The sequence below is a fragment of the Malania oleifera genome, chromosome 1 (assembly GCF_029873635.1).
Source record: "Malania oleifera isolate guangnan ecotype guangnan chromosome 1, ASM2987363v1, whole genome shotgun sequence".
NCBI classification, from domain to species: Eukaryota; Viridiplantae; Streptophyta; class Magnoliopsida; order Santalales; family Ximeniaceae; genus Malania; species Malania oleifera.
Window position 1 is genome coordinate 108,680,516 of NC_080417.1, and position 72,089 is coordinate 108,752,604.

Consider the following 72,089-nt stretch of genomic DNA (forward strand, 5'->3'; position numbering starts at 1 on the left):
TTTTTGTGAATTTCTATATATACTAGTTCATTTGGAAGGATTAAGGGTGGATTAGCAAACTTCATTAGCCAAAATCTTCTGAATCTCCAAATACTCATATAAGCTAAAAATCCCCCTCTTGCTCATCCTATTTGCTAAAATCTTTTGGTAAGAGTATTATTGAGATTGTTCATATTAGCTTACACTCTTATTATTATTGTTTGATATTGATTTTATTGAGAGTAAGCTTGAGAGTTCCCTTGTGATTTAATTCATAAGTCATTATTGGGAACACTCTCTAGAGCTTGTGAATCTTGCATTATTGTTGCAAGTATTTAAAGGCTTGTCTTTGTGCTATTGTGAAATATTTTTTTAAAACAAGCTTGATATTCCAATATCTCTCATACTTATTTGATAAATTATCCTTGAGATATTTGCATGTGCTGTTGAGATTTTTGAGGATATTACTTGTGATTGATATACGTGCATATCTTGACTCAAAGATTCATTCATAACACACTCTCACATATTTCTTGATAATATTGACATTATCTTGAGAGTAGTCATATTTAGACTTGACTGAGCTTATACATTCATATCATACTGAAGTGCAATTTGTAGTTGTATTGAGCATACTATTGTACACATTTGCTTGTATCAGAAGCATCTCCTTGTACACAAATAGTATATGTATATTCGTTGTATTCCCGACAGGTTGTCGGAAGAGGGAGACTAGCCCTATGAATTGTCCTGGACAAGTTCAGACCCAGTTAAGAGAACTAGGTGCATCATCTTAGTAAGGTATTGTAAACAGTGCTGCTCCACCCGTTAAGTGAGCAATAGTGGTAATCCTCAGGCTTGCGAGCTGAGGCGGGGACGTAGGCAGTATTGGCCGAACCCCGATAACATTTCTTGTCTGCTTTAAATTTCTACATTTTAAATTTCAGCACTTGAATGTTTGCATTTAATTGTTAAAACATTCGATTGGATTTATGGTTAAATAGAAAGATCCTAGGTTTGTGCAATACTATTTGAGAAATCTGAATTGACCTAGGAAAAAGTTTAAATTTCCAATTCACCCCCCTCTTAGGAATACTCCAATTCCAACACATCAGAATATCTTCACCCACCACAATCCACACTTAAGTTTCTCAAGAATTGTCTAGCTCTTCCCTCTGGGTCCTCTTCAGAACATCCATTACTTGTGCAGAACAAAGCTCTCCTCACTTCTCAAGAACCACCTCCACATTTGTGACTCTATTGGGGAGAGTTTGAATGTGCAAAGTTATGGCTAAAAGAAAGGTAAGCACTTAACTAGAAGCTTCTAGTACTCATCCCACTTAAGGCATTGAGAATGGGAGGGATTCCAATGATCATCTTGTTGAATGTGAAGAATTCCTGCAGTTTGCCACCTACATGACTCAAATGAAGAAGATGTCTCAAACCTCTCTCAAGAAAAGGTGTTTAATGTTCTTAAGGAGAATACTAATACTTAATCAAACAATTGCTACTGTCAATCAAATTATTCCTATAGTGGCTTCTTAGACACCCCTTGTTAAGGGAACAATCCTTATTATAGCTTCTGCAACTACTATAACCCTTCTACAAGTTCAACATATAGAGAATTCGCTTCACATGTGTAACACCCCGAACTAGGGGTGAGCAAACGGTCGGTTCGGCCAAATTAACCAAAAATTTCGGTTAATTAACCGAATTAACCGAAAATTTCGGTTAAAGAATAGTGTTAACCGAACCGACCGAACCATTGGGCCTCACCGAACCGAACCCGACCGAATTTATTTTCGGGTAATTCGGTTAACCTAATTTACAACCTGAGAATATGAGGGAAGGGGGAATTGGGAAGGTAAATCCAGAACAAGGGAAGGGGGAAGTCAGGAAGGAGTCGGGGGAGATGACTGAGCTCGGGTGAGCTTGACGCCAATGACGATGAGGAGTCGGGGTGGTTCTCGGTGACGATGGCTGGCCAGTGGCGACGGCGATGGCATCACGTGAAGATGGTGGTGCCGTGGTGCGGAGCAGTGAGCTTAGGTGAGTGAGAGAGAGGCAGTGACTCAGTGAGGGCTTCCGACTTCTCACTTCAGAGAGCAGTTACTGCGTTGCACTGTTGGTGATGATGGCCGGCGACGGCGACAGCGACGGCGATGGACACAGATGAAGGCATCGTGTGAAGATGGTGCCTGGTGGTGCAGAGGAGCTCGGGTGAGTGAGAGAAAGGCGACGGCGATGGTTTCTGACTATAGAGAGTAGTGACTGTGTTGGTGATGATGGCCGGCGACGGCGATGGCAACGGCGATGACGACGGCAACGGCGATGACGACGGCGAAAGGCAGTGAGGGACTTACATGTTCTGACTTCTGTGAGACTGAGAGCAGTGAGAGTGTGAGACTGTGAGAGTGTGGACTAGAGTGAGAGGGATGATAACAGTTTTAATTTATAATTAATTTAAATTTATTATTCGTAAATCCCGATATTCTCCATTACAACCGAAACGGTAACCGAAATATGGAAATTTTCGAACCATGACATTTCGGTCGGTATCGGTTATCGTTTCCTGAATTATGCTCACCCCTACCCCGAACCCTTAAACCCGGGTTCGGTGCATTATACCTGAAGAAATCCTAATAATCCATAATCAACATATACGCAGTGGAAAACATAAACATAATCTCCATTTATAATACTATAATACCAAGATTCTATAATATCAGAGTTTACCAATTTTAACTATAATCCATAAAATTCATCCACCACCTGCATTCCCATAGATATGTACATCTCCAAAATATATCAGTATTTCCACAAACCTTCCTTTCTCAATAGACTTAAAACATAAAGACATAAAACATAAACTTTATACAACTCCATAGTATATCAAAAATATACCCTTTCTCTTAATACTCCTTAAAAATACTAAAACCCTCGAGCTCTCTAAACCCAACCTCGAGGATGTCCTAAAAAAGAAACGTTTATATTTGGGTGAGACACATCTCAGTAAGGGAAGAAATACACATATTAAAACAACGTGTGACTAACATAAGAGATATAAATATCATTTTAAATACATTTGAAAATCATTATCATAATACTAAAAACATTCTCTAAACCTAATCAATCATATGCAAAGATTTAACCCATGAGATTACCCAAGGATTAGGGTGATTACCCGCCCATACAAGTAGCACCCCTCAACTCTCATACTTAGGTAACCTGAAGGTCACAACTAAAGCATATCAGGTCACTCATCTTACTTAGTAAGCCCTCAAATATTAGATTGATCTCGTACTCACGTAGTTCAACAATAATTTACCGAAAAAGGCCCCAAGGATAGGAAAATCTACCAGCCCATACAAGTAGGTTCCCTTCGCCCTAGTACGTTATGCGGCTACTGCCACATTTGAAGCTACTAGTGCACTTATTTTTCTCAGCAAGCCCTCAGGAGAAGAGTACACCCCACCCAATCATAACATGTTCTACATACATAGATATTTCTATTATCATAATACATTATCCTTTATGTCATTAATCAATCATATACATCTGTTCATATTCATAACTTAAACATTACATTGCATTTCATTTTAAGTGACTCTTTCCCATTTACATCGTTCACATTTCACATTTCATTCCATTGTCATTTCATTGCATAGCATTTTCATTTCATTCCTTCGTACTACAGCTGGTCTTTAGCCATCATCAGTTAGTCCACATAGAAATGCCCTAGAATCTGCTAACATGACTGTCTTTCAGCTGTCTTACATTTACATGGTTGCATTTAACATACACAGGTAACATAGTCCATGTCATATTTTTTTCATAATACTTTACTTACTTAACATGCATCTCATACATTTAATATATATTTGTACAGAATCTCATGTCACACAATTTAGTAGTAAAATTCATACATATTCCTGTAAAATAGGTCAACCCACATTTAACATTTATATGTTGAAAATACATTTCATTTCTTACATAATTTCTCAGAAATTATTTTTCACTTTCATCCATTTACTTTCACATATACATAGCTATATAAGCATTCATAGGCTCAAAAAATATGGTTTTACATGGTTGGCTTTTTAAACTCACATAAAACATATGTACATAAATAACACATAATTCATTTTAATTCATGAAAACCTGATTTAATACATAAATTTCCCCCTTACTTGACTTTCGAACTATGCTGATAGGATCCCCGAATTTATACCAGCAACGTTCACTTGGGCACTGGATAAAAAATCCTAATTTAATTAAATAAATTTCAATTAACTCAAATCTTAAAAAAAAAAAAAAAACCTATTTACTACTTCCTAGGCTCCAAATAACATTATTTATTAAGGAAATCCCAAAATAACTCACTTACCCTGATTCTGGGATGTTTCCCAAACCTCTCGAACCAACGATCAGCTCCTACAATTTTATAGATAATGATCCTACGAACCTTATGGCGGTTCCAGATCGTCAAACCGGATCAAATCAGGCCTGAAATCGAAGAGATAAGGTGGGAAAATCGTTTTAGATAGAGACAATGAAGAAGGTTTGCGAGTTTCATGCTAAAAATGAAGAAAAACTCTTTTTATAGGTAGGGTTTCGTGGATGAGACACGTGGGTTCGTTGACGAGGCACAGTAGAGACTTCGTCAACAAGAAGATACCTTCGTCGACGAAATTCAAAATTCCAAATATATTCTCTCGGGATTCCTTCGTCGACGAGAAACTAGAGTTCATCGACAAGTTTAGAAGGACACTTATCGATGAAGACAGGACATTCGTCGATGAGGCCTCCTTTTCCTTCTTAAATCCTCCCTTTTTTCCTTTATTACCCATTAATCATTTTCATTTATTATATTTCCTCTTTATTTTAATTTTCGGGTCATTACAACATGTCCCACCAAAACCTCACTCCTCATTCAACACTCATTTTGTCTAGTTTTGTCCCCCTAACACAAAATTCTCTTGTTATCCGAAATCGAAGAGAGAAGATGGGAAAACCGTTTTAGAGAGAGAGAGTGAAGAAGGTTCATGAGTTTCACGCTGAAAATGAAGAAAAACTTTTTTAATAGGCAGGGCTTCGTCGACGAGACACGTGAGTTCATCGACTTGGTATTGTAGAGACTTCGTCGACGAGAAGATACCTTCGTCAACGAAATTCAGAGTTCCAAGTATACTCTTTCGGGATTCCTTCGTCAACGAGAAACTGGAGTTCGTCGACGAGCTTAGAAGAACACTCATCGACGAAGACAGGACATTCATCGATAAGGCTTGCTTTTCCTTCTTAAATCCTCCCTTTTTTCCTTTATTACCATTAATCCTTGTCATTTATTATATTTCCTATTTATTTTAATTTTCGGGTCATTATATTCTCCCCTCCTTAAGAAATTTCATCCTAGAAATTTTACTACCTAATCATCCTTTCATATTACTTAAATTCATTTGCTAACTACCATCATAAGAACTCAACATGCATATCATCATATAAATCATTCAATCATCATTCATTAAGTTAAATAATCACTTTCTTAAATATAAACTCATACCTGCTTCTCTGATGGCATCCTCCTCAGCTCGGAGTGTGTACAGTTGATGTGGAGCACCTCTCCCTAATGGTACTTGTTGTTTTCCTCAATCCTGGTTCTGAATAGATACCATAGGCAATGGTTCTCGGCAATCCTTCCTAATATGCCCTAGCTTACTACACCTGAAGCAATTCAGAGTGCCAAACCAACATTCGCCCCTATGTATCTTATTACACTTTGGACATACAGAGCCCATTGCTTCCTTTCCTTTCTTCGCTGATCCCTGACTGGCCTCATACTGGAAATTAGATGGTGCAGGTCTCTTCTTCTGCTCCACAAACTCAGTGCTGCTCTGAATACTCTTTTCCAGCATCGAAGCCTTATTAACTAATTTTGAAAAACTCTAAACCTAAAATGTAGTGACCTGAAGAATAATAGCATTTTAATAATAAGAGGGAGAGAAAATAGAACTAGAAACAGAAGGAGGCCGTAGACTTCATTGACGACATTGCATTTTGAGAAATAATATTAAATAATTATAATATCAGGGAAATTGCCAGCTTCGTCGACGAACACAGGGTTTCGTCGACGAAGGCCTTAATGATTTCATCGACGAACACAAGGCCTCACCGATGAAAAAATACCGAGAGGCGGTTCGGACTGCTCTGAACTTCGTTGACGAACATAGGGCCTCGTCGACGAATTTTGTGAAGGGCTCGTCAACGAACACAGGGTCTCGTCAACGAACCTGGCCCTATAAATAGTGGAAACCCAGGATTTTTTTCATTCTCTCGCCCTCTCTCTCTCTCTCCTACGACTCTCTCTCCCTTTTCTCTTCATTTTCGGCCCCACCAGTCCCCAGATCGACGATCCGAAGCTACCACGACGCTCCTGGCGGAGTTCTCTACGCTTCTATCGGAGCAGATTGTCAGGAAATCAGAGTTAGAAATCATCCCAAATTTAGGGTAAGGCCTTTTAGTCTCCTTTTGGCCTTGTGGTAGTTATAGGAAATGATACAGGCAAAACAATACTGATGTTTAGTTCGGGCAAATATTGGTTTTAGGGTGTTTTGTAGGAGGCCCTGCGGGTATCAGGCTAGAGTACAGTAGGGGCTTTTCAGAGATAAGGTAAGGGAAATATGCTATGCTAGGAAATTTCTAAATATTATACAGTTTATTTATTTACAAAAATTATGTATTTTAGTATGGTGTGGCTTATGATTATGTATATGGTACGGGGATATGTTTATGAATTTAGTTTCATGATTTTACAAATTTCAGTATTATGATTATACGCATTTCAGTACCATGATTATATGAATTTCAATACCATGATTTTACGATATTTTAGTACCATGATCTTATGATTTTCAGTACCGTGATAACACGAATTTCAGTATTACGAATACGCAGTTCCATGTTATGATTATTCAGACTTCAGTACGTTATGCAGCATTATGATTAATTCAGTACTCAAAATCATGGTAAATTAGTTAGTTATGTATAGAAATATATTATATGATATCAGACCCTGTTGGACTTGCAGCTACAGAGCACGGTACCGTTGCTACAAATACTATGTTACTGTATGAGTGCAACCACCTATTCAGATATACGTGGTACGGTCGACCACCTAGGCCCTAGAAGAGGTTAGGCTCCCCATCCAGATATGTGTTGAGGAGAGCAGGTCGACTGAAGGAGTTCAGTGATTTATTCCTGGTTGGCCAGCCAAGGTAAATCCAGCCTACGGGCCGCACAACCTCGTCATGAGGGGCATATATCGTATGGCTCTAGCTGAATTGGGTGAATTAAAGGAGCAGTTGCAGGATTTGTTGAACAAGGGGTTTCTACGACCCATTGTATCACCATGGGGAGCTCCAGTATTGTTCGTGAAGAAGAAAGATGGGTCCATGAGGATGTGTATTGACTACAAGGAGATAAATAAAGTTACTATCAAGAATAAATATCCTCTACCCCGTATAGACGATTTGTTTGATCAGCTCTAGGGGACATGGGTATATTCCAAGATTGATCTCAGATCTAGGTATCATCAGGTCAGAGTTAAAGCAGAGGATGTTGCGAAGACAGCCTTCAGGACCATGTATGGACACTACGAGTTCCTTGTTATGCCATTTGGGCTGACGAATGCCCTAGCTATATTCATGGACTTGATGAACAGAGTTTTTCACCAGTATCTAGATCAATTTGTAGTAGTCTTCATTAATGATATACTGGTGTACTCGAGGAGTTTTGAGGAGCACGAGGTGCATTTGAGGCAGGTGTTGCAGACTCTTAGGGAGGAGAAGCTTTATGCTAAATTTAGTAAGTGTGAGTTCTGGCTCGAGAAGGTGGCATTTTTAGGCCATGTGATCTCAGGGGACGGTATTGCAGTGGTAAATTGGGCTAGGCCGAGGAATGTGCAGGAAGTTAGGAGTTTCTTAGGATTGGCAGGTTATTATCGTCGCGTTGTTGAGAGGTTTTCAGCCTTGTCAGGTCCTCTTACACGGTTGACCAGGAAAAATGCCAGATTTGTGAGGGATGAAGAGTGCGAGCAGAGCTTCCAAGAATTAAAGCAGCGGCTCGTCACTGCACCAGTTCTTACGATTCCATCTGGTGGCGATGGTTATATTATCTACAGTGACGCGTCCTTGAAAGGGCTCGGTTGTGTGCTGATGCAGTATGGTAGGGTGGTAGCATATGCGTCCCGACAGTTGAAAGAATATGAGAAGAACTACCCTACTCACGATCTAGAATTGGCTGCAGTGGTACATGCATTGAAGATCTGGAGGCATTATTTATATGGTGAGAGGTGCGAGATATTTTCTGATCATAAAAGTCTGAAATACATTTTTACACAGAAAGAATTGAATATGCGGCAGAGGAGGTGGTTGGAGCTCATCCAAGATTATGACTGCACCATTAGTTACCACCCAGGTAAAGCAAATGTGGTGGCTGATGCTCTGAGCCATAAATTAGGAGACTCAACACAGTTAGCAGCAATAGTTCAGCATCAGATTCAGATGGACTTAGAGAGACTGAGTTTGGAGCTAGTGGAGGATGATCCTCAGGCACTTATGGCCAGTTTGGTTGTACAGCCCACGTTGTATGAGAAGATTAAAGCTACTCAGAGAGATGATCCAGAGTTAGTGGAGGTTATAGCTAGAGTTCAGGACGGTCAGGGGGAGGAGTTCAGTATTTCTGACGATGGGGCTCTGAGATTTCGCACTAGATTGTGTGTGCCTGCAGATGATGGCCTCAGGAGGACGATTTTAGAGGAGGCACACAGATCCCTATACACTGTTCATCCTGGAAGTACGAAAATGTATAGGGATTTGCGAGATTCTTTCTGGTGGAGTGGCATGAAGAGGGAGATAGCAGAGTTTGTGCAGCAGTGTTTGACGTGCTAGCAGGTTAAGGCTGAGCACCAGAGGCCGATTGGTCAGTTGCAGTCACTTTACATTCCCGAGTGGAAGTGGGACCACATATCTATGGATTTTGTTACTGGGCTGCCGCTAGCGTTGCATGGTCAGAATGCCATATGGGTGATAGTTGATAGATTGACGAAGACAGTGCACTTTTTGCCTATTAAAGTCAACTACCCTATGAATAGGTTGGCCGAGATTTATATACAGGAGATTGTTCGATCCCATGGAGTGTTGGTATCCATAGTCTCAGACCGTGATCCACGTTTTACATTGCGGTTCTAGAGGAGTTTACAGGAGGTACTAGGGACTCAGCTAGCATTCAGTACAGCTTTCCACCCTCAAACCGATGGTCAAACTGAGAGAACCATCCAGGTATTAGAAGATATGCTTCGTGCTTGTGTGCTAGACTTTGGTGGTAGCTGGATTCAGTTTTTTTCGCTAGTTGAATTTGCTTATAATAACAGTTATCAGGCTAGCATCGGCATGGCACCTTATGAGGCATTGTATGGTAGGAGATGTAGATCTCCTCTTTTCTAGGATGAAGTGGGCGAAAGGCGAGTTTTGGGTCCAGAGATAATTCAGCAGGCATGTGATAAAGTCCAACTTGCATGTGATAGGATCAATGCAACGCAGAGTCGGCAGAAAAGTTATGTAGATACTCATCGCCGGGAACTGGAATTTGGAGTAGGTGATCATGTTTTTTTGAAGATAGCTCCTCTGAAAGGAGTTATGAGGTTTGGGAAGAAGGGCAAGTTGAGCCCTAGGCTAACTTTACCGCTAGCTTTGGCTCGTATTCATGACGTGTTTCATGTTACCATGTTACGGAAATACGTCCCAGACCCATCCCACGTCATTAGCTATGTAGAGATAGAGCTCAAGGATTCATTGGCATATGAAGAAGCTCTAGTACAAATTTTAGACAGAAAGGTTCAGACTTTATACACTAAAGAAATATCGTTAATTAAAGTTTTTTGGAGGAACCATGACATAGAGGAAGCCTCTTGGGAGCTCGAGGAGCAGATTAGACAGATATACCCACAGCTGTTCCATGAGGTATAGAGGCACTCAGGTAGAGTATAATAGTTAGATAAGTTTCTTTTGCAGGTACATGTATTGATTATGGTTAGTAGATAGTATTTTGTTCTAGGAGAAATTTTCTTTTATAATATATGTAATCTCCCAGAACCACTCATGTAACCACGGTATTCCTCTGCCATAAGTGAGGGGAGGTAATAAAATAAGTAGACCCTTTTTCTTTACAGAATGATGGAGAGTATAGATAAAGATTCAAATAGTAAATTTCGAGGACGAAATTTTATAAGGAGGGGAGAATGTAGTGACCCAAAGAATAATAGCATTTTAATAATAAGAGGGAGAGAAAATAGAACTAGAAACAGAAGAAGGCCGTAGACTTCATCGACGACATTGCATTTTGGGAAACAATATTAAATAATTATAATTTCAGGGAAATTGCCAGCTTCGTCTACGAATACAGGGTTTCGTCCATGAAGGCCTTAATGATTTCGTCGACGAACACAGGTCCTCGTCGATGAGAAAATACCGAGAGGCGGTTTGGGCTGCTCTGAACTTCGTCGACAAACATAGGGCCTCGTCGACGAATTTTGTGAAGGGCTCGTAGACGAACACAGGGTCTCGTCGACGAACCTGGCCCTATAAATAGTGGAAACCCGAGATTTTTGTCATTCTCTCGCCGCTCTCTCTCTCTCTCCTATGACTCTCTCTCCTTTCTCTTTTCATTTTCGGCCCCACCAGTCATCGGATCGACGATCCGAAGCTACCACGACGCTCCTGGCGGAGTTCTCTACGCATCTATCGGAGTGGATCGTCGGGAAATCAGAGTTAGAAATCATCCCAAATTTAGGGTAAGGTCTTTTAGTCTCCTTTTGGCCTTGTGGTAGTTATAAAAAATGATACAGGCAAAAAAATACTGATGTTTAGTTCTGGCAAATATTGGTTTCAGGATGTTTTGTAAGAGGCCCTGCGGGTATCAGGCTAGAGTACAGTAGGGGCTTTTCAGAGATAAGGTAAGGGAAATATGCTATGCTAGGAAATTTCTAAATATTATACAGTTTATTTATTTACAAAAATTATATATTTTAGTATGGTGTGACTTATGATTATGTATATGGTACGGGGATATGTTTATGAATTTAGTTTCATGATTTTATGAATTTCAGTATTATGGTTATACGCATTTCAGTACCATGATTATACGAATTTCAATACCATGATTTTACGATATTTTAGTACCATGATCTTATGATTTTCAGTACCATGATAACACGAATTTCAGTATTACGAATATGCAGTTCCATGTTATGATTATTCAGACTTCAGTACATTATGCAGCATCATGATTAATTCAGTACTCAGAATCATGGTAAATCAGTTAGTTATGTATATAAATATATTATATGATATCAGACCCTATTGGACTTGCAGTTACAGAGCATGGTACCATTGCTACAGATACTATGTTACTTTATTTGGCAACCACCTATTTAGATATACGTGGTACGGTTGACCACCTAGGCCCTAGAAGAGGTTAGGCTCCCCATCCAGATATGGGTTGAGGAGGGCAGGTCGATTAACGGAGTTCAGTGATTCATTCCTGGTTGGCCAGCCAGGGTAAATCCAGCCTATGAGCCGCACAACCTCGTCATGAGGGGCATGTCATGACACAGATAGCCACAGGGAACAATTTCAGTTACTATTACTCACATATTGATTTACAGAAACAGGGATCCTACTATATACACTAGAAGTATTTTGAATTATAACCATAATACTTATATGTTAAACAGTAGGGAAAAAGGGGTGGTGTGTTTTATTATTTGTACTGTACTCAGTTATTCATGTTTATATGAAACAGATTTCATGATATGTAGTAGCTCATTTGCCACACACTAGTAATAGCATATTTTCTCTTACTGAGCATTGGCTCATCCCAGTGTTGATATATTTTTCAGGTGATCCAGGTAGGCGAGGAGACCAGGCTCGCAAGTAGAGGGGCGTCTGTAGTGCCCTGTCAGCAAAGTGAGTACAGAGTCGGATTTTTGTATTAACCCTAGCTAGTTGAGGGTTTTTTTGGGGAAGAGATGTATTTATATTTTGGGAAAACAGTGATATGTATATAACTCTAGTATTATAATGTATGGATATGTTTATTATGATTTACGCTTCTTGCTGCTTAGGTTAATGACGTAGATGGTATCCGAGTCTGTATATATATATATAACTCAGATAATTAGGTAGGTCATTACATGAAATCTAACCACCAGCTCATAGATCCTGCGACTCAAGGCATTTCTCAAATTTCCTAACCTTCCTTACTTCATTTAGGACCAAAAATGGAGCGAAATGCGATAGTTCCACAAATTTAGCCGCATAGTCCACAACTGTAATATCCCCCTGGGTCAGATTGGTGAACTCCTCAATCTTTTCCTCTCTGAAAGACAAAGGAAAATACCCATCAAGGAATAGCTCTTTAAATCACTCCCAGGTAAGAGCTATCTTTACCACCCTCTGATCCTCTAGCAGCTTCGCAGAAAGCCACCAACGCTTCGCCTCTCCTGTCATCTTAAAAGCGGCATAACGGACCTTCTGTTCATTCGTGCAGTCGAGAAAAACCATGATTTCCTCTATCTCCTGTACCCAATTCTCTGTTGCCACTAGATTAGGTCCTCTTGTAAAGACTGGAGGGGTCATCCTCATAAATTCCTTGATGCTGCAGCCCTATCCTGCAGGTGGACAGTTATGTTTCTTGGGTTTCTTCTTCATTTTTGATTTAACTTGATGGGCGATACCTCACAGCACCTTAGAGGTATCTATTTCTTCCTCACTAGAGGTCACTGAATCCTCCCTTCCTTAAGCTTTTATATTCTCATCTCCAGAGTCCATCCTGAAAATAGGACAGAGAAGAGATAAGATTTCCATATCATAATTCTAAATATCATAATCATTAACTTAAATCCAATAAAAAACCAAAATCTCCATATAAGGACCAGTCTCACAATTCATAAACAAAAACATCTAAGGTTTATTATGGCTTTTCTGAGGCCGTTGACTGCTTCAGAAAATCACAGGAAATCGTCGACGTATTTTCACCTCTAAATTACAAAACAAAATCCTATACTTCCCTATACCAAACCTATTTCTCAATTCTTAACCTATTCATCTCCTATTTTCATCTTAACTTATTCCTATACTTTGGTATAAATCATTTCCTAATTTCTCAAAATTCCCAAAATCATTACTCTGATACCATAATGTAACACCCCAAACCCTTAAACTCGGGTCTGGTGCGTTATACCTGAAGAAATCCTGATAATCCATAATCAACATATACACAGCGGAAAACATAAACATAATCTCCATTTATAATACTATAATACCAAGATTTCGTAATACCAGAGTTTACTAATTCTAACTATAATCCATAAAATTCATCCACCACCTGCATTCCCATAGATACATACATCTCCAAAACATTTCAGTATTTTCACAACCCTTCCTTTCTCAATAGACTTAAAACATAAAGACATAAAACATAAACCTTATACAACTCCATAGTATATAAAAAATATACCATTTCTCTTAATATTCCTAAAAAATGCATAAACCCTCGAGCTCTTTAAACCCAACCTCGAGGATGTCCTGAAAAAGAAACATTCATATTCGGGTGAGACACATCTCAGTAAGGGAAGAAATACACATATTAAAATAACGTGTGACTAACATGAGGCATATAGATATCATTTTAAATATATTTGCAAATCATTATCATAATACTAAAAACATTCTCTGAACCTAATCATTCACATGCAAAAATTTAACCCACGAGATTACCCAAAGATAAGGATGATTACCCGCTCATACAAGTAGCACTCCTCTGCTATGATACTTAGGTAACCCAAAGGTTACAACCAAAGCATATCAGGGCACTCACCTTGCTTAGTAAGCCCTCAAGTATTAGATTGATCTCGTACTCACGCAGTTCAAGAATAATTTACCAAAAAAGACCCTAAGGATAGGGAAATCTACCTGCCTATACAAGTAGGTTCCCTATGCCCTAGTACGTTATGCGGCTACTGTCACATCTGAAGCTACTAGTGCACTCGCCTTTCTCAACAAGCCTTTAGGCGAAGAGTATGCCCTGCCCAATCATAACATGTTCTACATACATAGATATTTCTATTATCATAATACATTATCATTTCAGTCATTAATTAATCATACACATCTGTTCATATTCATAACTTAAACATTACATTGCATTTCACTTTAAGTGACTCTTTCCCATTTACATCGTTCACATTTCACATTTCATTCCATTATCATTTCATTGCATAACGTTTTTATTTCATTCCTTCGTACTACAATTAGTTTTTAGCCATCATCAGTTAGTCCACATAGAAATGCACTAGAATCTGCTAACACAACTCCTTTTAACTGTCGTTAGTTAGTCCACATAGAAATGTGCTAGAATTTGCTAACACAACTCCTTTTAACTGTCATCAGTTAGTTCACATAGAAATACGTTAGAATCTGCTAACATGACTGTCTTTCAGTTATCTTATATTTACATGGTTGCATTTAACACACACAAATAACATAGTCCATATCATTTTTTTTTCACAATACTTTACTTACTTAACCTGCATCTCATACATTTAACATATATTTGTACAGAATCTCATGCCACACAATTTAGCAGTAAAATTCATACATATTCCTGTAAAATAGGTCAACCCATATTTAACATTTATATGTTGAAAATACATTTCATTTCTTACATAATTTCTCATAAATTACTTTTCACTTTCATCCGTTTACTTTCACATATACATAACTATATAAACATTCATAGGCTCAAAAAACATGGTTATACATGGTTGGCATTTTAAACTCACATAAAAACATATATACATAAATAACACATAATTCATTTTAATTCATGAAAACCTGATTTAATACATAAATTTCCCCCTTACCTGACTTTCGAACTACGCTGATAGGATCCCCGAACTGATACCCACAGCGTTCACTTAGGTCCTGGATAAAAAATCATAATTTAATTAAATAAATTCCAATTAACTCAAATCTTAAAAAAAAAAAAAAACCTATTTACTACTTCCTAGGCTCCAAATAACATTATTTATGAAGGAAATCCCAAAATAACTCACTTATCTTGATTCTGGAATGTTTCCCAAACCTCTCAAACCAACGATTAGCTCCTACAGTCTTGTAGAAAATGATCCTACGAACTTCGTGGCGGTTCCGAATCATCAAGCATGGTCAAATCCGGCCAGAAATCGAAGAGAGAAGGTGGTAAAATCGTTTTAGAGAGAGAGAGAGAGAGTGAAGAAGGTTTGCGAGTTTCACGCTGAAAATGAAGAAAAACTCTTTTTATAGGTAGGGTTTCGTGGACGAGGCACGTGGGTTCGTTGACGAGGCACTGTAGAGACTTCGTCGACAAGAAGATACCTTCGTTGACGAAATTCAGAGTTCCAAATATACTCTCTCGGGATTCTTTTGTCGACGAGAAACTAAAGTTCGTCAACGAGCTTAGAAGGACACTTGTCGACGAAGACAGGACATTTGTCGACGAGGTCTACTTTTCCTTCTTAAATCTTCCCCTTTTTTCCTTTATTACCTATTAATCCTTTTCATTTATTATATTTCCCATTTATTTTAATTTTCGGGTCATTACAACATGTCCCACCAAAACCTCACTCCTCTTTCAACACCCATCTTGTCTAGTTTTGTCCCCCTTACACAGAATTCTCTTGTTAGTTGTCATTAATAGTACTATGACTTTTAGTGACAATATTCAATCGAGAAAATGTGCTAGCTATAGTGATGGTCGTGGGATTTTAGTGACGGAATGAAACCATCACTAATACTCTATTATTAATGACGATTCGTCGCCGTTTTAGTTACCAAAATTTAAATCATCACTAATAAGTATTAGTGACGGTTTGAAACCGTCATTAAATGCATTCTTTTTTGTAGTGTCTTTTGCAAAAAGACATTGGGGGGTTGGGGGGAGTACCCTGTTCGTCTCACATTCAATATATAATCGTATTACCTTTTTATGATGACTTTGATTAGACTCAACATCATAGGGACAGTTAAAATCTTTTCTCAAAGGTCATCGACTATGAAATCATGCAAGTAGTTATTAGCTAATTGTATAAAAGAAGATGAAGAGGCTGAGTCCACCGTTAGCCAGCTTCATGAAGATTCCTTAGTGGTTGATTACATTATGGAGGAGAAGGGTTCTTGGTCAAATATGAAGAATATTTGGTGGTGCACATATTGCATGTGCAATGCACATAACATTTTAGTAGAAAATATGAAGACGTGGTGTAATATGAAATTTTATTATTGTATTTGGATGGGTTACAAATCCACTGTTCATGACTTTTTGTATAACTTATGTCGAAACATTTTACAATTATTTGGAACTTTAAAAACATCAAATAAAGGAAAGAAATATATTAAAATAATTAAACGTTCAATTATTAAAAAAAGTGAGAAAGAAAATTAAAAGTTAAAAAAAGATTTACATGTCATTATTTTTAAAACTTTCTTAATTTTAATTATATTATAAATTTTTTATCATATTTAATATGAGAAAACATAATTAAAAACATTTATTTTTTATTTTTTTCTTAATCAAAATTCAAATGGGTACTCGGAAAACTTTGAATTAATTTAATTTCTCATCCCCTCCCACAAAAAATGCTAGCTTAAAACTTTCTTGAGGTTGGACTAAACTACTTACTCTTAGGGTCATTTAGATAAAGGATTTAATTTTGGAAAAAGAAAGTTAGGAAATAAAATAAGAAGGAATTTTTTTTTATTTTATATTTTCTTTCTACATGAAATGCTATTAAAAAAAAACTATTTTAGTATAATTAAACATTTAAAAAAATGAAATTCTAATTATGTTATAACATTAAATTTTTTTTATTGATTCATTATATATTTTATCTTCTTCATTTTTTTTGACAACCAAAAATTAAGGAGTAAATTACTTTTTTATATTTCTTTTCTTTTAGAGCCCACCTATGATGTTTGGCTATTGTTTAATATGCACTGTCCTTAGCTATGTAATTTTGGAAATAAAACAATATATTTTATAGCTATTATATTAGCCACATATTGTTGTAGTTAATATTTATAATAATAGATTATTAAAGCTATTATCCTTCATTTGGAAACATATGTATAATTTAAATCATGTGCTTAAATTGGTCTAAATTTGGAAAAAAATATAGTATAACGTTATATTGACTTTCTTATAAATTAATACAAATTTAAATTCAAACCTTAAATAGATACTATCAAACATTACCTTAGTGAGCTTTTTTATTTTTGGGTTAATGACGATATTGAAGTAGAGAAAAATTTAATGTCATGATCCGGGAGTAGGAAATTTTCTTGAGTGCCTTTGGAGCATAAAATAATATTTCTTTTTGTTGTTTTCAATTTTTGCATTTTTAAAATTTTTAGATAATAAATAAAATCAAGAAACTAAAAATATATGTAAGAAGACATCTCCTATGTATTATAATGCTTAGTTAGAATTAGGGGACTAACTTGCATCTAAAAAAGATTAGTGAATTTAATAGATTTTGAAAACAAATGTAATTACTTTATTATTTTTTTCAATTAATTGTTTAACGATTAACTTTTATAAAATGACAAAATAGTTAAAATTTGAATATTCATTTAATGCTACAGTCTAAACTTAGAAACTTGATAATTTAATGAAAGACTTTTTTTGGCCTCCAAAATCAATGCTAATTAAATTCTTAGAATTTCAAATAAAAAAATTTTAAAATTGTAACGATCAATCAAAACTCTTTTTTTTTTTTTATTACATGAGAACTCCAACCACCAATGAGCCCTTTGGACCCCTTGGTATGACACCAAACTTACGGATCAGCATCCTCCGCCCCTAGGGTACACAACTTCTGTGCATCAAAACTCTTTTTCTGTATAATGATAAGTAATGCATTTATTATAATGACCTGTGCAATTTAAGATATATATATTTATTACAATATTTCAAGAAAGTTGAATATATTTATTAAATGGGATTAATTAGATAAATTCAATTGAGTAATTGACTTTTGAGAATGATTTGCAAAATTTAATATTTGTATTTATTGGATTTTTTTAAAAAAGAAATTCATTAAATGGAATTAATTAGTCAAATTAAATTTTAAAATTGCCTATTGATGTAATTAGATTAAGGGTTAGCAATATTTAGTAGGACATCCAAGCAAGAGTAATATGAATTATTTGTAATGAAAAACAACAAGTAAATTCAACCAAAATTGAATGATATTATGTTTAAAAAATCTCTTCTAAATAAGTTAATGTTTGAATTTAGCGAGTCTATTTGGTTAAAAATAAAAAATAATTCTTTTAAAATTCTATCTAATTAAAAAATAAAATAAAATCATAAATTTTAATAAAAAGGTACATCCTAAGGTAAAATAGGCAAAACCTTTATCTATAAAAGAGAAGGAAAAAGTCAAAATTTATCTACATTGCACTTAAATTGAGGATTCATTTTATAAAAAAAAAATAATTCCAACACATTCCTAAATGGCACCTAATTATTTGAAATATTTTTATCTTAAATTAATCACCAAAAGGTATTAGACATGATAAACTATTTTATATATATATATATATATATATGTAAAGGAAGAAATAATAATTTCGCCCACCAAATGATAGATTTGAACATGATTTTACTAATCAAGTCTCTTAAATCATTAATCGTAGTATATGTAAAAATTAATATTATTTTATTTAAGTGTAATCATCTATATACGATAAATTATAAAAGACATTAGATTCGATTCAATTAACCATAATTATTTGAATAGACGAAGTCAAAACTGAATCTAATAAAGGGGAAAAAAAATTTAGAGTGAAATAAAATAAAAAAAAAACAACTATGAATTTTATAAATTCAATTAAAGATGCAGACATTTTGAGAAGCCCAAATCGGAGGCATGGGCCAGGCCCGCCCATGTGTCTTGCGACTCTGACGCTGGACATCGGAATTCACCGGTTACTTTTTTGCTTTTTTTTGTTTGTTTGTTTGTTTGTTGGCGAGGGATGAAAAAGTCCGAAAATTCCACCCGGCTATGCTTGGCGCACCACCGTACACTTATCCTCCGCTCACAGGCCAATCAAATCTCCCGCTTTGTCGTACCTTTTACTGGGATGTCGAATCAGAATTCGCCTTGACCTTCTTACCTCACAGCTCATTGTTTTCCTTCGCTCCGTCTCGAGCGCCCGCCCTTTCTCCCCCTCTGTCTCTCTCTCTCGCTCGCTCTCTCTCTCTCTCTCGCTCTCTCTCTGCTTTTCACGCAAAAGGCAAAACAAAACATACGTCCCTCTCTCTCTCTCTCTCTCATGGTTGCAGAGGCTACTACTTCAACTTTTGTCATCTTCAATCTCTAAAACTGGTGCCCATTTTGTTTTGAAAGCTCGCGGAGGACACGCCTATGTAGTGTGTGCGCCTCTCCTCTGTGTGCGCGCGAGAGGGTGGAGAAGAGGTTGGGGGTGGGGGAGGAGATCGAATGAAGAACTGTTAGTTGATGTTGTATTTTCACTCTTTCACTGCTCATCTCTGTACTTATGCTCTAGGGTTTTGAGGGCTCTGAGTTGGGCATTTGTATTTTCTTTTCCTGTACTTGCTAGAGGTTACGCTGGATGGGGTCTTCGTATTTTGTAAGCTCATTTTATGATCTGGTTCTTGCCTATTTTGGCCATTTACAGCCTTATCCGCTCGATTTCTTAGCTGGGCTTGAATGATTTGGGCTATTTGAATGTGGGTTTCTTAGTTTTGAAAGCAGTGTCCGTCACTCTCGCTTCGGCAAAATTCGGATTGCTTGATCCTTTTACTGGGGTTTTTGTTTGGCTATTACGTGGAAGTGTTGTCGGGTAAGCTTTAGTTTTTAGGGATGCTCTGTTTATGATTATGCATGATGGATTTGTGGCGATTGGACTAAGCCATATAGAAAGCGGGTTATTTGCTGGAAAGAGAAAAAAAATTCAAAATAAGCTATGGGAATTTAGGGCTCTGAAAGGATGGGATTGGGTCCTGATGCTATTCAAGTGGGAAATTGGAGTGTGGGCAAATCAGAAGGGAGGGATAAGAATGATGATGATGCCGAGGTGACAGGGTGTTGGGTTAAGTTTAGGTTCATTGTAAGCTGCATGTCTTCAAGGACCAAGATAGATAGCTCTATAAGTGGCACTAGTACTCAATATGGTACTTCTCAAATCTCTTTCTGAAAGTTGTTCCATATTGGAATGTTTATTAAGATGGTTGTTTTGTATTGTCTGGTTCTTCTGTAAGAGTCTTGGACCCTGTTGTTTGATTCTTTTGTTGCATCATGTTAGTCATTATTTGTCTATTTCATGTTTGGTGCTGCATGGTTGTTGAGGAGTACGGCAATGTTCATTCAATTTTTTGGTCTGACATTTATGGTACATAATGCGAATCGCTGCTGTTCTTATTCTATTGATGCATGTTTATCTTTATATTGGGTATATGCTGTTATCATTTGCCATTTGTTCTTATTTGATCATATAATTTGATGCATGTTTTTCTTGATTCATTAGAAAACTTGACTAATGTTAGGGGCTGTTTGCTACCACTGTCAAAATTTACAGAAGCAAAACCAAAAACCAAAACTGAAAGCCAAAAAAAAAAAAAAAATCTAAAAATTGAAAAGTAGCAGAATGTTTGGTTAAGTTTTTGAAAACTTAAATTAAAAACATAATTGAACGTTTTTTCATCTTGTCCTTGAATCAGATAGCAATTAAAAATATAATTAAAATTAAAAATAAATTAAAAAAATATTAGAATATAAATTATGAAATATTTTGATAAAAATTAATAAAAAAAATTTGTACTTTCCTTTTAGTGTTCCAAGAACAATCCTATTGTACATGACAATCGAAAAATAGTATAATTTATGGATATTGTTATATTAATTATATTTTAAATTCACATGGTCATTATATTCTAATTTTAATTCAAAATTCTATATGGAATGGATGATTTAATCCACAAGAGTTAATTTTAGATATTATTAAATTATTCTAGCAGGTTGCCACGACAAATAAAAACCAGAGTCTGGTTTTCAGTTTTTGCAAAAACTAACGACAGAAAGAAAAAACCAGCAACATAATCAACCGCATCTTCATTACCTGTTTCTTTTATGTATAGCAAAATAGAAATGATACCAGAAAACCCCTGAATTTACCTTTTATTTCACTATCATGAAGGGCAATCTATGGACAAAAATATGATCATATGTTGCTGTTTTCTTTCCTTCTTTCTTCCATGACATCTTGTGGAAAGAGGAAGAAGTGGATTTTTATATAACTACTCTTAGTATAAAAAAAATAAATAAATGAAAGTTTGGTTAACCTAATTTAGAGGCTTATATTTTCACATTATCATTCATCAGGATTCCCCAAGCTTTAGAAGGATTTGCATGTCTCCACTACAATCAGCATCAGCCTTAACATGAATATGGGATGTTGATGGCAGTTCTTAAAATTCTTGGCGAACATTTGCACTTGTGTTTGTGTGAACCACTTTTTTTAGTTAAATAATGAATCAAAGTAATAATTATGCTCCAAAAGACCAAAATAGAAGGTGTGCTCATATACATAATTGCTAAAAATAAAGCTAAGCCATGTATATGAAATTTGAAACTTAAGCATGTCCATGCTAATGTGTTAAGTTAATGATCATCTACATGCAAACTGTTGTAAATCTGAAATAAACTGAAGAATCAAAGAAGAAAATACAGCGCTTAGGGTTAGATCAGAAGAGAAGAAGAGAAGAAAAGAAGAAAAAACTGGATGACAGTTTTCTTAGAGCCTTAAAGTACAGCTCCAGATCTACCCTCTTATGTATTAATAAGAGTGAAAAAGATTTAAGGACAAAAATACCCCTACTCACACAACCTAATTATTACATCACTTAACCCCATCTTGTTACAATCATTAGACAAGGCGGGCTTAATTAAAGTCTCTGTGAAAACATTGCCTGAAATTTCACAAACGGAGTCCTCACAATCTTCTTCAACACAACATTTCTCAAAAATCATAGTCAACATTAATGTTTTTTGTTCTCATGAAATATTGGATTGCTAGCATTATAAATAGCATCTTGCTTATCACAAAACATATATGGATTAATTACCAATAATCCCATCTCTAATATAAGGGACTCCAGCCACATAAGCTCACTCACAGTATGCTGATTCAGCACTAGATCTTTCTACACTAGTTCATTTTTTGCTATGCCAGGTAACAAGATGTACCTCCACAAACATACAATATCCAATAGTCCTTTGATCATGAATAGAGTCACCCCAATTTGCATAAGAGTATCCTATTATCTCATAGCTTTTACTATATTTATATATCAAACCTTTGCTAGGAGAGCTTTTGAGTTATTGAAAATCCTATAAACAACATCCAAATGTGGTTGTTTGGGATTTTTCCATAAACTAACTCATCACCCATACTGCAAAAAGATATGTCGGGTCTAGTGATAGTATCAACTTGCTAGCCAACCACATAAATTGACATTTGTCTTCAAAGTTTGATCCCACATCCCTAGATAATTTCATTAGAATGATAGGAGCATTGACTAGTTTAAAACAAACTAGTTGCACTTAGCAAGTCCAAGGTAAATTTTTCCTGAGAATTGACATAGATTAAACCCTTTCCTAAACCATACATTCTTAGTACTAAGAAAGTAACCCAGAGCACCCAAGTCCTTGATTTTAAACTTAACTTGAAGCCACCCCTTAACACCTGCAATCCTGCTTTTGTCTCTGATGATATCATGAACATAAACTACTAGAAGGACCACCTTGTTTCCTTTTTGCAGACAAAGATCGAATTATCAAATAAGCACTAATAAAGCGAATTGTAGAGACCTCCACACTAAACTTGTCAAACCAGGCTCAAGGAAATTGCTTAAAACTATAAGTGGCCTAATGCAACTTACATACCTTACCATCCTCCCCCTAAGCAATATACCTAGGAGGTTGTTCCACGTATGCCTCTTCTTGCAAATATCCACACAAAAAGGCATTCTTCATATCTAATTAGTATAATGACCAACCAAAATTAACTGTCAATGAGATCAACATAATTTAGTCGAGCAATAGGAGAGAAAGTCTCAAAATAATCAATACCTTATGTTTGGGTGTACCCTTTAGCAACCAATTGAGGCTTAAGAAGATATTTGATGTTGTAGACCCAATGACACCTAACCAACTCTTATTAGGAGGAAGATTTGTCGAGTTCCATGTCCTTCGAGTGGTCAAGGCATCCATTTCTACATCCATTGCATGCTTCCAAAATCTGTCCAAGGTAAGCAAGGACTTCAACAATTGAGGAAGGGATAAACCAAGGAAATAGACAAAGCAAAAGAACATTCAGGACAGGAAGGTAAAAAACAAAAACGTAGTGAGCAATAGGATAAGCAACTAAGGATTGCTGACTACATTTGAGTACCTTTTTGATGAGCAATAGGCAAATCCAACTTATGCGAGGATGATTGTACAAGAATTGAAGCAATGATGGGCAAAAAAGATGGTTGCATGGTGGTAGTGACGTCAGTGCTTGCTTTCTATCATTCATAAACCCTCAATTGTTTGTCTAGGTCAGTAAGTGTTGGATTTGGAAGAGTAGAAGATTTTTGGAGAGGGATAATGGTAGGAATGGGAGGACCAACTCATGAGGCACATGGGGACATAAATTATTGATTGACCCAAAATAGATACATCCAAAGGGGACCCTACACTTGTGGTTTCAAATTTCCACTAAGTTGTCAAAATTTCCGTTGAAATTTCCACTTTTCATCACCCTCGAAATTGAAATGGTAGTTGTTATCTTAATTATAAAATTTTTGTTGAAATTTCAACAAATCATTCAAATTTTATCAAATGTGAAACTTAATGAAATTTTTTGTGAAACTTGTCGAAAATTTACAATGAAATTTCCTTGAAATTCAAATGTCAAATTTAGATGCAATGTGAACTTTCTCACTTCATTTATCTAATTTTGTTATTTAAACAAGAGATTATTACAAATGCGTTTGAAATTATATGAAAAATAAAGTTTCAACAATTTTTTTTATTTAACCGTCACATTAAAAATTCTTTATTTGTATAAACTATAATATTGAATTAATTATAAATTTCATTTACATTAATTGAGTATGTTTAAGATGTATTATATTACGTAGTGTTTTCAAAGACGTTTTCAAGGTGCCCCTTGGGGCATTTTTTGGCGAAAATGCATCAAGGCATATTTAGAAGGTGCAATCCTAAGAGGTACATGCATTTTTTTGTCAAGTGTACACCCAAGAGAAAAAAAAGTTGTGCCTTTCATGCCTCGCTAGACAAAGTGTACGCATAATGGGAATAGTGGAACATGACTTCTCCAGGAACATAAAATAATAATAAAAAAATTGAAAATAGTTTAGGTCTTGAAGCCCCATTGGTCCTGAATTCCAGACCAGAAACTCGGAAAGGGAAGAAAATCAAGTGATGAACTCCCTTTGCCCACTCCTTGCACTCTTACATGTCGGACACGAGCAGCTTCTTCAACGACCTCTCTTGACCGTCCTCTTTCTTTGCCAGTTTCTTTGATTCTTGACTTACGACTGGATCTGGTTTTGAATGCAAGCAAGAATGAATTTGGTTTCAAAAGCAAGCAAGATGGCCTTATACACAACATGGATGTATCTCTTACATTATTATGTTCATAAACCATTTACATAGTTTCATAAAAGAATTCCACGCTTCACAACTAATTTCTATCGTTTTTTTCAAGTCGAAATCAAAATTAAAATTGAAATTTCCATCAAAATTTTCATACTTTTGGAGTTTCAAAATTTTAGTCGAACTTGAAATTTAAGACCTTGCCTGCACTAGAGGAATAAGGTGTCCACTATCCCCCAAAAAAAGTGACATCTACAGTAACATATTTCCTGCGAGTATGGGATCATGACATTTGTTACTTATCTAAGTTCTCAAATACCTGGTGAAGACAAGCATGAGGAGAGAACTTGTCCTGACGAGTATGTAGAACGTGAACAAAACATATGCACCCAAAGACACAAGGCACAATATGGATGCTTTTGGGTACACAATGATGATAAAAAAGGGAATTTGTCTTCCTAGGACACTAGAGGGCAACTTGTAGAAAATACTCTATAAGAAAAGCATCAGTCCAAAATGTTTTAGTAAAATGCATTTGAAGGAGTATAGACCATGCTATGTCAAGTAAATGCCTATTTTTTCCTTTGGTCTTCTCCATTTTGCTGGGTATGTACACATGATGTTTGATGAATAATCCCTTTGGTCAAGAAAAAAGACTTGTTAAGGCTTGATATATATTGTTGGCTCACAACCTAAAAGCTTAAGGTTTTAGGTTAAGTGATAATATTGATATCAAAGCTGGTTACCAGGGGGTCCTGGGTTCTAGTCTTGTTGCCCATGTTTAATGTAAGTTTGTTAAAAAATTATCTTCCTCCCAATATGGGTGTTATTCATTGACTGTTATCTCTCCATGTGCAATTGGGCTGCACATACGGGGGAGTGTTAAGTCTTGAAATACATTTTTGGCCCACAAACTAACAGCTTAAGCTTTTAGGTAAAGTGTTAATTTAAAAAGACTGAAGCTCATTTTGCAAATCCAGGTGCATTATCAAATCAAAAAATTTGAATAACAGTGCCAAATTGAGTTTTTATTTCCTTGTAGAATCAAGTAAATACATTCAAAAATTCAGACTCGTCTTTTAATAAATAGATACAGGTCTTTTGCAAAAAGTCATCCACAAGGGACACAATATTGATGACTAGACAATTCTTGACTTTACAGAGACCTCAAATATCTGAATGACTATGAGAAAACAATGATTTACTTTGAGACTCAATTGTAGATGGAAAAGATGTCCTAACATGCCTTTCCAGTTGATGCACAAAACACTCAAAAATGAGAAATAGACTTGAACATGGAAAAAACTTGTATCTTTTGAAGAGAGATGTATAATCCAAATGAGCATGCTGCTGCTTTGTAGAAATTGAGGAGTGGTATGGAAAGAACTGGATCTACTACCACCACTATCAAAATAGTACAAGTCATCTTTCTCAAGTCTTTTCAATCCTTTTCTTCATTTGGAGATCCTGAATAATACAATAAGGAAAGAAAGTCACAGAGCAGTTACGAGATTTAGTTAACTTACTAATTGATAACAGGTTTAGGGGAAATTTTGGCGCATATAACACAAAGAAAGAGGCATAGAAGGAAACAAAAGAGTATTGCCACAACAGAAACCAGTGTAACTGAACCATCAGCAAGAGTGACCTTAAGAGTGTAATGTAGTTGGTTTCTGGATTGAAATAAGTTAGGACTGCTTGTCATATGGGAGAGGCACTAGAATCGATAACCTAAGGTTAAGAGGATGAGGATGCAAGAAGCCCAAATGGATGTGAATGGGAAATTGTAGCATTAGATGTAGAAGATTGAGTGTGGAGTTGTTGAACTATGCAGATGAGATTTCAATACTTCTCTTGAGCCCAGTAGTTGATGTACTCAACTCCTAGTGGAGTGGCTAGGTGCATCTGAAGTTCCAATAGAGGAATCACCCTCAGCGCCCAAGCCAGTTTCCCATGGAGATCGCAGCAGCTATCAACTATGGTTTTCCTTACCACAACGTACTCAAATGCAAGAATTGCCATGGTGAACTCCTTGTCCTGATACACTACCTCTTTCAAAACCGCTTTCCATATCCTATCCTCATCCTCCAATACTTCCTTTACCATGGTTGGAGGCAGTGCTAACCATGGCTGAACTATTACAGGAAGAAGCTTGAGAAGAAGACTAAGAGCCATCTTTAGTGATCCATTCATAGCATTATGCTTCATCATGTTATGGATTCATTGGAAAGAATCTGATCACAAATGGGTTGAAGCTCAGGACTCAACCTAGACAAAAACCTGGCAGCCAAAAATTCTTCCCTTTGCCAGTTAATCATCTCAGCACCAGAGCTAATTGGTTGATATATGTTGTGTTCTCCCCACATACCCTTCAAAGTGCTATAGTACTCATTGGACCCGCTAGGCCCTGCCTTCTTGGTCATATTTGGAGAACTGCTCATACAGTTTGAAAACACAAGTATGATTTTTATCTTGTGAGAAGCTTTCACAAAAATCATCTCATATGGCTTTGGCTGTTCTATGAAACATCACATTCACAGCAATTTGTGGCTCCATGCTATTTCACAATCACACAAGCGATATGTCATTCACTTTCATCCAATCTTCATAATCCTTAAGAGTCTGGAGATGGAGGAGAATGCAACAAATACTTGGACTTCCCTTTTGCATTAATATACATACACTATTTGAGACCACGATAGTTAGTTGGAGGATCCAGTGAATTTGATGGCTGTGATCTATGGGTTAAACAGTATCAGCTAAAGATTTTTCTGTAGAGACCATCAAAATCACCCTTCTATACATTACAATCCGCACAAGAGTATCAGGAATGAACAACACAGCGACTTTTGCAAAATCAGGGAGCACACAGAGGCACAGAATAGCACTCCAGATCCCAGAACTTTAACAGGAAGCTACAACCACAGAACTGAAGCTACAGTACCGTAGGAGGATTCACAGACATAAATAGTCTCTTACTCCTCCTGTCAAAAGTTGGCTTTGAGCACAGGGCTTATGTATTTGCCTCGCTCCTCTGCTTGGCCACTTTTCTGCTTCTAGGAGGGTGGGCTTAGCTTGTTGAGCAAAGAAGACCACATTTTGACCACACAGAACTGGGTAGACCACAACGAAGCACCACAGATATTTAAATATAACCAACCTGGAAGCAGCTAGAAGCATTGGCGGGCATGAAAACAGCAATTACAGCATCATAACAGTACAATCACTGGAAACATTCCGTGAGAAACAGTGAGGTGCTGTCTTTACGTGATCAAACTACCACAAGCCACACAACACACACGAGTAGCTCAGGGCTGAGAGGAGGGTGATAAGAAACCCTACTTTAATGGTAAGGACTCTCAATCCCGAGAAAAAAATCTCTACTTTTAACATAAGGGAAAGAAAAGGAGAGGAAGAGAAGGGCGGTATCCACATCACATTAATCAGGTTCAAAGTACCTTGCTATGAAACCATGTTAAAAAAAAAAATAGAAAAAAGGGCAGCCTGATGCACAAAGCTCCCGCCTATGCGTGGTCCGTGGAAGGGGCGGACCACAATGGGTCTATAGTACGTGCCTTACCTTGCATTTTTGCAAGAGGCTATTTCCACACCTCAACCCGTGACATCCAAGTCACATGGCGACAACCTTACCGTTGCTATGAAACCATGTTGTAAATCTAAAATAAATTAAAGAATCAAAGGAAATATAGCACTTAGGTTATGTTTGGTACGCTGATTAACTATTTCTTGGAATAAGATGAAATATAGTGAAAGATTTAGAAGTTGAAGGAGTAGTTATTGTGTCATTCCTTGTATATTCCTTATTATTTCATCCAATATGTAATAAGAAAGGAGTAGACATTCCTAGGGTGAAATTTGGGGATAGCTATTCTTTGTCTATTCCTTGTTGTGGATGTATAAAAAGATTCGCATTGTTATTTGATGCATAGTAATGAAATTTTTTCAAAATAACTAACTATAACTAACTATAACTAATCTATTCATAAGAATAGGTATTCTGCGAACCAAATGTAACCTTGGGGTTAGAGATTAAGAGAAGAACAGAAGAAGAAAAAACCAGTTAGCAGTTTTTCTGGCGCCTTGCGTACAGTTCCAGGTCCTCTTATATATTAATAAGACTAAAAAAGATTTAAGGATAAAAATAGCCCCACAAACAATCTAACTACTAAAATAACATATTTCTTCTAACACAAACCATCAGGAAGAAACCCTACATATCTTAGGTTATCTATATACTTTTTTTTGGGGTGATAGGGGTAGTGATTGTGTATTCATCTAGCAAATATTGTGAATTTTGACGTAAAATAACCATCAGCTTTTATCTTTTTGCTATTCTTTTCACAAAATTCTTCATTATTTCTGAAATTTCTTGATAAATCTGTGTCTTCCTTTGATGTCATGTCCCTGAATGTTGTCATACAGACATCGAAAATTTGGAATTACAACTTCTGGGACTGTGTGTGTGTGTGGATGGATGCATCCCAATGCACTGGTAGGGATTCGAATTTGTGAATCAGCACCTCTTGAAATGGAGGTATAACTGTTTTCCTGCCCCTACTATGAGTGTGATGTGAGCCTTTTGCCCCTGGTTTGACAACACGTCTTGCACAATCCAAAACTTTGAAACTATTAAGCATAAGCACTTCTCATTGGTGGATTGATTGAAAAGTCTTGGCATGGGATTTTATATATGCTTTTGAATTGACATGCAAATGTGCTTTTGGGGGCATGTATTGAATGGTATGTGTTGTGGCATTTTAATATTTTGAACCATTATTTTTCGTGCATGATCTTGTATTAATTGTTTTTTGTTCAATTTAGGAACTATAGATGCTCCTATGCACGAGTTGTCTACTTATATTTGATGAAGTCTCATGATATTATTTGGTTTCTGTATGTGAATCAGCTGAAAGTAAATCTACAAATGATACTAGTAATGACCAACCGGTAGCTCCAGTTGGATCCTCTTCGACCACTAGCAATGCAGAAAGTATTCCATCCACTCCCAACATAGGCGAGGAACTAAAAGTTGCTTCCCAGCTCCGAAAATTCACTTTTAACGAGCTTAAGTCAGCTACAAGAAATTTTAGACCTGAAAGTCTTCTTGGTGAGGGTGGGTTTGGATGTGTTTTTAAAGGTTGGGTCAATGAGACTGGATCTGCTCCAGTGAAACCTGGTACAGGGCTTACCGTTGCTGTTAAAACGCTTAACCATGATGGACTTCAGGGTCACAAAGAGTGGCTTGTATGAGACTTCCCATTTCTTATTCCTTTTTCCCCTGCTGCTGCTTCTTTTTATTATTATTTTTTTCTGGAATTTCCTTTTTGTGTGACGATCCCCCAAAAAATTGGGCTACTGTCATCCTTGATTTATCTTCATTTACCTGAAAATTGATATTTCTTATGTGTTTATTGCATATTGTAGGCAGAAGTAAATTATCTTGGAGATCTTCTACATCCTAATTTGGTTAAATTATTCGGTTACTGCATTGAAGATGATCAAAGGCTACTTGTATATGAGTTTATGCCTCGAGGAAGTTTGGAGAGTCACCTCTTTAGAAGTATGTAGCAGAACTTATAATTCTTTCAATTTGGCTATCTATCTTGTGTACTAGTTTAACCTTAGGGTCTTTCTACATTATAATCAAGGTCTTAAATTTCGATTTCGACTCAAATTTCGAAGCTCCAAAAGTACGGAAATTTTGATTTCGATGTCAATTTCGATTTCGATTTGAAAAAATAACGGAAACTAGTAGTAAAGCTTGGAATTCTTTGTGAAACTTTAGAAATGGTTAACAAACATAAAATATAAGTTTTAAGACTAATATATTACAAATTCAATACATCTATGTTTTGTATGAGGTGGAAAAGTTGTAAAATAGTATGTGTATCAAACATGTATGTAAGATAATGTACATTAAACATATTCAGTTAATGCAAATGAAATTCATAAATCATTTAAATATTATTTATTATACAAATATTGATAATTTAGACATGAATGGTTAAATAAAATATTACTATAAGTTTATTTCTTCATATAATTTCAAAAGCACTTGTGATAACCTTTTGTTTCAATAAAATAAATTAAAAGAGAAATTTCACTTCACTCTTGAGGTTTCGATAAAATTCGTCCAATTTTGCTAAAATTTCGAGGTTTCGATAAATTTTGGATGATTCGTTGAGATTTCAACGGAAATTATGCAAGACGGAAATCGACTGCCATTTCGATTTCGAAGGTGACGGAAATCGGAAATTTCGACAGTTTCGTGGAAATTTAAGACCATGATTATAATAACAATTTTGTTGGGTTGCCAGTATGAAGTTGGACCTATATTTCTTACACAATTTGGTTAGCTATCTTCTATATTAGTAGCTTAACATAGTGTTTTTTCCAAATAGTTTTTATGTTAGAATATTGATTTGTTGGGTTCATAACCTCAATCACATGTATTCAATAGTGTGAGAAAGATACAAATATAGTATGTTTTTTATTATGACAAGTTTGAGAATGCCTGTAAGTTCTTAGCCAAAAGGGAATATGCCAATAAGTCAGACTTGTGCACATTCAAGTCTTACATATTGAGGGATATTTCCCAAAGTTTGAATTTTAAAAATGATGGAACACGATATGTATCTATATCTTTAGGTCTGGCCGAACACCTTGTGTGTAAAAAATCACAACTTTTACGCTCAAAAATCGTGATAAGATTTGAACAAAATACCCACACAAAATAACGAAGGAAAATTTTCACTTTTTCCAGTTCAGGAGTCCGACTTATGCTCTGCTTGAGTTTGCTCATGCACTGTTTGATGTGATATGAGTGAGTCAACTTATGCTGTGCCAAGCCAGCCAAGCTCAAATTCCATACTTGTTTCAAATCACATTGGTCTCATGTATTGTCACAATAACTTTATAGAAAAAATCATTTAAAATATATGGTTTTGAAATCATCAAAACTATCAAGATGTATCAGAATGAGATTGAATCAACAATGTCTATCTCAACATAACTTACTCAATATTCATATGATGAACAACCAAAATATATCTAACATCATCATGCACAACAAAAATTATAACTGGAAATTAGGAACTCCTTTTTGTTATATGTTCAAACTCCAAAAAAAAAAAAAAGAAAAAACACAGTGATTGAATGCTATGGAGGGGGTTCTTAAGAGGGGCGGAGAGCTTTGCTGCAGGCAAGTGATGGATGTTCTAGAGAGGATGATAGGGCAATTTACAAGAATCTGGCAGGTGAGGGTATTATGATGATTGAAGAGCGAGAGAGAGAGAGAGAGAGAGAGAGAGGGAGAGACTCTTTTCTTGTTATATTTTCAAACTTGAAACAAACACTGATTGAATGCTATGCAGGGGGTTCTTAAGAGAGAGAGAAAGAGAGAGAGGGGGGGGGGGGAGGGGAGCTTTGATGCAGGCTAGTAGTGAATGTTCTAAAGAGAACTGGGGAATTTGCAAGAAGCTGCCAGGAGAAGGTATTATGATGGAGAATCCCCTTTGAAGAATAATTGGGGGTATTTATAAGGAGAGGCAAAAAGGAGTGAGGTATTATCCACCAATAAGAGAATGTCATGTCACATTTCAATAAATGAAAAAATAATGGATTTTTTAGTGAATCAGGTCAAGACACACGGTCAGTATGTTAAAATAAAAGGAAATAGGTGTCATGAATGACATACAAACGTTTGAGCAGCTTAGGAAAAAGCTAACACATAGGGGCTCCCTTTAAAAAACCCCGATTTGAGCCCACTATGCCCTAAGATTGGGAATTTGGGATTGGTAGACCCCATCACACGTCTCTATGGCCAATCATGTGTGCATTGCCAAACTTCATCTCCTACAAGAATGCAAACATAATATAATTAATAATTAGTTTAATTATTATGCATATGCATGTTTGACTTTGACAATCTAGGGCAAAGAGATAATTTTGTACATTTACAAATGCATAATAGTTGTCCTTGGATCAAATGACAGTTAATTATCTTACCACCTTAAATTAGAAAATTTTTCATCTTCAATTCCCAAGCAATTTATTGGTACTGCTATTAAACCTTACAAATTTGGCATTTAGACATATTTAAATAAATTAAAATAGAATTAAAATATAAGAAATTTAGAGGAATATAAATTAAATAAGTTACAATAAAAGAATAGAAATTATGATTATACATTTAATTCACGCTTTATACTCCAAGAAAAATCCTATCCTATATGAGGTTGAAATTGATGAAATTTGTTTTGGATGATTTTTTATCTGTCAAAATTTCAGAACTTTTAGTGTTATTTTAAAATTTTATTTTAAATTAGCGTATCAATTTGGTTTGGTAAAGATTAAAGATTCTTTGTTTTGGTTTTTCCTATAAAACAGCTACATCTACTAACAAGCTTTGGATCTCACTAGTTTTGCTTTTTATTTTATTTTATTTTATTTTATTTTTATATGAATACGACAAACTTCAGTCACTCTTTAATAACTTAAAAACTTCACGTGCTTAGTATATAATTGGAATGAAAACTTAATCCAAAATGAGCATTTAATAGTCAATTAATATGCATATTTTCGGAGAGAAATAGTAGCTTCTTCTAATTCCTTTTAGTGCCTCATTCAGGGATTGATGATACCTTATCCACTACTTTAGAAGTTATCTGCTCAGTTTCCCTTTGTGTCTTTATTGTTCAATATCTTTTAGAGGCTTTGGTTTAGATCTTATTCCCCTTGCAATGTATTCCATCTTACCTATTGGCGGTAAGAGTTATGGACATCATATTAACAACTGTGCGATTTTGTCTTAAATTTTATTTCAAACCCCTTAGTTGCCAATTCTTGAAAATCACGTGGCAATGAGCTGTCATTCCTGTTGAGAAGTGGAGGGAGGCCTTGCTATTACAATTTAAAGAGGGCTACCTGGTCAGTTATGGAGTTAGTCAACTATTCCTGGTGCTGGAGAAAACAGGGGCACTTATTCTCATTTCAAGGAAATTTGTTTTGTTCTCTTTTCATCATGGGAAACTGTGGTGATGTTGCTGTCTTAGATGAAGGAATGGTCAGCTTGACGAGGGATATTGAAGTTGAATTCTAAGGCAAATGATTTTTTCCGGAGGCAAGAATTGGTTATTGGAAATAATTTTTCTTGATAAAATTATCTTTTGGTGAAGTGATGAGTGATCTCATATAAACTGCATAGCTCGTAAAAAAATTTAATAAATAAAAGGTCATTTAGGTGGAGATCATAAGTTCAAGAGAGGAAAGATCTTGCCATGCCAAATGGCTTGCTAGCAAGAACTGTAAAGCATTCTTTTGTTTTCCTTCTTTGAATTACCAATCTCAACAGTCAGGAAGCAAATTTAAGGTTCTTTAAGTTTAAAATCTACAAGATAACGTTTAACCTAATGGCCACACAAAATAAATAAATAAATAAATAATTATATATATATATATATATATATATTGGTTTGACATTATTCTTTTTCAGGGTGTTGTGATATGAATCAAATAATTAAGATGCACAGCGGAATAAATACAATAAGTAAATAACACAACCAGAACAAGAACAAGAAGATTTTCGTGGTTTAGAAAAGCCTACATCCACGGAAGCAATGATACACAAATTTCACTATGGAAATCACAATGTACACAATACACTTCTCAAATGATCACTCTATACATCAATATATGCCCATAATGACATATATAACACTCTCTTGGAGGTTTCCCTCCGTTTACCCAACCACCCTAATGTTCAAATTCAAAATTTAAGAAACTGCTCGCAGCCCAGAACTTCTCATCGACGAGAATAAGGGATCCGTCGACAAGACCAAAAAGACCACTAGTCGACAAGAAAAGGCTTTCGTTGACGAGTACAGAACTTTGAGATTTTCCTGCTCTCGGTATTTTCTCGTCGATGATCACAGAACATTTGTTGACGAGTCGTTGCTGTCTTCTCGTCGACGATCTCCTGCTGTGCTGCTTCTTCATGTTTTTCTTTCTTCTTTCTTTGCTTAAGAAAACCAAAGTATAAGAGCCACAAACAACAATCTCCACCTTGGCGATTATACGCCCCTTAGGAGAATCCCGAAAAACATGTTTAACTACTCCACCTTGAACTTTGAAAACGCTTGGTTAGGTATGTCTCCCTTCTATCACTTGGAGACATGGAGTAAGTCCAAGCAATGGTAACTGATTTCGTCAAAATATCCGCTGCATTTTCAGATGTGTGAACTTTCTCCAACACAAGCTCACCCGAAACAATCAATTCCTGAACCCTGTGGAACCTTATATCAATGTGCTTGGTTCTAGCATGGTATATCTGATTCTTCGCCAAGTAAATGGCACTCTGACTATCACAATGCAGTACCACACCATCTTGCTGTAACCCTAGCTCTCTGGCTAGACTAGTAAGCCATATGACTTCCTTTGCATCTTCGGCAATTGCCATATATTCTACCTCAGTCGTGGATAATGCTACCAGAAACTGTACCATGGATTTCCAACACACTGGTCCTCGTACAAGGGTAAACACATATCCCATTGTAAACCTTCTGTCATCCATATCTCCAGCATAATCAGCATCAACAAATCCCATAACTGAAGGACAACCCTGTTGCTTGCCGAACATGATGTCATATCCCGATGTACCTTGTTAGTATCTAAGTATCCATTTGACGGCTTCCCAATGTTGCCTTCCTGGGTTAGAAAGAAACAAACTAACCACGCTCACCGCATGAGCCAAATCTAGCCTTGTACACACCATGGCATTCATCAAACTCCCCACAGCACTAGCATAGGGGGCCTTTGACATGTCTCGGATTTCCTCATTCGTACTTGGGAAATCTGCAGTAGACAACTTGAAATGATTCGTTAGAGGTGTACACTCCAGTCTTGCATTAGCCATGTTAAACCTCTCTAACACCTTCTGTATATAACCGTCCTGAGATAATCATAATCTCCCTGTAGTTCTATTATAGCAAATCTCCATCCCAAGTATTTTCTTGGCTAAACCAAGATCCTTCATGTCAAATTCCTTATAAAACAGGTCCTTTAACTGATTCACCTTAGTTAAATCTTTTGTAGCTATCAACATGTCATCGACGTACAATAGCAAGAAAATAAGAGAACCAACCTCAAACTTGTTCACATATACGCAGCAGTCATATTCACACCTCTTGTAACCAATATTGATCATGTAAGAATCAAACCGTTTATTTCATTGCCTTGGAGACTGTTTGAGCCCATAAAGATATTTCTTCAACTTGCAAACAAAATTTTCTTTTCCTGGTTCAATGAATCCCTTTGGCTATACCATGTAGATTTGTTTCTCCAAGTTACCGTGAAGAAACGCCGTCTTCACGTCCATATGTTCCAAATGAAGAACATAATGGGCTACCAACTCCAACACAATTCTGATAGAAGTATGTCGGACCATTGTTGAAAAGATCTCATCATAATCTATTCCCTTCTTCTGTGAGTATCCTTTTGCCACCAATCGTGCCTTGAATTTTTCTCCTTCCTTTTCTGATATTGCTTCCTTTTTCCTATATATCCTTTTACAACCTATCGGTCTCTTCCCATCTGGAAGCTCCACAAAATCTCAAGTTTGGTTCCTCAATCATCGCTCCCATCCACCTATCTTTCTTCTGGTCATGCACTGCCTCTTGAAATGTAGTTGGATCGTTGCAACTAGTAAGAAAAGTATAAGATACTAACTCTTCAAATCCATACCTTGATGGAGGCCTGATAGTGCGTCTGGATCTCCGTATAAGAATATCGTCGACTTACTAGTTTCCCGAGCTAGAGCTCCCTACAATCATAGGACCATGATCATTTCCGTTGCCCTGAGCTTCCAACTCTACCTGCACAACATGTTCATCACTTCCCCAGCTTTCTAGCTCTTGTTTTTGTTCATCATACTCTTGAGTACGCTTCACTATAACCTTTTCATCAAAGACTACATTCTTGCTGATCGCCACCTTGTTTGTCATTGAGTCCCATAACTTGTTCCCCTTCACACCCTCTGGATATCTCAAAAAGATGCAACAACGAGACTTTGGGTCAAACTTAGACTTCTCCTCACTGGATACGTGAACATAGGCTAGACACCCGAATACCTTCAATCCGAAGTAGTCTACTGCATTTCCCGTCCAAACCTCTTCTACCACTTTACCCTTTAGTGATGCCCTTAGTGATCAGTTTATCAGAAAACAAGCCATACTCACTGCCTCAACTCAGAAGTTTTTCTGTAGCCCTGCATTTAATATGAGACACCGAGCCCTTTCATTAAGTGTCTGGTTTATCCGTTCTACCACACCATTTTGACGAGGTGTCCGACGAACTGTAAAGTGTCTCTTGATGCCCTGCTACGCACAAAACTCCATAAACCGAGAATCAGTGTACTCAGTCCCATTATCTGACCTTAAGTATTTGATTCTCCTCTCTGTTAAGTTTCCCACTTTAGCCTTCCAAATCTTAAACTTGACAAACGTACTTGATTTGTGACGCATGAAGTAAACCCAGACTTTTCGTGAGTAATCATCAATGAAACTCACATAATACACATGTCCACCCTTTGATGCAACTCTTACCGGACCCCAAACATTTGAATGTCCATAATCAAGAATACCATTTGTCTTGTGTTTAGTTGATTTGAACTTTGTCTTGTTTTGTTTTCCAAGAACACAAATCCTACAAAATTCCGGCTAACATGATTTCAAGCCCTTCAAAATTTTCCTCGTGTAGTTCTTTCATGCCGTGTTTCCCCATATGCCCAATGCGCATATTCCACAAGATGGTCTCATCTGATTTAGCATCTACGGCTGCAGCTCCACCTACAACGGTAGTTCCTTTTATTACAGTCAGATTACCTTTCCATACCGTAAAACTCTATCTTTGGACTTGTAATTAAAGCCATTACAATCCAAAGTTCCAAGTGATATCAAACTCTTCCTAAACTTTGGTATATGTCTTACATTACACAACGTTCTTACAGCACCATCAAACATTTTTATCTTTACATTTCTTATGCCAATGATCTTGCAAGAAGCATCATTGCCCATAAGAACTGATCTAGAATTCACTAATCTGTAAGTATTGAACCACTCTTTGTTCAGAGTCATGTGATAAGAACATGTCGAGTCAAGTATCTAAGAGTCCGTTAGATTATCCGACCCTGCTGAAACTGATAGAACATCGCCATCACTACTCGCTGAACCTCCTTCTTGAACAATTTTCACAGATTTTGAAGTACCTTCATGTTTCTCATAATTTCCTTTCATCCAATCCGGACACTCCTGTTTCACATGCTCCTTTTTACTGCATTTATAACACCGGATTTCTTTCTTCTTCTTGGATTGATTTCGAGATTTCTGACTTGATCCATGTTTGAATTTCCCCTTGCCTTGCTCATTATTACCCTTTACCACAAGTTATTCTCCTTCATCACATATTTTTAATCTTTGATGAAAATTTAGCAAAATACTTGTTATCTCTTCTAGATCAAGAGTTTCTTTTCCCCATGTAAGATTGGTCATAAGATTTTCATAGGTATGAGTCGAGGGCAAAGAGTTTAACATCAAAACTTTGTCATCCTCATCAAACTTAACATCAACTTTCATCAAATCACTAATAATTTGATTGAAAGCATTAATGTGTTGATTCAAGTTTGATCCTTCAACCATCTTAAGCCAATACAAACGTTGCTTAAGAAAAAGTTTATTATTAAGAGATTTGGACATGTACCGGCTCTCTAACTTTCGCCATATAGCCACTAGAGAATCCTCCTCCATCTCTTGATAGAGTACCTTTATATATATATATATATATATTTAAAAAAAAGAGGGCGGCACCTCCTATTATTTATCAATATGCCCTCACTTTTGGTGGAGGAATATCGTGGTTACAAGATTAGAAAAATGGAGAATACAGATAAATAAAATAAAACCCTCCCAAAAAACAACACCAACAACCAATCGAACCAGGACAACAGATCCAAACGATGCTAACTAAGAAAAAAGCCTAGATAAAAACACAAAAAGACCTTAAACAAATCAAAATCCACCGATCAAAACTCGAGATTTGAACTAACGACGAATGAAAGTGAGATCCAACCTATCCATCCGAAGAATACCTTTCAGATAATGTGGTAAAAAATGTTGTTCTTGGTAGATTACATTGTTTCCCGTTTCTCCTTCTTTAGTAAGAAAATCAGTCGCACTATTCCCTTCCCTGTATTGATGTATCACCATGATGGAGTACTTTGTCGGTCAAATATAAGCATATTATAGAAGCGGCCTTTGCTTTCAAATCTACTCATGTTGCCTCATCCATTCCTTCCGGTTGAGTATCAAGTAGAGCCTTGGCCATTTCTTGTTACATAAGAATGTCCTTCACTCTTCTCTGCCATAAACCAAAGTTTCTGATTCCATCAAATTTGACGATGTCAAATCTTATAGAAGACGATCCCGATGCTATAACAACAAGCGCTCTGATACCAATTTGTTGTGATATGGATCAAGTAATTAAGATGCATAGCGGAATAAATACAATAAGTAAATAACACAACCAGAACAAGAACAACAATAAGATTTACGTGGTTCGGCAAAGCCTACATCCACGGAAGCAATGACACACAAATTTCACTATGAAAATCACAATATTCACAATACACTTATCAAATGATCACTCTATACCCCGAATGACATATAAAACACTTTCTTGGAGGTTTCCCTCCGTCTACCCAATCACCTCAACGTTCAAATTCAAAATTCAAGAAACTGCTCGCAGCCCAGAACTTCTCGTTGACGAGAATAGGGGATTCGTCGATGAGACCAAGAAGACCACTTGTCGACGAGAATAGGCTTTTGTTGACGAGTACAGAACTCTGAGATTTTCCTGCTCTTGGTATTTTCTCGTCGACGATCACAGGACATTCGTCGACGAGTCCTTGCTGTCTTCTCGTCGACGAGTACCCTGTCTACTCGTCGACAAACACAGGGTACTCGTCGACGATCTCTTGCTGTGCTGCTTCTTCATGTTTTTCTTTCTTTTTTCTTTGCTTAAGAAAACCAAAGTATAAGAGCCACATACAATACAGGGTTTTCTGAAATAGTTTAGTGAGCAGTCCAATAATAATTGTGTAGGTGGGACTGTATCATTATAGTGCAGGATAATTTAGTCATCCCTTTAGTTATAATCAGTGAGAAGATTGCTCCTTCAGCTATCGATGTTTGGTGTTCTTTGAAATGACCATGATATATGCCACAGGATCCCTGCCTCTTCCTTGGTCTATCAGGATGAAAATTGCACTTGGTGCTGCAAAAGGCCTTGCCTTTCTTCACGAGGAAGCTGAAAGGCCAGTGATATATCGAGATTTTAAAACATCAAATATCTTGTTAGATGCGGTAGGTGATTCTAACAATGCTACCATACTTTTTTCTCATTCTTTACTTTATTCTTGTTCTCATTTATATTCATTTGATTAAATCTTGCTATTGCAGGATTATAATTCTAAGCTTTCAGATTTTGGACTTGCCAAGGATGGTCCAGAGGGAGAAAAAACACATGTATCAACCAGAGTAATGGGGACTTATGGCTATGCAGCCCCAGAGTATGTTAGGACAGGTGATGGTTCAGGCTTTATCATCATTTATTTTCTTTTTGCTTGATATGATTTCATCTTAATCTCACCATCATGATTTTATGCACTTGACATATTTGCATTTGTGTTCTTGTGACTGATATGCTACTCTCTCTCTCGTGCATATATGCTAACATAAACAAATAAGCACGCAAATATAACTATATCTTACCCATGGAAGGAGGTGATGAGACTGCCCAGTGTTCAGCTTACCGTGGATATAACTTATTCATTGGAACATTTTATATTAAAATTATATTTATAACTTTTCTACGATGGTGTGTTTTGCTTTTGATATGTTTTCTGTGAGGCTTTCAAGCCCACAGTATGCCTGGATCTCATCACATCTATGAGTGAGGCATGCCTTTTGATCTGTGCTTGTGTTATGTTTTGACCCATGGGAGGAGGCATATGAATGTGAGATATCTCATGCCACCTTCTCTTGCTTCCAGTGGAATTTTCAAGACATGGACACACATCTAGAGGAATGGCATCCTGAATATCCTTATCCATACTCCTGCATTCATATTTCACTCTTTATACTCTATAACCCAGCTGATACCCAAGAACTAAAAGCCAAACACCACAGATTTCTTACTCAATTATAGTGTAAGAGAAGGTGATTTACTGTCTCTTCTTGTAGCTAAAAAAACATCTGTTTGCTGTACAAAGTCCCTCATTAAATTGTTGGCAAAATATAAGACACAGACCTCTCCTAACATTTCAAAAATGACAGACATTCCTTGGTGTTGCATTCTTGTGGAACTTTTGGCCTTACATGTTGAAATATTAATAATTTTGGACCATTTTCCCCTTTGCATAATCTAAAATGCAAACTCTCTCTCTCTCTCTCATGAAGAGCGAAGAACATTGTAGCCAAGGACCATCTTCTTTTCTCTCATGCCCGGTGCAGCAGTTATTTAGCCAATAAAACTGGATTGTCAAGTTGTGGCATGTTTCAAGAATAGAATGAATTCAAGAAAAAATAAAAAATAAATGTTCCTTTAATTCTATTGTTTGGGGTCCTTGGTGGATTTAAAGGATTAAAATTTGAGGGGTAGCACTCAATTCTCATCTTCTCAAGTTTTGGCTTTAGGCGATTGTTTCCTTTTTTAATTGCTTTGTGTGAAAAATTCTAATCTTTGGCTGTAACTTTGTATGAAAATTTCAGGAGCAACGTATGTCATTATTTTTTTGACTTGTTTTTTTCACAACCTTCTAACATGGTGCATCTTGTGTCAGGACACTTGACATCGAAGAGTGATGTCTACAGCTTTGGGGTGGTTCTGCTTGAAATGTTGACTGGCCGAAGATCCATGGACAAGAAGCGACCAAGTGGGGAGCAAAACCTAGTAGAATGGGCACGACCACAGCTTGGGGAAAGGCGTAGGCTTTATCGACTGATAGATCCCCGCCTGGAAGGAAGATTCTCTGTCAAGGGTGCACAGAAAGCAGCTCAGTTGGCTGCCCAATGCCTTGGCCGTGATCCAAAAGCCAGGCCTCTCATGAGTGAAGTTGTTGAAGCCCTAACACCACTGCCTGATCTCAAGGACATGGCATGTTCTTCATCCTACTTCCAAGCCATGCAAATTGAGCACGTAGGCTCCAATATAAATCTCAGAAATGGCATCAAAATGAGATCAGACTTTCCATCCAGAACTGGGCAACCAACCGGAAGCTTCTCCGCAACAAAGGGTCCACACGCCTCCCCATACCACCATAACCAGCTTCACAGATCACCACAGCCTGATGTCAAACCACGATAATGTTGGGTTAGTGTCCATTTCTTCCTTTCCTATGTCTTATTTAATTTATGCTTGAGGATTGAATTCTCTTGGAATTGTGCAGGGGGAATTAACCTGCTCTTTTCTTCTGGGAGTTGAACACTTTGCCAGCCAGCGTTGACGTGATCGGTTGAGTGTCTGTGGATAGAATCATGAAGATGCTCATGTAGCCTTTTATTTATTTAGAACATGAAATTAAGTATTCTCAGGCCTTCTACTTTCATCTTCTTTGCCTTTTCTAATTTCTTATTAGAATGAAAACTGTAGGATTTTGAGCTACCAATATGGATGTTCGAACTGGCGTTGAGGCATTTTATGTTTCTGGTGCTGTTTGGTTGCTATTGTAAATTAAGGCCTTCTTTGCAAGGACATTTTGCTTCTTTTTAACTGCAGAGTATTGATCAAGTGCCCCTTCCACCCTGCCTCTACTGTGGTTTTGGTGGTCCTCCCTAGCATATGATGCTAGGTAGTTGAAAAGGTTCAGGCGCTTGTATATATGAATTTAGTGTTTGGAGTGACTTGGCAAACGACTTACGTTATACTTGTTGCACAAATGCCTTATTCATTAAGGGCGCGATTGATCAAATAGGCCAATAAGAACATTCAAGAAAGATATTCAACATATTATGCTACTGTATGATGTTCAACATATCAAGAAAGCCTACAGTGTTGATCTAACATTTACTATGCATCAGGCACCCCCAGATTCGTTACTGTTTCTTGTAAATTTTGATTCCAAGCTGCACAACCTAAATTCGTAGGTTTGTTCTCAAGCAGGAGAGGGAGGTTAATCTGATAAACAATGGGGACTTATGTGTAATGGTGGCTGGAAAAGTTAAAAGTACATAAGATATTGTCAAAAATTTTAAACTTCTGATATGTTTTGATGTCAAAATGTATATTATCATAGAAGTTAAATCTATAATCTGTGGGAAACGTCTCCTCTTGTGAGCATGAAAAAATCGTTCCATGTACATGTAAAAAAAGTTGCGCAGATTTTCTTAGGGAATATTAAGTGGTTAAAACTGGTTGATCCCTAGAAGACGGAAAGGGGTAAGATATGAGAGGTGAATTAATTAAGTGAACTCAAAAATTGCTGTTATCATATCTCCTCAAGTGCTTTATATTTCTCAAGAATGTATATTATTTCTGTCTCATAATATCTTCAATGTTAATTCACAAGTAACGACTGTTCTCTCTGCGTCCCAACATTTTTTTTTCCCATCTCTTTCTTCATCTTCTTTGTCATTAAAAAGTGAAGTGTTACAATAATATAATTAACTATGTAATTACGATTTACTTGAATTCGGGAGAACATCTTATATTTTACAGCATTCGTTAAGCATCATAGTTTCACATACTCCATTGAGCATACAAGTCCTGGCAAAAAGCTTGGCAAAAGCAAACAAGTATTGGGAAAAGGGTGTGAGTGTCCAAAAATAAAATGTCAAAGGAGGTCCATTTGAAACTTTAAGAATGTCATTGTATTTCTACTAAATCTCAAGGAGTTCAACAAAAATTTTGAGACCATAGACCTTAATGAAAGACTGTTTTTGTGTCAAAATTGTCAAAGTTTGAAAGTTCCATCCGCTTGCCTCTTCAAATTTTAGTGGCTATTTTCGATTGTACGTGTCCCAAAACCCTTCAACTTCCACTATCAGCCCTATGCATATCATGGTAGCCGAAGCATCAGTGATGGAAGCCCATACATTTCATGTGTTATGTGTGTCTGTCCATGCTATAAATGATCATTTTGTTTATGCATATAAATGGGGGCATAGAGAAAATTAATGGTGATCGCCATCTTCAGCCATAGGAAAGATAAACTTCTTTTATCGCTAGAAGAGTAGAATAAAAGTGAGCCAAATTACCTTAGTTGTTTCTGATGGTGAATGTATGCTCACTCTACAACAGTATTTAGTTTAGCTTTATTTTTATGCAATTTTCAATTTTCAAATTCCCCGGCTCAAGTAAATCTAGTATTTAATTCTGAACTTTTCCATAAAGTTTCGGTCTACACGAATAAAATTTCCTCTCTGATGTTGAATCTCTTCGATTTATATTTGAAAAACCTATGTAACACTCAAATAAAAGCAAAATCCAATTTTTTACTATAATGAATTCTTGATTTTATAGATGCATCAACTAAGCACTACAAGTTCCTATTGTATGATTTCTTGCCCTTGCAAATTCATCAAATTTCAACCATTTTGTACTCTATTAATAATTTAACTTATTATTATTATTATTATTATTGTATTTTTTGTTCTAAATTGCTAGATTACTTGTTATACTACAGCAATATGATTTTCTATACCATGATTATATGACCCTCTGGTGTATGGTAATTGGTAATCTATCATTGTTTAAAAATTGTTTAAAATTGTCTAAGTTGTACATATGTAGATGCTAGTTGATGAAATCCCAATGTTTTTTATTTTTTATTTTTTATTTTTTATTTTGATGATTGGCGGTTTTAATTATTATTGTTGCTTGCTCAACAGAAGCATGTTCGAGGTCCGAGCGATAGCTAATTCATAGATAATTTGTAGTACCAACAAAAAAAGAATAATAGTTATAACAAAAGGAAAAGTATTATAATAGTATTACCAATGAAGCTTATGAAGCTAATGCTTTTGCAATTTCATCCTTTGTACGAGCTCATGAAACTCATCCTTACATTTACTTGTGAAGAAGTTGTTGACCTTATAGGTCACGCCCGGTTTTGATAATGACAAATACTCATGTATTTAATGAATATCTAGTTCATGTGCAGGTCTATATTAGTAGATACATTGATGACACGTGAAAGCTTAAAGTGGGAAGACCCAATTCATATTATACTTTATTTCATGTTGTATTTAATTCATATGCAAAGGGTCTGTAATAGTAAATAGGTTTTTGGTTTGTAATAAGCTCACACACATCACATGCATGTTAATACGTAAGCTCAAAACAAACCATAAACTAAAAGTGACCTTAGAAAGACCTTAGGGTTCGGTGGACCGACATCGGATTTTTTCACTGTCTTCAAAATGGACCCAAAGTGGCCTTAGGACACTCACCTTTGCACTTGCATATATTAGGAACTTGAATAGGGTGAATGTGTATTGAAACGGGACCGAAATGCATACTTTGTGCACTTTCGATCAACCGGTCAAGGCAGTTCATTCTGCCCCGGTCGATCGAAATAGGCCTGGATCAACAGTTGACGAAGGCCCTGGTCGACCGAACTAGTATAGTTCAAAACTCTCCAGTCGACCGAAACCCCCTGAGGCCAAAAAATTGACCATCTAGTCGATTTAGCCAAATTTGTATACCAACTACCTGGTCGACTGAGGGTCCTTAGGAAAAATCTTAACGGTCTGGTCGACCGAACCAGTCAGTTCAAAATGGCCCGGTCGACCGAACCTTGGAGAAATGGGAAATCGTCCACTTTCGATCGACCGAGTCTTCAGTTCATTTCTTACCTGATCGACCGAATCATATGAACTCTGGTGGACTGGACCTCTTGGGTTGCCCTGATTTTTACCACGGTTAAACATTTTTTAAATAGGGTTAATATATTTCAAAGGTCATCAAACTTTCTTAATAATTCCTAATAGGTCCCCAACGGTCATAATTCATAGGGTGTCTATATATACCCCTTCATTTGGGAAAATTAGCAGATTGATTAGCATACTAAAACCCAAAATTTTCTCTCAAGCAAAATACTTCCTCCTGCTCATACTCTCTCTAAAACCACTCAAACTTACCTTCTTCACTTCTCTATATCCTTCGTAAGTATATTGAGTGTCGATTTTTAGAGGTTTGCTCTCTCGTTCATTGAGTGTTTGAATCAACTTTTTATGAGAGCATAACCTAAGTATTCTTAGGAGGCTTTGCTAATAAGCCTACCCTAAGAAGACTTGTGTTGAATTTCCGAGTGTTGCATTCTCGTTGCAATATCTTAGGAAGTTTGTATTTGTTTTTGGCTTGCAAAAATATTTTCAAACCTACTCAAATATCTTGTGGTATTCATATTGACATATTTGTGAAAAGATATTTGTGTGTGTTATATTAATCTTTGTGGCAATATTTATTCAAATATATATCATTTGCTGAAATACAAAGATTGCATATCTTTTGCAAACCAAGCATAAACACTATTTGCGTGATTGACATATTATGCTATTTGGAATATTTGAAGTTTGAATGATATCTTTGTTTGAGCACCTTATTTGAGAACATCTTGAAAATACAAAGATTGCTTGTTGACACTCTCACTTACGCATTACACTGATAGAAAATACCTTTGAGAATCAAACTATCTAAACCACACTGAACTTACATATTAAATCATTTGTGGTGTATGTGATTGAAAGCATTTGAGTACAAATATGATTTATGTGAAAGCACTTTCTTATTATACCATTTGATTGTAAATTTGAGTGATTCCAGGCGTGGCCTGAGGGGGTGGTAATCCAGTGCGGTAAGGATTGTTGTAAAGGTCGAGGTCAACTCTGTGCTAATTAACCTGGTTTGTATAGGTGCCGCTCCACCCGTTTAAGTGAGCAAGTTATTGTGGTAATCCTTGTACTAGTTAGCCAAGGCGAGGACGTAGGCAGTTGGCCGAACCTCGATAACATATCTATGTGTCACCCTCTCTTTACTGCTTTCTGGTGCTTCTGTGATTGCTTAAACTACTTTATTTACTTTCTGGTATACATTTACTTTACTTGCACTAGATTGACCATAGGGTTGTGAAATTCGGTGTTAGGAGATTAACCTAGGGATTAAATTTTTAAAATACTAATTCACCCCCCCCCCTCTTCTTAGGGTCACGGTAAAGCTAACAGAAGTGTAGGAGAATATTGTAATATGCAATGTCTACATAGTTGCCAACTTCATTTCCATTTTAAATTCTAATTAAAATCAATGATGCCATTATTATTAACTGCTTTAGTTTTGACTTTTATATGATATTTCAATTATAAAAAGTGAAACCATGTGAGTGTTTTATAAGGCCACCCCAACAAGTTTATGTACTTTAATGTCAAGAATTTGGATTTATAAAATTTATAAACTCAATAATGATGACAATCCATTACTCAAATCCATAAATCCTTAAGTTTCTATTCTTTAGGGTGAAGTAGATGGATGCTTTTAATTGCTTAACTTCTTTTTTATTTTATTTTATTTTATGTTTTCAGTATTTAAAATGCCTCTGTCCATTGCTTTGTCCATCTTCCTTTCATCTAGTGCTTTTAATATGAATCAAAACACTTGTCCTTGTTGGTGTAGTTGCTGACCTCGGTGGCACGACTTATCCATCTTAGATATTTTTCCTGCATCCTATAATCATTTGGCCTATTTTTTCGTAATGAAGGGTATGAATTAAATCAAAATGATTTTTTGTTCACCTATAAGTGAAAACTCTCTTGGGAGTCAAGTAACTTTGGGGCTTAGCCTTTTTATGGAATGAAACTTGTCCTCTTATTTTTTGTAGCCATTCAAAAACCATTTTGACTTTTCATTCACCTATAAGCCAAAACTCTTCTGGGAACCAAGAAACTTCTAGGCCTAGACTTTTATGGAAAGAAAGTTGTCCTACAATTTGCAACCATTTTGATAAACTAGATAGAATCTTAGTCTTCAATTTTGCAAATGGAAGCTTAACATCATTGAGAGCCCTTGGCTTCTATATTACTAATACCATCAAATCATGTTAAAGAAAATGATAAATAGTATTACTATAAGCTTTATACATTCAACACATTGACCATATAGTTGCCAAGTAGGGTAAATCTGGTATATCTTGATCATATAGTTGCCAGGATGAGCTTCCACAGCAAGTCAGGGGAATGATTCAATTAGATTTATCGGGATTTCCTTCCTTGCACTTGTGATGCTTTGTGCTAGTGTTTGTGAAGGTTGGAGTGGTTGGTTTATTCCTCGAGATCTTCCGGAGTTTTATTTGTTTTTCACTTATAGTTGTTTAATTCTTATTATTTGTTTGGTTGTTAGTCTTTGATTTATTGGTTTTGAATAAGTTGGTTAGGTTAGTTTTAGATTCCTAGGGTTTGATTTTGTTTTCCCCAAATCTCAAAGTTGGAACCACGGTATTCTTCTATCATAAGTGAGGGATTTTCAAATAAAGATAGGAGGTGTTGCCCTCTTTTTCCCAAAAAAAAGAAAAAAAAACACATATTGACCATGATTGTCTATATTGCAAAGATTAAGGATTATGAATCTATACACAAAAAAAGAAAAATTAAAGAAAAAGAAAAAAACCCTCCACATTTCCACCAAAGGGTAAAAAGCTATACCTTCCGAGGGTTTTGTATTTTTAACACACCTCCAAGAGAAGCTACCAATAATAGATCGTCTATCAAAATTTTGGACCCAAAGTTTGGAAACAAGTTCAAATGCTTTGCTCATCGAGAGAACTAATCTAAATGTTTGAACTCTAAATTATTACTTCTTAATTACCAAACTTAATTTTACAGTGTTGGTTCTTAAATGACTATATGTACACAAAGAATACACGCTTATTATTATTAGAATATGGATGATGATTCGATGATAAATATGTTCTATCTGTTTATAATTTTCTTTTTAGAAATTCTGAGAGCAAAGAAAATAAAAAATAAATACTTCTTTATAGTTGATTTCAGGGTTGAGGAGTTCCAAGCAATTTTCTTAGCGGAGATTAAGATGTTAGTTATGGTTAGTTCTATAAAAAGGATCATTTATTTGCCTTTTCAAGGTAGCTCCTTATAGTTTCTATTTCCACATAACTTCTAACAATAATATTAATTGTTTCTCTCGTGATATCCAAAAGCCAATAATTTTAGTACTTTCATTGGACTCAAACTCTCAAAACCCTCATAATTAAATCTCTCTAGCATGCACTAAACTTTTTATTGCAAAAAAAAGAAAAAAGATACGCAGGGAGCTTCACCTTGTTATGTTATCTTCTTGTTCTACTATTGGATTTTACCCTCTCCTACGTATAGGATTGAAGCCTAACCATTATTGATCAATTTTAAAGGTGAATAGTACTAGGAGGGAAGAACTGTAAGGATTCTTTGAACATGTGTTTTTAAAGATGCATCTGGTATGCATACTTTAAAGTTTTCTTTATTTCTATTATGTAAAACTAGTGGTTACAAAATATTTTACCTTTGAAGTTGTTGTAACATTTTTTTCCCTCCAAGAATTAGGATTTTTTGTTTCATGTTAAAACCAATTTTAGGAAAGTTTAACTTGATTTGTAGAAAGTGCATGGCTAAACATAATGTGCAAACGTATGGGGAAAACATGATTAGTTGATTGTTGTACAACTGGAATAGACTATGAATTGTTTTATTTTTATGTTTGAATACTTTAGTATTTGTGATTTAATTTTATTGATTTTTGCATCTATGGAAATGGGTTTGCATTATTTATCTATTTAAATGGGCAAGAGAAACTTGAGTTGCATTATAATAAACTACAATGAGTGAATTCAATGAAATTAGCCATGGTTGATGTAAAACTATTGTTTTCAAAAGCATAAGTTAAACATTACAAATTGTAATTTTTCAGTCTTGTGTTTTATTTTTGACAAATTATTTTCATGTTTTAAAGGTTTAAGTAGCCTAGCTGTTTAGTTAGGGTTATGTGGTCATAAATTTTATTTATGTTGAATTAGTATATCCAATGGATGATATGTTGGGCTTTGTGGAGCCTAGTTACGTTCGATCTGGATGATGACACGACTTTTCTTTAATGAGAGATTTCTATCCTAAAGCTTAGTCCATGGAGCGAAAGATTGGGCCGAAAATTTTTGGGTTTGTTTTGTAACCCATTCAGTACCATGTGCGCAGCATATAAAACGATTATTTTTTTAGGTGATTAGGTTAAGCCGACACACTTCGCAAGAGAGCGAGAGAGAGAGTATTGTACCGTCGCACTCTCTGTATTTTCTTCCTGATAATAGTGAAATCAACTCTGTGGACATAGGCAAAATTGTCGAACCACATAAATACTATTTTGTGCATGTGATTGATTTTTCTTTGCCATGTATTCTTTTTCTATTTTGTTTTCACAAGTTTCGGGAATTTGGTTGTAATTCCCAACATGATAGAGAGCGTTAATGAAAACATGTGCATCAATGTGCAGCAGTCATTATGATATGAATAGTATATAGGGCTTTATCGAACATAAATTAACAGAGACAAATGAAATTAGATTGCCTAATAGATCTCCCTTGGATGATGAAATATAATAGTATGTTTTTGTTCTTTTATGTTGTTTGTGTGCATTTAATTTACTATGCATCTAAGACATGCATGACTAATAAATTTATGGTTGGACTTCATTGCTGTAAAAATGTTTTCTTTCAACAATAAGAAATTTTGTTTGACTAGTTGTATAAAGTTCTAATTATTGATCTATTTCATACTTAAACTACTAATAATCAATAAAAAGAGAGATAATATGAGAAAAAAATTTGTTGTCATTGAATTCAATTCTACTTTTCTTTTCTATTTACGAATCATGACAACTTTTCTATTATAAGACTTCCTTTTGATGCTTAAATTTGTATATTTTATAAATAAAGTACTGCTCTTTAAAAGTTTTCTTCATTTCTGAATATGATGCTTTTGTAAATAGGTTTTCTTGAAAATAACGAAGAAAGAAAGTTATAGAACAAAAAAAAAAAAAAAAGGCTTGGGCAAAGTTTATGTGTCAATAGGCACTTAATTTTGTAATGTGTTACATGAAATGTGGCATTTCTTATGCAATTACAGTTATGCTGTCCCAAGGATTATATTTTTAGTGGCAAAAATATGAACACATTTTCATAAAGTTACCATTGGATATTAGTCTCAACTACTTCTTTGATGTGCAGAATGTTGGCTTTAAAAGCTGCTGACCTTATAGGTCATATCCCGTTTTGATTATGACAAATACCTTGATATTTAATGTTTGCCCTGAGTTTGTGTGCAAGATCAATTGATAGTATCATATGGTGCACATGGACTTGAAGGGAAATGAAGACCCAAAGTGTTTATTGTTGTAATTTATATTTCAATTCATTCAAGTCTGTAATATTAATCCAAGGTTTGTAATAATTAATGTATGACATGCATGGTAGGAACTATAACGCCCAAATGACTTTAGACAAGGTCGACCGACGCCACGTTTTTAGGCGTACTTGAAAAGCCTAAACCATTGACTGACCCTATATCCTTGCACAAGCACTTAGGATTATCCTCACTATCATATATGCAATCAGGGGTATCTTATGGTCTAAAAATATGACTTAACTTTTAATTTGACCTAGCTTCGGGCGACCAAACCTTGGTGTTGAAAACATCTCAGTCGACCGAACGTAGGGAAAGTCAAATAGTTGACCTGACTTCGGGCGACCGAACTGGAATGAACTGAGTGTTCTCAGTCGACCAAACTTATAATGCCAACTTTTCCACCTGCCTTGAGCGTCCGAATTTCACGTTCAAATTCACCTAGGGCAACTAAATATTGAAGTTTGGTAGACTGAACGTAGGGTCAGGCGACCGAACCTCGAGCAGGTTGGAAAATCGCTTAATGCTAGCAAACTAAACTTCTCATCAGGCACTCGAATGCATGAAGTTCACTTTTATTCATATGTTTGTTTGGGCGATCGAACCCAAGGGTCGAGCTCCCGAAACTCTCGAGTTGGCCAAATTTAATTGTGGGTAATTAAGGGTAAATTAGGGTTATTTTGATTAAACACTTTTAAAACAATTTTAAATATTACTCTTATGTCTCCAACGGTTATTTTTTTGGGTATGTCTATATATATAAGCTCATTTGCAAGATTAAAAAGATTAGTGATTTGATTAGCAGAAAAATTTTCTAAATTTTTGAGGGCTTATTTTACTTATACAAACCGAAAATACTCTTCCATTGAGCATTCATTTGAAAAACAATCTAGAGTGAGAGTATCCTACATCTTCCTACATAGCTCACCATGGCTAAAACTCTCATTGTTGTGATTGGGTGATTGACTTTTTTTTTTATTAAGAGTTTAGCCTAAAGTTTTTTCCTCTGATTTAATAAATAAATTCATTGTGTGGGGAAACTTTGTAGCTTGTGAGTTTTAGCATTCGTATTGCAAGGCTCCTAAGCTTGTATTGTGATTTGTGAAGCAAAATACTTTTACAAGCTTTTACTACAAATATCTCTTGAGCTAAAATTTTGAGAAAATCATTTTGAGATATTTCGATTACAATCTTTGGAAATCTTTAAACCCTACTTGTGATTGATATATATCTATATATTGTTTCAAAGACAGTTTGATAATACATTTTTGCATTTGATTGCTTATTGACATTAGATTGAGTGTTATTACACATATCTTCACTGAACTTATAGTTCTTATCTGTTTGAAGTGCATTAGTTATTACTTGTGCGTACTGGTGCAAATCTGCTTGTTGGAGAAGCACATACTTTGTACACGAAATTTGTATTGATTACCTGTTGTATTCCAGGCATGGCCTGAGGAGGTATTCATCTAGCCCGTAAGGATCGGTAGGGCCTTCTCCACCCCGTAAGGAGAGTGTAAAGGTTGATGTCAGCCCTGGTGTAATTTGACTTGATTGTAACCGGTGCCGCTCCACCTGTTAAGTGAGTAATGTGGTAATCCTCCGGCTTGCGAGTTGAGGCGGGGACATAGGCACGTTTGCCAAACCCCGATAACATATTTGATGTCACCTTTACTTTTATTGCTTTATATTTTGCTTATTACTTAATTTAATTTCTTTTTGAATATATTGCATATCTGATTGACACATAATTGCAATTAGTTGAGCGATACTAGAACTGTGTTGCATGTGCTGAGTATTGATTGATTTATCTTTTCTGCAACATCATACGTGTTTAGACTACCCCTAGGTTGAGATATACTAAATTGTTGATCATTCAACCTAGGAAATTTTTAAATCTTCAATTTACTCCTTCTTGGGATTGCACCAAAGTCAACAAAAGCAGTCATATTTAGCACTAAATATTATTCAGATTTTGTTGCCCACTAACGTTTGTAGAGCATTAGATTCTATTTGCATATGTGAATAGGGAAATCTTTGGCTATGATGATAAAACTCTTTAATTGTGAGCTTTTTTTTTTATTCTACATGGTATCTTTCTTTTTCTTTTCATAACCTTTTGTAATATGGTTTTTATTATTTTCCTTGTAATTCATATAATTTATATACAACCTTGAAAAGGGGAAGAATATGTTTGTAACAATATGTCAAATATCGTATGAATAATATAATAGATACTAATGTTTTGCTTGTAGGCTTATGCTTAGCAGTTTAGGTGATAAAGGGGTGGTTAGGAGTTGAGTAGGTCGTTTAGGGGCTCAAAATAGGGGTGAAAGTGAGTGATGGGAAACAGAAGTGGGAAAACGAATTCATTTCTATAGTAAACATGTGCTTTGTATTGAAGCACCTAATTAAAGAGTTTCTAATTACCATCACACCTATTGCTACCTGTAGGTTGATCTAATTTTATAATTTTATATGTTTTTAGCATAATATATCTACTAATATTATTTTAAATAAATAAAATTTGATATTTAATAATTTAGATGAACAACATTATTTCATATATTTTAATATTGTGGATTTTTCACTCACTATATTAGTTTTTTTTCGAATGTATTATAAAAGTACTTTGGTCAAATGATAAACCATTAGGCTAACTAATATTATTCATTTTATAAGAGTAGAATTTGAGCCTTATTTAAAAAATAATAAATTCAACTTGGACTTGAGTGTTTTTATTTAAATAGAATTTAACCTATCTAAATTCAAGATTAAAATTGTTAAAAAGTATGTTTATTTTTTTTTATTTATTTGTTGCGGCCTTTATTACAATCGTTAGATTGTCTCTAAATCTAATGGTTGTGTGGTGTCATATATAAGTTTGTAAGCCATGGAAAAATATAGGGATTTCTTGTCATTTTGTGCAAGGAGAGCTAGAGAGGGGTTCTCTCTAGGAAGAATTTTACTTCAACGGGTTGAGTGGCGAAGGAGTGTACAGGGGATTTGGGATCGGGGAGAGATTGATCAGATCTTGTACTGCCATCGTTTCATAGTGGGTTTTTCTCCAAGTGCACGCTTCGTGGATGTAGGCAACCTTGCCTAACCACGTAAAATCTCTCGTTTCCATTTTTCTGTGAATGTTCTTTGTATGATTTATTTTATTGATCGGAAGATTAAAATCGCTATGCATCAACAACTGGTAGCGAAGTACGGTTTTGATTGGGTGCAAATCTAATAAATCATATCAGATTGAAAGAAAAATTTTGTATCTGATGTTTTTTTGTGGGAGTGTTTAAGATTAGAGCGGTTCATTCAAATTGGATAAAGGTACGCGAAGATTCAGATCAGGTGCCGAAAATTATTTTGAAAATTTTCAATTGAAAGAGGATCATTTTTCAATTGAAGGTGTGAAAAAAAAATTCAGAAGTAAAAGAAAAAAAATTTCATGGATGAAGAACAGTGCCAGAATTAGGTGATAGACCGAATTCAGAATCGAGTCGGAGCGTGGGTCGAGGCGCGGATCCTCCTCGTGGAGTGCTGGCATCATGCTGATGTCAAAGGAGAGAAGAAAAAAAAAAAGTTTTTTATATATTTTTTATTTTTTTTATGGCGAGTACTTCGACGACCAAGTTCGAGGTGGAGCCCTTTAATGGGAAAAATAATTTCAGTATGTGGCAAAGCACTGTGAAGGATGTGTTGGTTCAACAAGGAATGATAAAGGCACTGTATGGGAAAGACAAGAAGTCAGAGACCAATTCAGATGATTAGTGGGAGGAGCTGGAAATGAAAGCGGTAAGTACCATTTGCTTAAGTTTAGTTCCAGGAATTAAATACAGTGTGTTGAATGAAACATCACGAGCTGAGCTTTGGAAAAAATTGGAGCATATTTATATGTCCAAGTCCCTAGTTAATAGATTGTATTTGAAGAAATAGTTGTATCAGTTGAGGATGACTGAGGGCACAAAAGTCAGAGACCACCTCAATTATTTTAAAAAGATAATCATGCAGTTGCTGAGTATTGGGGTAAAAATTGAGGAGGAAGATAAAGCACTGATTCTGTTGTATTTGCTTCCCAGTTCACTTAATACTTTGAAAACTACACTACTGCTAGGTAAGGAGACTCTTACAGTTGATGAGGTGACTACTGCCATTCTGGAGTGTGAGAATTTTTACAAATCAGATCATCTAGGACATGGAGAAGGGTTTGTGGCTAAGGGTGAGTCTAGCCAACAACATGGTAGGAGTTCTAGCAAGGGTAATTGGAATCAAGGAAAATCTCGATCCAAGTCTAGGGGTAAGAGTGGGAACTGGAGGAGTGGTTGTTTTTATTATGGGAAAGAATGGCATATGAAGAAGGATTGTCTAAGGAGGAAAAGAGATTTAGAGAAAAAGAATAGGAAGATGACTGAGCAGGCTACTGTAGTGGAGAGCTGTTCATTGGTTTTTGATGGGGATATTTTGGCTATTACTATAGGTTCTAGTTACTTAGCCAATACCTGGACTTTGGATTCGGCGTGCTTATATCATATGTGTCCATACAGGGACTGGTTTGACTCCTATGAACCAATCTCTAGAGGGACGGTGTTGATGGGTAATGATGCTTCCTGTGGTATTCTTGGTATTGGAACGGTCAGAATCAGGATATTTGATGGTGTGGTTAGAACCATTAGAGATGTGAGGCATGTTTCAGATCTGAAAAAGAATTTGATTTCCTTAAGCTTTTTGGATGGTAATGGTTTCTCTTTTTCAAGTAGGGATGGTGTGCTGAAAGTGGCTAGAGGTTCATTGGTAGTAATGAAGGGTCATCTAAGGAACAATTTGTACACTCTGGTGGGTAGTACAGTGACAGGTGGAGCTACAACTAGTACCTCTTCAGATATAGTCACAGATGATACTACTTTGTGGCATATGAGGTTGGGTCACATGAGTGAGCGTGGTTAGCAGGAGTTGCATAGGCAGAACTTACTGGGAGGTAACTCTTATTGTAAGATTAAGTTCTATAAATATTGTATATTTGGTAAATAGCGCAGGGTGAGTTTTAGGACGAGAAAGCATACGAGCAAAGAGGTGTTGGAGTACATTCATTCATATGTATGAGGTCCATTACAGGTACAGTCTCACAGTGGTGCTATTTATTTTGTCTCATTTATTGATGACTTTTTTAGGAAAGTTTGGGTGTATTTTTCGAAGCACATAAGTGAGGTATTCTGTAAGTTTAGGGAATGGAAAACTCAAGTAAAGAAGCAAACAGGGAAACGGGTGAAGTTTTTGGGATCTGACAATGGATTGGAGTACAAAAACAGTCAATTCATTGACTTTTGTAAGGAAGAGGGGATCACTAGGCACTATACAGTTCCACATAGGCCACAGCAGAATGGGGTGGCTGAAAGGATGAACCGAACATTACTAGAGAGGGCAAGGTGAAGATTCAGGCTAATCTACCTAAGTCATTCTGGGCAGAAGTACTGAGTATGACATGGCACCTAGTAAATAGGTCTCCTTCTGCAGCTATTAACGCAAAGGTTCCCGAGGAGGTTTGGACAGGTAAGTTAGTAGATTATTCTATCTTGAGAATATATGGTTGTCCATCATATGTGCATGTGTAGGAACATGACATATCAAAGTTGGAATCTAAGTACAAACCGTGCGTATTTCTTGGTTTCCAAGAAGGAGTGAAAGGATTCCGGTTGTGGGACCCTATAGCACGAAAGGTGGTCATTAGCAAGGATGTGGTCTTCGATGAGGAAGCCATGTTGAGGGAGAATGTCAATAAAAAGGTGGAGTATGATTCAGTGGGAGTACCTATTAAGGTGGAGCTGGACAATATTCAGAATTCAAGTATGGGTAATACTCAAACTATTGTTGTTGATTTTGTTGCATAGGATACAGTGAGATAGGCTACAGTTCCTCAGGAAATTCCTTAGACAGGTGATAGACATGAGCCTATGGGGTTAGCCACCAGAAGCGAAAGGAGGAATGTTAAGTCTTTGGTCAAGTATGGGTTTAAGGACTTAATTGCATTTGCTCTGATTACTAGTAATAGAGATCCTTCTGATTTTCAAGGAGCAGATCAGAGTTCTGAACGAGATAGTTGGCTTGGAGCCATGGTTAAGGAGATGGAGTCTCTTCATAAGAATGACACTTGGGTGTTGGTTCAGAAGCCCAAGGATAGGAAGCTGATTGATTGTAAGTGGGTTTTCAGAAAGACAGAACCTACTTTAGAATCAGAAAGGATAAAATATAAGGCGAGAGTAGTAACAAAAGGATACAAACAGGAAGAAAGTATAGATTATAATGAAATCTTTTCTCCTGTTGTTAAGCATGCTTATATTAGATCCTTGTTAGTATTGGTTGTCATGCATGATTTAGATTTGGAACAGATGGATGTAAAGACAACTTTCCTTCATAGTGAGTTGGAGGAAGATATCTTTATGGAGCAACCAGAGGGGTTTGTGGAACAAGGTAAAGAGCACCTGGTATGTAAGTCGTATAGGTGTCTTTATGGTTTAAAGAAATCCCCTAGGCAATGGTATAAGAGGTTTGATTCTTATATGTTGAGAATTGGGTATGTTAGAAGCGGTTACGACAGTTGTGTTTACTTCAGATTGCTTAACAATCGTGTATATGTGATCCTTATGCTATATGTGGATGACATGTTGATTGCTTCTAATAGTACTGATGGGTTGAATGTGTTGAAAGCTAGGTTACAGGATGAGTTTGAGATGAAGGATCTTGGTGCAGCTAAAAAGATCCTTGGCATGGAAAATTGTGACTTTTATCACAGTTGTTGGATCGTCTCTAAATCCAACGGTTGTGTGGTGTCATATATATATATATATATATATATATATATATATATATATATATATATATATATATGTTTGTAAGCCATGGGAAAATATAGGGATTACTTATCATTTTGTGCAAGGAGAGCGAGAGAGGGGTTCTCTCTAGGAAGAATTTTACTTCAACAGGCGCCGGGCACCCCACTTGTGCCAAACACCAATACTACAACTATTGTTATTAAATATATATAAGAAATTAAAGTAATGCAGAAACTAATAATAAAACAGTAAAAAAAAAAAGACAAGAAATTAATGAGGTTTGGTATAGAATTACCTACATCCTTGGGCGCCAATGATCAATCCACTACTTCTTGACAAAGTACAACTTTGAGGTGTGTTTTACAAATGAAGAGTTGAGCTCTTTATATAGCTTTGACCTCAAGTCCAAAAAACACTTCTCTCCAATGTGAGACAAATAATATAAAAAATTCAAAACAACCTTTTATACTAATGTGGAATTATTCTACCAATGTGGGACAAAAAACAACAAATCTCCACCTTGACAATAAATTCAACAAATTTTTCAGTCACCAACATTTTCTGGAGTTCCACATCATCAGCGCCTTCCAAAAATATTCAGACTTGTAGGATATTGATCAAGTCCAAACAATATTTGAACTTGATTGTTGTCACAATCTTGGTCAACATATCTGCGGGATTTTCAGTGGTAGCAATCTTCTGAAGAAGTATTTTGCCTCCATCAATAATATCCCATATAAAATGAAACCGAACGTCGATGTGCTTCGTTCGTGCATGGTAGACTTGATTCTTTGCCAAGTGAATAGCACTCTAGCTATCACATAACACAATAATGTGCTTATAAACAATTTTCAAATTTTCAAGTAAATCCTACAACCAAATAGCTTCCTTAACAACCTCTTAAGCTACCATATACTCTACTTCTGTTATAGACAAGGCAATGGTAGACTGTAAGGTAGACCTCCAACTCACTGGACCCTTAGGAAATGTAAAAACATATTCTGTAGTTGATCGACGTTTATCCAAATCACCTGCAAAATCAGAATCCACAGATCCAACAACACGTTGATTAATAATATTATTTTTCTCAAATACTATACCAACATCAATTGTATTCATAATATATCTCAAAATCCATTTCACAGCTTGCCAATGTCCTTTACCCAGATCATGCATAGACCTGCTCACCATACTAACAGCTTGTGAAATATCAGGTCTAGTACAAACCATTGCATACATTTTACTACCAACAACACTTGCATAAGGAACCTGTGACATATACTTATGTTCCTCATCTGATTTAGGAGATAAAGTCGCACTAAGTTTGAAATGAGGAGTAAGAGGAGTGCTTACTGGTTTTGACTGCTCAGACATGCCAAAACTCTGTACTACCTTCTTCAAATACTGTTTCTGAGACAAAATAACTCTTCCTCTTATTCCATCTCTGCGAATTTCCATGCCAAGTATCTTCTTTGCTTCACCAAGATCTTTCATCTCAAACTCTTGATTTAACTATCTTTTCAACTTGTTGATTTCTTCCCTATTCTTTGAAGCTATCAGCATATCATCAACATGCAAGAGTAAATATATAAAAGAACCATTTTGTAGTCTACAAAAATAAACACAATGATCATGTTTATTTCTGATGTACTTATGACATATCATAAACTGATGAAATAGTTTGTATCACTGTCTTGGAGACTGTTTTAAACCATACAATGATTTACCTAGTTTACATGCCCAATTTTCTTTTCCAGCAACCTGAAATCCATTTGGCTGAGTCATAGATTTCCTCTTCCAAATCACCATGTAAAAATGTAGTTTTTACATCGAGCTAAGCTAGTTCAAAATCAAATTGTGCTACCAAAGCCAACAAAATTCGAATGGAAGAATGTTTAACAACTGGAGAAAATACCCCATTATAATCAATGCCTTCCTTCTGTGCGTAGCCCTTAGCTACCAATCTAGCTTTGAAGCAAACATTATTTGCATCTGAAAATCCTTCTTTCTTTACATAAACTCATTTGCAACCAATTGCTTTCTTACCCTTGGGCAACTGGGTTAACTCCCAAGTATGATTCTGATGAAGAGACTGCATTTCTTCATCCATCACTCTTTTCCACTCTTCTGATTCAGAGTTCCTTATTGCTTCTTTGAAAGTGTAAGGAACATTATCATCCACAACTAGAAGTGCATAGGCTACCATATCAGTATGCTGAACAGGTTTTCGAATTTCTCGTCTTGGCCTCTGAGAAACAATTGATTCTTGTTGTTGTGAAGATTCTCAAATTGAAATCTCCTCTTCTTGTACACTATTCCCCACCGTAACTAGAGAGTTACCTTGTCTCATTTCTCACTAGGTTTCCCAAAATTGTCTCAACCTCCACCTGTTGTTGAGTACCACTAGTCTTCTCTTCAACTCGTGACTCCTTACGTATTATTTTCTTCAACATCGCAAGTTCATCAAAAGTCACATCTTGACTTAGAATCACTTTTTTTTGTCTCTAGACACCAAAGACGATATCCTTTGACTCCTGCACTTATCCTCAAGAATATTGCTTTCTTGGCTCTTGGATCCAACTTAGATTCTTTAACATGATAATAAGCCATAGTACCAAATACATGTAAAGAATCATAATCATTAGCATGCATTCTAGACCATACCTCATAAGGTGTTTTTCCTCCTATTGTAGACGATGGTAGACGATTGATGAGATGACACTCATATCTAACAACCTCAGCCCAAAACCTTTTGTCTAACCAGCATTAGACAACATACATCTAACTTTCTCCAGCAATGTCCGATTCATGCGCTCTGCCACCCCATTTTGCTGTGGTGTATCTCGAACTATGAAGTGTCAAGCAATACCTTCATCCTGACATACCTTCATAAACGGGTCACTCATGTATTCACCACCATTATCTGATCTGAGCCATTTAATCTTTCTGTCGGTTTGAGTTTCAACTAATTTTTTCCACTTAAGGAAAATATTACACATTTCATTTTTATGCTTCATATAATACACCCAAACTCTTTTGGAAAAATCGTCAATAAAAGCGACAAAATAATGCATACCACCCAACGAAGCCGATTTTGTGGGCCCTCATACATCTTTATAAATGTAGTCTAAAATACCTTCAATCTGGTGGATTGTTGTGCCAAATTTCACTCTAGTTTGTTTTCCCAGAATGCAATGCTCACAAAATTCAAGTTTGCACACCTTTGCACCCTTTAACAAACCTCGCTTAGCTAATTGTTGCAAAGATTTTTCTCCTGCATGTGCTAATCGCATATGCCATAATCTGATTGTATCTGAACCTGCATCTTTCTCAGAAACAACAGCTGCTAAGCCACTAACTGTACTATCTTGTAAATAATACAAGTTATTTTTTCTTATTCCTTTCATCTGCACTAGCGCACCTGATTTAATCTTTAAGGTTCCATCTTTTAAAGTGATAGTGAACCCTTTAGATTCTAAGACACCCAATGAAATCAGATTTTTCTTTAGGCTTGGAACATACCTAACATTAGTCAAGGTCTTAATAGTTCCATCTTGACATTTTAACTGTATTGATCCTATTCCAGTTGTTTTACAAGTATTATCATTTCTCATAAAAACAACCGCACCATCTAATTCTTTAAAATTAGAAAATCATTCCCTATTAGGACACATATGATAGGAATAACCAGAATCCAAAATCAAGTCACCAAAATAATGTGATGAAGATGTTCCAACAAGAGAAAAATCTGACTCACTTCCATCATCATTGGCTATAATGGCATTAGAATGTGCTTTGCCCTTATTCTTCTGCTGTAATTTAGGGCAATCTTTCTTCTAATGCCCTTTCTCACGAAAAAAGGCACATTCATCTTTAGTAGGTCTCCCATGAGATTTACTTTTCCTTCCAGGCATACGACTCTGAGAATGTTCCCATATTGTTAGTGCTTCTGTTGTTTCCTTATGGACCCTTTGATCCGTCTTTCTGCATTCAGTACTAATCAATGCAGTACAAACAACATCATTAGTAACTTTATCTTTACCATACAATAAAGTGGTGGTCCAATGTTCATACTCATCAAGAAGATAATTTAGTAACAATATGACTTTATCCTCCTCTTTCACCTTTTCATCCAAATTTAACAAATGCCAAAATTTTATTGAAAGCATTTATGTGGTCATTAATTGAAATACTTGGTTGATACTAGAAGCGAAACAATTTCTTTTTCAAATAGAGCCGATTTTCTAGACTCTTGGTCATAAATGTTTCTTCCAATGTCTTCCACAATTTCTTTGCAGATGTCTCCCTCATAACATAATATTTCTGATTTTTGGCGAGACATAGATGAATCATATCACATGCTTGACGATTGATCTTTTCCCAATCTCTGTCACCCATATCTACTGGTTTATCATCCAAATCAATATCTTGTTCTTGCTGATACAAGATGTCCATCACCTCACATTGCCACATACCAAAATTATTGGTACCATCAAATTTCTCCACCTCAAATCGAGTATTAGCTATCGTCTTCGATGATGATGTCGAAGCCGAAGGGGTTGGAGTTCGTGTGGACAGAGTTTCTTTTACTGCTGCACTAGTTTCTGTCATCTTGTATATATTCAATAGCAACCAACAACGCAAAAGGCTTAGGATGAATAGTTGTGTCTACTCTGTTTTATCCTATGAAATTCCACTTTGACCAGGTTGACCTCGAGGGAGCGATTGAGTCGCAATGGCCTCTGATCACTCGCTTAGACAAGGTCTTTCTTAAGCATTAAACGTGGAATCAAGGATCCTAACAGAGGAACACCTCTATATCAACACTATTCAACCTAACTTTGATACCAATTGTTGTGTCGGGCACCCCACTTGTGTCAAATACCACTACTACAACTATTGCTATTTAATATATAAGAAATTAAAGTAATGCAAAAACTAATAATAAAACAGTAAAAAAAAAAAACAAGACATGAAATTAACGAGGTTCGATATAGAATTACCTACGTCCTCGATCGTTGATGATCAATCCACTACTTCTTGAAAATACAACTTTGAAGTGTGTTTTACAAATGAAGAGTTGAACTCTTTATATAGTTTCAACCTCAAGTTCAAAAAACACTTCTCTCCAATGTGGGACAAATAATATAAAAAATTCAAAACAACCTTTTATATTAATATGAAACTATTCTACCAATGTGGGACAAAAAACAACAGAGGTGTACAAGGGATCTGGGATCGAAGAGAGATTAATTAGATCTTGTACTGTCATCGTTTCATAGTGAATTTTTCTCTAGGTGCACGTAAAATCTCTCGTCTATATTTTTCTGTGAATGTTCTTTGTGTGATTTATTTTGTTGATCGGAAGATTAAACCCGCTGTGCGTCAAAAGAAACTATTTTATTATTTTTTAATAAGTGTATCATTCCTGCATAATAATACAAACCTACCCAATTTATAATATTGGGGTTTAAAATAACATAACTAATTTGTTATAATGGAAGATATTGTTTGAAAGTAACTTCGCACTTCTTGTAAGTCCAATGGATAGCATGATCAAGTATGTGTTTCGGTTGAAATAGTTAACTACTATTGCATAGAGTGAAAACATGTCTTTGTCATTTGTTGGTCAATTTTATGCTAATAGTTGTATTATAAATAATATTTCTACAGTATATTAGAGTATTTCAAATAAAAACAATTATAATATAGCCATATAAAACTAAAATTAAATTGTTACATGTAAAATGTGGCAACACGTGCGATACACGCACACTACACTAGTTCAAATCAAAAAAATAAGTGCCTAAAGCCTTCTTCTATTTGCAAAAAGAGATGTGTCTATCTTTAAATGGTTAAAAAACATTCAATAAATGCAACGTCAAAAAAAAAAGAGCGATTAACGGCGTCAAGGGCATTTAACGGCTACCGGCATGGCTGGTGGAATTCAAAATATAGCCGTTACAAAATCTCCAACGGCTATCTTTCTCAAATATCGGCGCTCCTGTTGTCCTCAAGTGCCTCTGAACCCTCACCAACGGTATAAAATAGTTAAAACAAGCTGAAATATCATACCCCCCCTGAATCCCTCACTCTCTCAATCTCTCTCTCTCTCAATCTCTCTCTCTCTCTCTCTCAAGCAAGAAGTCTTCCAAAACATCGAGGTGAGTTTTTTGAAACCTGCTCGTGCAAAATATTTCCTTTTCTTGGGGGCTCTCTGTTGTTGATTCGTGATGGAATTCTCTAGGGCTTGTTTGGGTTCCCTGGTTTACCCTCCTGTCTTTGACTTTGATTTTCTGCTGTTGCTCAACTTCTGGGCTTTATTTTAGTTTTGATTTTATCTGTCTCTTCCTCTTATATTTTGCTTTATAGCTATTTCCCTGTGCTGTGGTGGTCTTTTACCCTGCAGAAATTTGTTCTGATTGATTTCTTCCTCACATCCATATATGAATGCTCTATACATTTGATTATTAGTAATTAATAGTGTTTGTGGACTTATCTTAAAGATTCTTATTTCACCAATTTCTGACACTGCCTTGGTTTCACTTCTGCTATTCCCTCTTGCCATTTTGCTTGGATTTTCTCATTTTCAGATTTTTTGGGAGTCAAGATGAACGACCTAATGACAAAATCATTCACCAATTATGTGGATCTAAAGAAAGCAGCGATGAAAGATTTAGAAGCCGACCACGATTTTGAGATGACAGCAACCCAGATGGACCATAACCTCACTCTATTCTTAGAGGACGCTGACAAGGTGAGGAAGGAGATGGGATCTATCCAAGACATTTTGGGAAAACTACAGGAAGCAAATGAAGAAAGCAAATCCCTGCACAAGCCTGAGGCCCTCAAGTCGCTCCGCAGCAGGATCAATGCTGACATCACAACCGTGCAGCGGAAGGCCAGAAGCATTAAGTCCCAGCTCGAAGAAATGGACCGTGCCAACGCTGCAATCACTAGGCTCTCAGGATGCAAGGAAGGGACCCCTGTCTACCGAACCCGAACATCCGTCACAAATGGGCTGAGGAAGAAGCTCAAGGAGCTAATGATGGATTTTCAGGGTCTGAGGCAGAGGATGATGACAGAGTATAAGGAGACCGTGGGGAGGCGGTACTTCACCGTGACAGGGGAGTACCCAAATGAGGAGGTGATAGAAAAGATCATTTCCAACGGCGAAGGGGGTGAGCAATTTCTAACCAAGGCCATTCAGGAGCATGGGAGGGGAAAGGTGATAGAGACTGTGGTTGAGATTCAGGACCGGCACGACGCAGCGAAGGAGGTCGAGAGGAATTTGCTTGAGCTGCACCAGGTGTTTTTGGACATGGCTGTAATGGTGGAGGCACAGGGGGAGCAGATGGACAATATCGAACACCACGTGATGAGTGCTTCCCAGTATGTCAAGGACGGCACCAAAAACCTCAAGACGGCGAAAGATTACCAGCGAAGCAGCAGGAAGTGTATGTGTTTGGGATTGATACTTCTATTGCTGATCATTCTTATAATTGTCATCCCCATTGCCACCAGCTTCAGCAGTTCCTGAATGCCTCCGGGAGGATTTAACATCCCGTTATTCCTTCTTTGACTAAATTTATTATTTTGGGTTGTTCGATTTCATATTGTTTCTTGTTCTTCATGTAGGTGGGTTATTTATTCTATTTAAAAAAAAAAAAGAGTTGTAATTGGTGTTTCAATATTAATTATAAGAATGCGTTTTTTCATGGATTTTTAGGGTAATATCTGATTTTCCTAGTCTCTTATTTCACGGTACAATGCTCCAATGAATTTGGAATAAGTGTAGAACACATTTGTTGGTTTCCCTCCTTGTGGGGCCCAATAATTGGAAAGAGTTATTTTTTAATGGCTGTTGGCTTGTCAAGGAAGCAATTCTCACCTTCAGCAAAAGGTCTCACGCGCAGTGGCTGACTCTTAATCTCCTTCTTTTTCTTTATTTCGTTTTTCCTGCTTGCTGCCATTGGACTCTCTGTTTTTCAATACCAGCTCCCAACGCCTGCAACACTCCTTCTGCCTACAGCAGCTCCTCACAACTGTAGGGCTGCCAGTCTTCTTCTCCAGCAGCTGCGGCTACAAGCTACTGCCCTCACTCTTGGACTCCGACTGTGTATTATTAACAGCATATTGAGTTATTCTGGTTGTGCTCGTTTTGGTTGGTTCTTTGGAATTTTGTTCAGAATATTTGGTGAGAACTTTCCATCTTGCTACATTTATTTATACACTCTTGTGTATTTGTAAGACTTATGTCTTTTGCATCCACTTTGTACAACATATTTTGGTGATAGTGGATTTGGACCGTCGTGCCCCGTGGACGTACCTCAACATTTGAAGGAACCACGTTAAATTTCTTGTGTCTCAATTTTTTTACTTGTGAGAATTTGTTCGTATATAATATTTCCCTAACAAGTGGTATCAGAGCTGTGTTTATTTGTACGCATTAAATTTGTGTAAATCATGGATGGTAATGTTGGTCGTATGATTAGCTTCAATGGAAGCAATTGGGTAACTTGGAAAACAAAAATGCAAGATCTTTTATTTTGCAAGGATTTGGATGGGCCTATTGAGGGTGATAGCCGAAAGCCTAAAGACATGAGTGATGATGAGTGGAATAGGCTTAATAGGAAAACCGTTGGTGTTATCCGGCAATGGATTGATGATAGTGTTTTTCATCATGTTTCTACTGAAACTTTGGCCATGAATTGTGGAAAAAATTAGAGGGTCTTTATGATAGAAAGTCTGCTACAAATAAAGTCTTTCTTTTCCGAAAATTGGTGAATTTGAAATATAAAGATGGTGGTCTTATTACTGAGCATTTGAATGAGATGAAAAATATTATCAATCAGTTTGCTACTATGAAAATAGTTTTTGATGATGAATGCAGCCTTAATGCTTCTTAACTCTTTGCCAGAAAGTTTGGAGACATTGGTTGTGACTGTTAGTAATTCGGCTTCTGATGGAATTGTTACTATGAATCAAGTAACTAGCAGCTTGTTGAATGAAGAAATTAGAAGAAAATCAGTTGACTCTTCTCATTCAGAGGCACTTGTGATAGAAAACTAGGGGAGAGGCAAAAGCAAAAGTAGATATTCTCATCGTAATGATAAATCAAGAGGTCGGTCCAGCTTAGTTTCGAAAAAAGATATTGGGTGTCACTATTGTCATAAAAAAGGGCATATGAAGCGAGAGTGTAGAAAATTGAAATTTAAGGAGCAAAATAAAGAGAAAAATTTTGAGAAAAAACATGAAGACACAGCTTCAGTTGCATCTAATGGTGATCTCATGTTGTTTGTGATGAAAGCTGCATTAATTTGACAAGTCAAGAGACTGATTGGGTTATTGATTCCAGTGCGTCATTTCATGTCACTTCTCGGGGAGATTTCTTCACTTCTTATTCCAAAGGAAATTATGTTGTTGTTCAGATGGGAAATGAAGGTCTATAAAAAATTGTTGGCATTGGAAATGTTTGTTTGGGAACAAATTTGAGATGCAAGTTGGTGCTCAAAGATGTGAGACATGTACCCGATATTCGACTAAATTTGATATCTACCGGAAAACTTGATGATGAAGGGTTTGACAACCATTTTGGTGATAGAAAATGGAAACTCACAAAGGGTAATTTGGTGGTGGCTAAAGGCAAGAAAATCGGTCTACTTTATATGATGCAAGGTAAAATTGGTAATGGTGTTGTGAATGCAATTGAAAGTCACTCTTCCACCGATTTGTGGCATAAGCGGCTTGGACACATGAGTGAAAAAGGAATGCAGTTTTCGTTAAAAAAGAAGCTCCTACTCGGGATGAAAGGTATCTCTCTTAAAGCTTGTGTTCATTGTTTGGCCGGTAAGCAACATAGAGCTCCTTTTCGTGCAAAGTTTGTTACTAAAAAAACTAATGTTTTAGATTTGATACATTCAGATGTATGTGGTCCTTTGAAAGTTAAATCTCATGGTGGTGCACTTTACTTTGTTACCTTTATTGATGATTGTTCAAGAAAAGTTTGGGCTTACACTTTGAAGACTAAAGATCAAGTCTTAGATGTGTTTAAGCATTTTAAGGTTAAAGTTGAAAGGGAGACTGGAAAGAAGGTGAAATGTGTGTGCTCAGATAATGGTGGAGAGTACATTGGCCCATTTGACGCATATTGTTACAGCCAAGGAATTAGACATCAAAAGACTGTCAAGAAAACCCCTCAACAAAATGGTATTGCTGAAAGGATGAACAGCATTATACTGGAGAGAATGAGATGTATGCTCTCTCATGCGAGGTTGCCAAAATCATTTTGGGGTGAAGCAATGAGGACGGCGGTGGACTTGATTAATTTGTCTCCTTCAACTCCTTTACTTGGTGAAGTTCCTGAAAAATTTTGGAAAGGTAAGGATGTCACTTATGATCACTTGAAAGTGTTTGGTTGTCGTGCATTTGTTCATATTCCAAAAGATGAAAGATCGAAACTTGATGACAAGACAATGCAATGTATTTTTCTTGGCTATGGGCATGATGAATTTGGATACAGATTGTGGGATCTGGTTGACAAGAAAATTGTAAGAAGCCGAGATGTTGTATTTTTTGAAAATCAAACAATTGAAGATTTTGGCACGGTTGAGCAACCACAATCTAATGGGAATGATTTTGTTGACTTAGACTTACCTTCTCCACCTTTGGCACATGATGAAAATATGGAAGATGTTCTTCAACCTCTTGAAGATGTTGGAAATGATGAAATTCCTAATGATGTTGAAAATGAAAATGAGAGGGAGCAACAAGTTCAAGAGCAAGTTCAATTAAGAAGGTCTTCAAGAGAGCCAAGACCTTCATCTAAATATCCATCAAGTGACTATGTTACTCTAATGGATCAAGGGGAACTCGAAAGTTATCAAGAAGCCATGAACCATGAAAATAAAGTTGAATGGATGGAGGCTATGCAAGAGGAAATGAATTCCATAGTTGACAATCACACTTATGATTTGGTTACACTTCCTCCTGGAAAGAAAGCTTTGAAAAATAAATGGGTGTTTAGGCTAAAAAATGATGGAAATAATCTTCGGTACAAGGCTAGGCTTGTGGTAAAAGGCTTTGGTCAGAAAAAGGGAATTGACTTTGATGAAATATTCTCACCGGTAGTAAAGATGTCATCTATTCGGGTTGTTCTTGGCATGACAGCATACTTGAATTTAGAAGTTGAGCAACTAGATGTGAAAACCGCTTTCTTACATGGTGACTTGGGAAATGAAATTTACATAGAACAACTGGAAGGCTTCGAACAAAAAGGGAAAGAGAATTTAGTGTGCAAATTAAAGAAAAGTTTGTATAGGTTGAAGCAAGCACCACAGAGATGGTACAAGAAATTTGATTTGTTCATGATTGATCATGGTTACTCAAAAACCTCTTCGGATGATTGTGTGTTTGTGAAAAAATTTTCGGATGGTACTTCTATTATTCTCTTACTCTATATTGATGATATGCTCATTGTAGGACAGGACTTCTCCAAGATTGACAAATTGAAGTTGGAGTTGAGCAAGTCTTTTTCTATGAATGACTTGGGACCAGCAAAGCAAATTCTTGGCATGAGAATTGTTCGTGATCGTGAAAAAGGGCAAATTTGGTTGTCTCAAGAAAGTTACATTAAAAAAGTGCTTGCAAAGTTCAATATGGATAAAGCAAAACCCGTTGATTGCCCACTTGCTAGTCACTTCAAGTTTAGTTCTAAACAAAGTCCTACAAGTGAGAAAGATAAGGAAGAGATGAAGAAAATTCCTTATGCTTCGGCCGTTGGTTCCTTAATGTATGCAATGGTTTGCACAAGACCGGATTTAGCTTATGTTGTTGGAGTTGTTAGTCGGTTTCTCTCTAATCCAGGAAAGAAGCATTGGTTAGCGGTAAAATGAATTCTCCGATACCTTAGAGGCACTTCAAAGGGGTGCTTGTGCTTTGGAAATGGTAAATCTACGCTCCATGGATTCACGGATTCCGACATGGCCGGTGATGTTGATTCTAGAAAATCCACTTCGGGTTATTTGATGACTTTTGCAGGGGGAGCTGTGGCATGACAATCTAAATTACAGAAATGTGTTGCTTTATCTACTACGGAAGCCGAGTTTATTGCCATTACGAAAGCTTGCAAAGAATTGCTGTGGTTGAAGAGATTCTTGAAAGTGTTGGGGATGGAATAGGAAAGGTATGTTCTTTATTGTGATAGCCAAAGTGCAATTCATTTGAGTAAGAATTCTATCTTTCATTCAATGTCAAAACATATTGATGTTAGATATCATTGGATTCGGGATGTGTTGGATAAGAAATTGTTGCAGCTTGACAAAATTAACACTGATGATAATGGTTCAGATATGATGACAAAAGTATTGTCTAGAGACAAGCATGTGAAGTTTCGAGTTTTGGCCGGATTGGTGGAGTCGTCCCTATAAGTCAGGAGGGGGAGATTTGTTGGGTTTCCCTCTTTATGGGGCCCAACAATTGGAAAGAGTTATTTTTTAATGGTTGTTGGCTTCTCAAGGAAGCAGTTCTCACCTTCAGCAAAAGGTCTCACGCGTAGTGGCTGACCCTTAATCTCCTTCTTTTTCTTTATTTCGTTTTTCCTACTTGCTGCCATTGGACTCTCTGTTTTTCAATACCAGCTCCCAACGCCTGCAACACTCCTTCTGCCTACAGTAGCTCCTCACAACTGTAGGACTGCCAGTCTTCTTCTCTAGCAGCTGGGGCTACAAGCTACTGCCCTCACTCTTGGACTCCGACTGTGTATTATTAACAATATATTGAGTTATTCTGGTTGTGCTTATTTTGGTTGTTTTTTTGGAGTTTTGTTCATAATATTTGGTGAGAGCTTTCCATCTTACTACATTTATTTATACACTCTTGTGTATTTGTAAGGCTTATACCTTTTGTATCCACTTTGTACAACATATTTTGGTGATAGTGGATTTGGACCGCTGTGCCCTGTGGACGTACCTCAACATTTGAGGGAACCACGTTAAATTTCTTGTGTCTCAATTTTTTATTGTTTGCATTACTCCATTGATTTACTTGTGGGAATTTGTTCGTATATAATATTTCCCTAACAACATTGGATGAAAAGCTGAAGTTGATTTTGCGCAAATCTAAATCCTAATTTTAGATGAAAATAAATAGAACTTTCAAAAATCTAATAGTACCAAAACCAATGTGCAAAGTTCAAATCAGTTACATCAACATGAAAAAAAACAAGGGCTCGTGTCATCAAAATTAACACAAACTTCATAAGATTCAATTTGTTCATAAGCGCAAACACAATCAAATTTTGTTATGCTTATGAGGGGAGTGTGGGGCAGTGGAGGGACATAACCCCCTCCTGCACTCAGTGTGGGCTCAAGCTAAAATGCATAATGCATTTTTCACTTTTTGAAAAAAAAAAATTTTTAATGGAATTTAATTTTTATGATTATTATTTATGATGACTATTATTATTAATTTAGAAAAGTAGCCCTGTCCAATATGAGAAAAAAAAAAAACAATTTATAGAGTTCACACTCAAATAAAAATTCAGAATAAAATAATTTATTTAGGCTTTAAAAATTTTATGAATACTAAAAGAAATTTAGGAATCTAGTTTCATATAAAATTTATATGACAAAAATTATTAGTTCACCACAAATTAGAGTTGATAAAATAACTTTAGGCACTCAACTTTTTTTTTTTGAAAATTCAAAACATTTAGATAGTTTAACCATAAAAAAAGTCAAATCAAAATGAAATAAAGATAAGGGAATGTTCACCTCAAAATTTTAGACTGGCTTGACTACTGCTCTATTTGACCTGAGAATTTGAGATGGGGGAGAGCAGAGGTTGAGGTGAGAGGCTTTATGCAACCCTCAAGGGTAGCAAGGAATTTGGGGGTTGCTAATTCCTTATCACGTGGTTGTGGTCACATTTTGGTTCATTAGTGTTATATTTAGAGAAATGAAGTGTTGCGAAACTTCAAATAGTGCGCAACCC

The 72,089-nt window shown here is 36.2% G+C and overlaps 2 protein-coding genes across 3 annotated transcripts; both read left to right on the forward strand.

Annotated features, from left to right (window-relative positions):
- Positions 1–19,278: 19,278 nt before the first annotated feature.
- On the forward strand, positions 19,279–42,601 carry LOC131153316 (serine/threonine-protein kinase PBL34-like). 2 transcript variants are annotated; one of them, XM_058105547.1, is made up of 7 exons: positions 19,279–20,271; positions 29,688–30,025; positions 30,206–30,341; positions 40,058–40,194; positions 40,291–40,414; positions 41,673–42,202; positions 42,279–42,601. In XM_058105547.1, exons 1-6 carry the CDS (start codon positions 20,088–20,090, stop codon positions 42,194–42,196), a joined length of 1,443 nt encoding a protein of 480 aa, XP_057961530.1. In that variant the 5' UTR covers positions 19,279–20,087; the 3' UTR covers positions 42,197–42,202; positions 42,279–42,601. The 2 variants fall into 2 exon arrangements, with proteins under 2 accessions (XP_057961530.1, XP_057961522.1); XM_058105539.1 differs by having other exon boundaries at positions 19,321–20,271; positions 41,673–42,601.
- Positions 42,602–64,165: 21,564 nt separating this feature from the next.
- On the forward strand, positions 64,166–65,819 carry LOC131165200 (syntaxin-related protein KNOLLE). Its single transcript, XM_058122813.1, has 2 exons — positions 64,166–64,261; positions 64,691–65,819. Exon 2 carries the CDS (start codon positions 64,708–64,710, stop codon positions 65,635–65,637), a length of 930 nt encoding a protein of 309 aa, XP_057978796.1. The 5' UTR covers positions 64,166–64,261; positions 64,691–64,707; the 3' UTR covers positions 65,638–65,819.
- Positions 65,820–72,089: the final 6,270 nt, after the last annotated feature.

Excerpts from the sequence above, each read along its gene's own strand:
- LOC131153316 (XM_058105547.1), top strand. The coding sequence starts at position 20,088 with ATGGGATTGGGTCCTGATGCTATTCAAGTGGGAAATTGGAGTGTGGGC. Across the intron at positions 20,272-29,687 it reads TGGCACTAGTACTCAATATG|CTGAAAGTAAATCTACAAAT; the intron begins GTACTTCTCAAA and ends TATGTGAATCAG. Across the intron at positions 40,415-41,672 it reads CCCAGAGTATGTTAGGACAG|GACACTTGACATCGAAGAGT; the intron begins GTGATGGTTCAG and ends ATCTTGTGTCAG.
- LOC131165200 (XM_058122813.1), top strand. The coding sequence starts at position 64,708 with ATGAACGACCTAATGACAAAATCATTCACCAATTATGTGGATCTAAAG.